The 72,089-nt window shown below is 38.0% G+C and overlaps 3 protein-coding genes across 4 annotated transcripts; all 3 read left to right on the forward strand.

Moving 5' to 3' along the window:
- The first annotated feature begins 30,183 nt into the window (after window positions 1-30,183).
- On the forward strand, window positions 30,184-36,162 carry LOC111021421 (beta-glucosidase 12-like). Its single transcript, XM_088125993.1, has 13 exons — window positions 30,184-30,325; window positions 30,470-30,540; window positions 30,666-30,724; window positions 31,678-31,753; window positions 32,298-32,375; window positions 32,499-32,586; window positions 33,136-33,391; window positions 33,781-33,896; window positions 34,014-34,234; window positions 34,581-34,612; window positions 35,182-35,287; window positions 35,371-35,473; window positions 35,794-36,162. The coding sequence occupies exons 4-13, from the start codon at window positions 31,693-31,695 to the stop codon at window positions 35,963-35,965; spliced, it is 1,233 nt and encodes a 410-aa protein (XP_087982119.1). The 5' UTR covers window positions 30,184-30,325; window positions 30,470-30,540; window positions 30,666-30,724; window positions 31,678-31,692; the 3' UTR covers window positions 35,966-36,162.
- Window positions 36,163-49,227: 13,065 nt separating this feature from the next.
- On the forward strand, window positions 49,228-55,652 carry LOC111021422 (cyanogenic beta-glucosidase-like). Of its 2 annotated transcripts, none has more exons than XM_022298385.2 (13): window positions 49,228-49,548; window positions 50,200-50,269; window positions 50,813-50,868; window positions 50,958-51,033; window positions 52,335-52,412; window positions 52,525-52,612; window positions 52,815-53,073; window positions 53,658-53,773; window positions 53,904-54,121; window positions 54,395-54,423; window positions 54,536-54,641; window positions 54,756-54,855; window positions 55,303-55,652. In XM_022298385.2, exons 1-13 carry the CDS (start codon window positions 49,387-49,389, stop codon window positions 55,469-55,471), a joined length of 1,527 nt encoding a protein of 508 aa, XP_022154077.1. In that variant the 5' UTR covers window positions 49,228-49,386; the 3' UTR covers window positions 55,472-55,652. The 2 variants fall into 2 exon arrangements, with proteins under 2 accessions (XP_022154077.1, XP_022154076.1); XM_022298384.2 differs by having other exon boundaries at window positions 49,232-49,548; window positions 54,395-54,426.
- Window positions 55,653-57,958: 2,306 nt separating this feature from the next.
- On the forward strand, window positions 57,959-60,522 carry LOC148210635 (uncharacterized). Its single transcript, XM_088124969.1, has 4 exons — window positions 57,959-58,068; window positions 58,849-59,037; window positions 59,104-59,648; window positions 59,728-60,522. The coding sequence occupies exons 3-4, from the start codon at window positions 59,106-59,108 to the stop codon at window positions 60,412-60,414; spliced, it is 1,230 nt and encodes a 409-aa protein (XP_087981095.1). The 5' UTR covers window positions 57,959-58,068; window positions 58,849-59,037; window positions 59,104-59,105; the 3' UTR covers window positions 60,415-60,522.
- Window positions 60,523-72,089: the final 11,567 nt, after the last annotated feature.

The following is a 72,089-nucleotide window of genomic DNA, read 5'->3' on the forward strand; positions in this document are numbered from 1 at the left end:
CATGTTTAACTCAATTGTTAAAGATATATTTTAACTCGACATCATTGTTTTTGGTTAATTTTAACGCTTCAGTGACATCAACGATTTGATTCAAAAAGATCAATACATAAAAAGACAAAATTAAAACTTTTAAAATATTTAGGGACCAAATTGAAAAGAAAAGAAACTAAAGGTTAAGAAATAAATTCTATATTTAGCTTTTGTTTTTCCTTCTAAATCTATGAGTTCGTAAATATTGTTTTTAATGTGCCTCAACAATTACGTGAACTTAGCTCAACAAATTGTCTTATTTATTCTATAGGGGTAAGTGGTTTAATCTCCCCCTCCTCTTTATTGTACTAAAGAAAAAAAATGAATCAATCAATAATATTATATTAAAATTACTTTTGATAACAAAATGGAAAAAAAAAAATTCACACGTTTTTTTCCCAAAATTTTAATATTTTTAATACATTTTTGCATAGTTTCAATGTTTGTTTGTGAATGTTGCCTGCCTATTATTGTTACATAACATTGCAAAGTTGCAAAAAAATCACCCAATATCATATAAATAAGACTTGGTCCCAAATGAAGTAATTTTCGTAACCCTCCCTTTTAATTTTTAGATATGGTTTTAACATTGTAAGAAACTAATTAAATATATATACAATTGTTTTCATTTAACCATTAGAAATTTAACGGTAATTAATATATATCTCCCAACTAAGAGGGTGTGACCACTCTGATCCCCTCCCCACATGTTTCCACATATTCTAAACAGAAACAAAATTAGTTATCTTAATCCATGTATAATTCTTTTCCTTTTTGTTTTAAATCTCAACCTATAAATATTCATGGAGTTCTCCCATGTATCTCAGCTTATAGACATTCCTTAACATGTCTGTGCGCTAATACCATATCAATATTAATAAGATTTTATCTTAAAATTAATTGAAAATGAATAGAGTAACCATATATGTTATAAACCTTGTTAGGTTAGCTTATCTTTTTTATGTGGAATCTTTAACGATTTTTACTAATAAGTTGTTGAAAATATATTTTTTTAGTTTTTAAAATTTGATGTAATTTTGAAAATATTTTTTAAAAAGTACATAATTAAATAAAGAAACACAAAGGTAAAAGTAGTATTTATAAATTTAATTAAAAAAAAGGAAAAAATTATAAACAAAATCGATGTTAAATGGGACCCAAATGTTTTGGAGAAATTGATTCTTAATATGGTTTTTGAAATCAAATTGTAGGAATGATTTTCAAGATTACGCAGAGTTTTGCTTCAAGGAATTTGGAGATCGAGTAAAGCATTGGATCACCTTGAACGAGCCACATAGCTTGAGCCTAGGAGGCTATACTGTGGGAGTAATTCCACCAGGCCGATGTTCATCTTGGCAAACTGTACCATTTAAATGTTTGGAAGGAAATTCTGACACTGAACCATGTATAGTTTCTCATAACGAAATTCTTGCTCATGCCGCTGCTCTCAAAATTTACAAAACTAAATATCAGGTTCTCTCTCACAACAATTACACCAATGCATATTTGCTTGGGGCAACCAACCTAAAATTATAGCTGCAAACCTTTGACTAAAAAATTATTTAAAAAATCACTCACGAGGAGGCAGAAAATGTTGATTTTAATTTGCCAAGGAAATTACATTGGATCCATGAAATGATATTCTTTCTCTCTTCTCAACTCAAAAAAGTTGGTAATTTAAGTCGAGTAAATTGAAACTTGATCATTATATATATGTATATTTTTCTCTAAACCATGTGGGATTTGCAGGAACAACAAAAGGGTGTGATTGGTATCTCATTGGATACGTTTTGGTATGTTCCATATTCAAATGATAGTGTGGCAGACAAGAAGGCTGTAGATCGAATTCTTGACTTTGGTTATGGCTGGTAAGTAAAATTTGTGTTGAACATTATGTTTGGGGAAGAGAATACCCTGGACACGTGGAAGGCCACTATTGGTGCTCCAAGATGACTCATGAGTCATGCCCAGCTCGGACCGCCGAGATCACCACCACTAGCGTTGACAGATGCTAAGTATAAGGGCCGAGGTGAACCTGGCCGAGGTCCGACCTACCGGGAAGCTCGGTAGGGGCCGATGTGAGCTACTGTCAGCGGCGTGATTATCGGGTGTAACCGTCGGTCCCGAGATTACCGGGTGTAACAAACGATCCCGAGATTACCGGGTGTAACAAACGATCCCGAGATTACCGGGTGTAACCGTCGCGAGATTAGCGAGACTACCACCCATAAGTAGAGGACCTCACTCCACGATCAGGTACGATGATTTCTGACCTCGAACTAAACTAGGAATCCGACCTGTACTGACTTGATCGTCGGAGTGCTCACCTTTTTGTGCAGGTCTGCCCAAGTATCCAGAACGGTCCGGAGGTCGAGTTCGAGCTGCAATCTGAAATACACTGTTGTGCATATCCTTGCATAAACATTTGGCGCCGTCTGTGGGGAGGACAATCTAAGTCATCTCAATCCTTTTAAACCAATACGCGAGCGAAAATGGTTCAACCAGCAAACTCGACCAATACGGCAGATCGAAGGACTCTAGCTGCCAGCGATGCCCACCAGAGGGAGGACGGAGCAGCAGTGGTAGAAGGGCAAGGTCACGACGGCCTAGCAACAGAACCCCACCGCAGGTCGGCACGAATCACCGCGCCTGTCCTACCACCTGCGCACCCAAGGACATCCAAGGCCACCCGTGGCCGAGGTGGGACCTCTAAGAGGGGCGCCCGGGGTCCAGCCCCGGCTCCACCAAATGAGAACTTTGACGCACTCCAGAGAGAAATGGAGGCAATGCGCACACAAATGCGGTCCATGGAGGAAATGTATAAGGAGATGATGCTAACTGCAGGCGCAGGGTCCCGGTCTGAAAATCGAATGACGCGCATTGACATGCGGGAGCAAAGGGGTTCCCACCTCGGCCCAGTAGAGGAGGAACATCCCGAAGACAACGAGAGCGAGGGGCACACTCGCCAGAGAGGAGACCTTCGTGAACACCTCAACAGAAAGAGAGGCTCATCTCTCCGAAAAGGACAGTCACCATCCCGCTCACACCGGAGCTCCAACCAGCAGACTGAATCCTCTCGCAACCCAGTAACTCCTGCAGGAATGATTACAAGGGAGGAGTTCGACCAGCTGAGGGGCCAGCTCGACGCTCAGGTGGAGGCCTTAAAGGCCAAATGTGAGCAGAAAGAAGGTCCACTGAACGATGGCGACTTGGGAGAATCGCCCTTCACCTCGGACGTTTTGGAAGCACCGATCCCTCCGAAGTTCAAAGCTCCTACTGTGAAACCTTATGATGGGTTGAAAGACCCCAAGGATTATGTTGAGGTCTTTGAAGGCCTCATGGATTTCCAAGCGGCATCAGACACAATCAAATGCCGCGCCTTTCAGATCGCGCTTACTGGCAGCGCGCGATTGTGGTATCGGAGACTGCCAGCCAGGTCGATCTCGACCTACTCTCAGCTGAGAAGGGAGTTCCTCGCCCAGTTCTCTTCTCGGCATTATGACAAAAAGACAGCGACCCATCTCGCTACCATCAGACAGAAGGAGGGTGAGACGCTGCGAGAATATGTCACCAGATTCCAGGAGGAGCAGTTGAAGGTCGCACACTGCTCCGACAACTCGGCCATGTGCTATTTTCTCACTGGTCTAGCCGACGAGGCCCTCACGGTGAAACTTGGAGAGGAGGCCCCGGCCACCTTTGCCGAGGTGCTTCAGAAAGCGAAGAAAGTCATCGATGGACAGGAGCTCCTTCGAACCAAAACCGGCCGACCAGAACGAAAGATCGGCCGGGGCAGAAGTGGAAAAGATATAGAAAAGACAGATCCCAAGTCCAAGGACAAGGGATCCTTTTCCAGCGGCCGAGCTGAGTATCGGAGGGCGGAGAACGGACCTACCAGGAGCCGACCTTACGAACGCTTCACCTCGACCACGATTCCAATTTCCGAGATCCTAACGAACATCGAGGAGTCTGGAATGGAAAAACTACTCAAACGTCCTGAGAAGCTTCGGGGAGCCCCGGAGAGGTGCAGCAAGGACAAGTATTGCCGCTTCCATCGAGAGCACGGCCATAACACGTCGGACTGCTGGGAGTTGAAGCGCCAAATTGAGGATCTAATTCAAGATGGCTACTTCAAGAAATTTGTGGGAAAGCCCAGGACCAGCTCGGCAGAGAAAAAGGAAGAGTGGAAGCGTTCGAGGATGCCGCCCCGGCGCACTGACCGACCTGCGGTCATCAATACCATTTTCGGAGGGCCAAGCGGGGGTCAGTCCGGACATAAAAGAAAGGAGTTAGCTCGTGCAGCCAGGCGCGAGGTGTGTATCATCAGGGAGCAGAGGCCGACCTGCTCAATCACCTTCGACGGTGCAGACTTGGAGGAGGTTCACCTGCCCCACAATGATGCACTTGTGATCGCTCCCTTGATTGATCATGTGGTGGTCAGGAGTGTGCTGGTAGACGGAGGCGCATCTGCTAACATCCTGTCCTTACCGACCTACCTCGCCCTGGGATGGACGAGGTCGCAATTGAAGAAAAGCCCGACACCGCTGGTTGGGTTCTCCGGAGAATCAGTCGTCCCAGAGGGTTGCATCGACTTGCCGGTCACGCTTGGGCAGGACCAAACTCGGGTCACCCAAATGGCCGAGTTCGTGGTGATTGACGGTAGATCGGCCTATAACGCCATCTTTGGGAGACCTATCATCCACTCATTTCGGGTCATTCCCTCGATACTTCATCAAGTTTTGAAGTATTCCACCCCCAATGGCGTGGGCACGGTTCGAGGAGAACAGACCGCTTCAAGGGAGTGCTATGCCTCCGCACTCAAAGGCTCATCGGTCTGCGCCCTTGAAACTCTCCCCAGTAGGGATGGGACGCTCGAGTTCGAGGCCGACCTGCCGAGGAGGGAGTTTGCCGCACCCACTGAGGAGCTCGAGCTTGTTCCTCTGCTTAGTCCCGAGAAGCAAGTAAACATAGGAACCAAGCTGGGGGCCACCGACAGAGAGGAGCTAATCCACTTCCTCAGATCCAACTCGGATGTCTTTGCGTGGTCCCATGAGGACATGCCTGGCATTGACCCGAAAATTATGACGCATCGCCTCAGCATAGATCCGTTATTCCGACCTGTAAAGCAAAAAAGAAGACCTATAAACAAGGAGCGGAGTGATGTAATTGTTGAGGAAGTTAGCAAACTTTTGAAAGCTGAATACATAAGAGAAATTTCGTATCCCGAGTGGCTCTCCAATGTTGTATTAGTTAAAAAATCTAACGGAAAGTGGAGAATGTGCGTAGATTTTACTAACTTAAATAAGGCATGCCCGAAGGATTGCTTCTCACTGCCGAGGATTGATCAGCTCGTGGACACCACAGCCGGGCACGAACTACTCACCTTCATGGACGCCTACTCTGGGTACAACCAAATCAAGATGCATGTCCCAGATCAAGGTCATACCGCATTCATAACAGACCAAGGTCTGTACTGTTACAAGGTCATGCCCTTCGGGTTAAAAAACGCAGGAGCGACCTACCAGAGAATGCTGAACAAAATGTTCGCCAAGCAGATCGGCCGGAATATGGAAGTGTATGTGGACGACATGCTTGTCAAGAGCAAGCAGTCTAAGTCGCATCTCTCCGATCTGACCGAAGCCTTCGAGGTTCTGAGGACATATCAAATGAAGCTCAACCCAGCTAAATGTGCCTTTGGAGTCTCTTCGGGAAAATTCCTTGGCTTCATGGTGAACAACCGGGGAATCGAGGCCAACCCCGAAAAGATTAAAGCCGTGCTCGAGATGGAGGCACCTAAGACGCTGAAACAGCTTCAGTGCCTCAATGGCAGGATTGCGGCCCTGAACCGGTTTGTTTCAAGATCGACAGATAAGTGCCTTCCTTTCTTCAAAGTCCTACGGAGGAAAGGGCCGTTTGAATGGACAGCGGAGTGCGAGCAAGCATTTCAGAAGTTGAAAAGCTACCTCTGTTCGGCACCTTTGCTCGCCAAGCCCATGCCGGGGGACAAGCTCCAATTGTACTTAGCAGTGTCTGACAGCGCCGTCAGCTCGGCCCTAATCAGGCAAGAGGAAGCGCGGCAAAACCCGGTCTACTACACAAGCAAGGCTATGACCGAAGCCGAGACCAGATACCCTCAAATGGAAAAGTTGGCTCTTGCTTTAGTCACCTCGGCCCGACGGCTTAGACCATACTTCCAAGCCCATACCGTGATGGTGCTCACTAACTTGCCCCTAAAAAACATCTTCCATAAGCCAGAAGCTTCTGGACGCCTGATGAAGTGGGCAATGGAGCTAAGTGAGTACGACATCCAGTTCGAACCCAGAACTGCGTTGAAAGGACAAGCAGCGGCAGATTTCATAGCCGAGCTCACACCACCTTCCGAGCTGAGCGAGTCCGACCTACCGTGGACAATCTATGTCGACGAATCCTCCAATGAGAAGGGGTGCGGGGCCGGGGTCCTCTTGCTCGGACCAGGAGGCGAGCGATTTGAGTATGCCTTGCGGTTCGGCTTCCGGACTTCTAACAACGAGGCTGAGTATGAAGCATTTATTGCCGGCCTGCGAATCGCTAGAGCATTGGGCCTCTTGTGTTAAGGTCTTCAGCGACTCCCAGCTGGTTGTGAGCAAGATCAAGGAAGAGTACCAAGCCAAAGACTCCTGAATGGAGAAGTATTTGGGCAAGGTCAGATCGTACCTCGCCCAGTTTCGAACTTACGAAGTACGCCGCGTTCCCCGAGCAGAAAATTCTAATGCTGACGCCTTAGCCAAGTTAGCATCGGCGTACGAGACCGACCTGGCCAGGTCAGTCCCCGTCGAGATCTTAGATAATCCCTCGATCTTAGAGCCAGATCTGATGGAGATCAGCGCTCCAGAGTCCTCATGGATGGACCCGATTGCGGACTTCATTAGGGGCAACTCACCACAAGACCCCAAGGAGCGCAGAAAGTTGGCAAGGCGAGCAGCTCGGTTCGTGGTCCGAGGTGGAGCGTTGTACCGACGCGGCTTTTCCCTGCCTTTATTGAGATGCCTACCCCTGAAGAGGGCCTGTACGTCCTCAGAGAAATCCACGAAGGAGTGTGCGGCAATCACTGAGGCGCCCGGTCGCTGTCAGCCAAAGTGATCCGACAAGGATACTATTGGCCGACCCTCAGCCAGGACGCCAAGAAGTTCGTTAGAACTTGCGACAATTGCCAACGCTACGGAACCATAATCCACCAACCTCCCGAGCTGCTCACCCCCATCTCGACCCCGTGGCCATTCGCGCAGTGGGGGGTAGATATCATTGGTCCTTTCCCTTTGGGCAAGGGCAAGACCAAGTTCGCTGTGGTTGCTGTGGATTACTTCACAAAGTGGGCCGAGGTCGAGGTGCTCTCCCACATAACGGAATCCAGAGTCACGTCCTTCGTATGGACAAATATCATATGTCGCTTTGGTATACCGCAGGCCATTGTGACGGACAATGGGAAGCAGTTTGACAACGCCAAGTTCAAAGACTTTTGCAGCAAGCTTGGCATAAGTCACCTTAGCTCGTCCCCCGCACATCCGCAAGCAAATGGGCAGGTGGAGGCAGTCAACAAGATCATCAAGCGAGACATCAAGCTTAGACTGGACTCCAAGAAAGGCAGGTGGGCCGAGGAGCTACCAGAGGTTCTATGGTCGTACCGGACCACCCAAAGGGAATCGACGGGTGAGACCCCGTTCTCCCTGGCCTTCGGCTCCGAAGCTGTAGTCCCGGTTGAGATCGGCATGCCATCTGACAGAGTAGAGCATTACGAGCCTACGGCAAATGCGGAAGAGTTGCTCCTCAACCTCGACTTGTTGGAAGAAAGAAGAGCAATGGCCCAGCTACGCCTGGCGGAATATCAGGGCAGAATGGCCAGACATTACAACGCCCACGTTCGACCTCGGACCTTTCAGGTCGAACATCTGGTCTTAAGGAGGGTCCAAACCCATGTGGGTGCCCTTGATCCGACCTGGGAGGGCCCGTTTGAGGTCAAGGACATAATCCGACCTGGGACGTACGTATTGGCCGATCTGAAAGGAGACGTCCTCGCACACCCGTGGAACGCGGAGCACCTAAAGCGTTATTATCCTTGAAATGCCAAAAGGGTATTCAATGGATCTGTAAAAACTGTTTCACAAGAATTATGATCGGAATAAATGTGATGATTTAATTTCATGATTCCGAGCTCGACCAGAAATTAAATGGGGGCCACGGACTCCCGCGCGATCACATTCCAGCAGTCGGTTAAAATTCAACCCTCGAAAACCTAAGGATACGAGGTACGATGCCAAAACCACTGATGAACTTAAAATTCAAACCTCCAAGAATTCAGGGAACGTAAGGTATGACCTGAGGGATTGGGAGTATTTATAGCTTGTCGGAAAAATTTCCCCACCGTACACGTGTCATCAACGAGCGGCTAGGATCCTCCCTAAGATCCGAAACATCGGAATATTTGAATATTCCGACGATAAATCTACCGCAACGACTATATTTTCCCACGAATAGGAAGTCGCCACGCGTCCAAAGCAAGTCGAATGAACTTCTCTGCCAGGTCGAGATCGGACCAGACAGAGAGAGGGCCAATGTTTGGGGAAGAGAATACCCTGGACACATGGAAGGCCCCTATTGGTGCTCCAAGATGACTCATGAGTCATGCCCAGCTCGGACCGCCGAGATCACCACCACTAGCGTTGACAGATGCTAAGTATGAGGGCCGAGGTGAACCTGGCCGAGGTCCGACCTACCGGGAAGCTCGGTAGGGGCCGATGTGAGCTACTGTCAGCGGCGTGATTATCGGGTGTAACCGTCGGTCCCGAGATTACCGGGTGTAACCGACGATCCCGAGATTACCGGGTGTAACTATCGCGAGATTAGCGAGACTACCACCCATAAGTAGAGGACCTCACTCCACGATCAGGTACGATGATTTCTGACCTCGAACTAAACTAGGAATCCGACCTGTACTGACTTGATCGTCGGAGTGCTCACCTTTTTGTGGAGGTCCGCCGAAGTATCCAGAACGGTCCGGAGGTCGAGTTCGAGCTGCAATCTGAAATACACTGTTGTGCATATCCTTGCATAAACATTCTCTTTTTGGTTTGAATTTATTTGCTGTGTAGGAGATTGGTTACTATCGCAACCAAAATTTGAATCAATTTTTTTTTAGCTTATGAAATTGGGTAGATTTGATTGGCTAATTTGGTAATGAGTGTGAGTTTGGTCTTGGTAGATTCTTCTTCCTAGGGTGCATAATTTCTTCCTCCTCGTCTGGACCTTCCTCTTTGCCCAAAAAGGGCTTGGTTGTGGTCATTGTTTTGCTGCTTCTCTTCCTCTGTCAGCAATGAGTTGTTGTTCGTGGTTCTAAAGAGCTGAAACAAAATGATTGTAAGAGGGATAAGGGCCTTGGAAAGCATTGTAATTCTAAAATCTTTGTAATTACCTCCTAATCCCCTTGTAAGATGGAAGACTTTGGTTGTGTCATCAAGACTTTTTTGGTTACTATGTGCTGTGAAAAATGCAGCCAACTAATAATTATCTCAATCACAGATGCAGACAATATTTGTTAACTAATCCCAAATCAGGTTTTGGTTCCAATTAATGCATAATTCAAATTTCAAATTGGAACTTTCTACTTTAAAAGATTAGATAAAATAATCTAAAACTTTTAAGTAACAACAACAATAAATAATGATTAAAGAGAAGAAAATTAAACGTTGAATTTATAGTGGTTCGCCCAATGTGGACTACGTCTAGTTCTCTGCTACCATTGCAAGTTCAACTAAAATGTCAGGAAGAATCTTCCAAGAGTTTACAAGCCCTTTACAATGATTTCTCTCAGTTTTGCCTCACACAAAAAAACACTCACGAAACACTCTACAAGCTTTCAAACTCTCGAATGGATATACAAGTATTTAACTCTCAAACTCTCTCATTTGAGAATTTCTCACAACTCTCTATTTGTGCACACAATCAAATAACCGATCTATCTCTATTTATAATAGATGGTATGACAAAAACTAAAAGGGAAAGGGAAAAAAAAAACTCAAAATAAATAGGACAAGGAAAAATTCAAAAAGACATTTTCCCTAAAAGGATATTCTCCTTGGTTTGACTCCATTATCCCAACGTCATTCTCCCTTTTCTTAGATTGACTAAAGGTTTTATATGGATCTCATTTTCTTTTATCATGGTTAAGAGGAGTTCTTCGAGAGATTTCCATACTAGAAAATCGGTTTCAGTTGCCTCCATCATAGATAACACTTCTTATGTTATTGTTCCCCAAAAGCCAAGAGGCCAATTGAATTGTGGATTGAGAGTTGATTTCGCTTTTGTATCACTATTTTTGGGTTTGGAGAACTATCTTGTAGTAAATGATACTCAATGCCCAAGCTTTCGAGAAGAGGCATTACCTGAGATTTCCTTAAAATAGAATTATGGGTATTGAGTTTTATAGATATATCAGACTTGAACGTCAGTGAAACAAGTGGACATTGAGCCTTGTTGTTTCGGTTTTGGCCATGAGAAATGTTGGGGGAATTACAAATAACAGAGATAAATGGAGTAAATATCAAGAAACAAACACGTAATCAATTAGGTTAAGGCGCGGGTATCTCGCTCTCTTTAAGGAGATTCAAGCCCTCTGCGGTGTGTATTTCTTTATCAATCTTCGATGCAGCATGTATTCTCTAGCCTGTCTCTCCACGATATAACAACCCAATTGAAATATTGTGTAGCTCAAACCATCCTGCAACTAGAGGTTAAGCTCAAAGCTCCACAACAAAGAACACCCCCTTTTTTAGCCAATCGATCTTAAAAGAGCAAAGTAAAGAAAGTAACAAATATAGAACATATGTTGAATGGGTTGTCTTTTGAGAGTTTAGGAAGAGAGGTATTTATAGGAAACTTGCATGTAGTAACTTAATAGAAAATTTAATAAGTTTCTTTAAACTTCTTTTAGAATACGTTTTACAAAAATTTGATAAAACATCTCAATCTGTAAACTCTCAAATTAAATAAAAAGAAACTCATATTTAAATAAATATTAAAATGTTACAACATTCCCCACTCATTTTAATATTTAAAATACTCAAAACCAATTAGCCAAAAGAAAGATAATTATGCATTATAAATGTGTGACTATGCATTGAACCTTTACTAGTGAAATAATAATGTCTACTCCAGCATTACTAGTTGTCTCCGACTTGAACTCTAATGCTAAAGGGAAATAAAGAATTATTATCCATACATAATTATCCAGGTGTTAGACATGAGCTTTAATGGTTAGCACTTTAAGGCCTTCTACTAATCCCAGTATTTCGTGAGTGTATTTTGAGGATAAGCCCTATATCCTCATGGAAAGCGGCCTCACTCTCACACTCATATAGGTAAAATCTGTCAAGGGTGCTTCTATAACAACAACCACCCACTCATAAGAGCTATAGACTTTATTAAGAGTTTATTGAAAAACTTAACCCTCCAAAACGTTATAGGATTAATGCACTCACATCATAGGGATGGATCAAAATATATAAATAATGCATTTTTACGGCCACCTTATAATTCGTTTTTCCTGTTGAACCTAATTCTTAGGATCTCTGATCACTAGGTGGGTATCATTATATATGGCTCATGACAATGATAAGGGCTTCAACCCCATCCCCCTCAATGTGTCCAGACCTTTTCTCTAGTCAAGGCTTTTGTTAATGGATCTACAAGATTATCACAAGATTTAATGTAATTCACATTAATAATTCCATTGCTCAAATAAGATCTCACAATACTGTGTTTTCCTCTTACAGGTCTGGATCTACCGTTATAAAAATGGTTTTTTACTCTACCAATTGTAGTAGTGCTATCACAATTAATTAAAATTGGAGGTAATGGTTTCTCCCACATTGGAATCTCATATAACAAATCTCTTAGCCAACTTGCTTCCTCACTAGCCGAAGCTAAAGCAATAAGTTCTGCTTCCATGGTAGAGTTGACAATAATTGTTTGTTTTTTAGATTTCCAACAAATAGCACTACCTCCCAAGGTAAATATATATATACCCAGTAGTAGATAGAGAATCACCTGACAAAGTATTCCAGTCAGCACAACAGCAGGATATTTTTTATAAAATAAGCCATAGTCTTTTGTGCCCAATAAATATTTCCTAACACGTTCGATGGCATGCCAATGCTTTTTACCTGGCTTACTTGTAAATCTGCTAAGAACTCCTATTGCATATGCAATGTCAGCTCTTGTACAATCAGTTGCATACCGTAGGCTACCAATCACACTTGCATACTCCTTTTGATTTATTACATCACTTTCACTTTCAATGGGAACCAAGTGAACACTTGAGTCAAAAGGAGTGGACACATGTTTACAATCAAAATAATTATACTTTCTAAGTATTTTCTCAATATAATGTGATTTGTCAAGAAAAAACTCATTAGAGGTTTTAGTTATTTTCATACCCAGAATGAAATTAGCCTCACCAATATCTTTCATGTCAAAATGGCTCCTCAATAAATTTTTCTTTTTTTTTTTTCATTTATGACAATAATATTTGAGCAAAAATTAGTAGATCATCAACATAGAAGCTAATAATAACATGTGAATCTTCCCATGATTTGAAATATATGCATTTATCACATTCATTTGGTTAATAACCATTATTTAACATGCATGAATCAAATTTCTCATGCCACTGTTTTGGGGCTTGTTTTAAGCCACATAAGGATTTATTAAGCTTACTTGTTCTCATTTCCAGGTTCTATAAAACCTTCAAGTTGGTCCATATAAATATCTTCTTCTGAATCATCATTTAGAAAAGCTATTTTCACATCCATTTGATGAATGCTCAAATTAAAAATTGGGGCAACTTGAGATATGGCAAAAAAAAGTTAGGAAAATAAGCAAAATAGCAACAAGGTTTTGGTTTTTCAAATATAGCATTTTTTTTTTGCAAAAAAACGGAGGCCTACGTTCTAAATTACAAATATATCCTGCAGGCCCAAACCAACAATAAATTACTTCTGATTGACTTCTGATATACTCATGATTGATAGATATACTCCTAATATATATGTGATATATGTTTGATATACATATGATATGAAATTGATTTACTTCTGATATAGCTATGATATCTACTACTATAGGTGACATAGAATTGATTGACTTCTGATATACTATTGATTTACTTATGATATAACTATGATTGACAGATATACTCCTGATATATATGTGATATATGTTTCATATATATTTGATATGAAATTGATTTACTTCTGATATAACTATGATATATACTACTATACGTGATATGAACTGATTGACTTTGATTTACTTATGATATAACTATGATTGACAGATATACTCCTCATATATATGCGATATATGTTTGATATACATATGATATGAAATTGATTTACTTTTGATATAACTATGATACCTACTACTATAGGTGATATAGAACTGATTGACTTCTTATATACTATTGATTTACTTCTGATATAACTATGATTAACATATATAATTTTGATATATATGTGATATATGTTTGGTATACATATGATATGAAATTGATTTACTTCTTATATAATTATGATATCTACCAATTATTTCGAATATATTACCTCTAATATATGTTTTATGATATACTACTAATATATTAAATAAATTTTTTTTTTCAAATAAAAGCAATGGTACAAACACGAAAAATGAAATAAAAAAACATCATCGAAAATGTTGATGTCGTTCGTCCCAAAAGACAACATAAACCAACGCCAAAAGTGTTGTCTATGGAAAAGCAGAAAGCTTCAAAGATAGTATCTCTGAAAACACGACAATCACCAAGAACGAAGATTGATGTCCCAAGCTTTTACCTAAAGATTATACAAGAATGAAACTTACGCTTTTCTAGACTGTTGGAACTTATGTTTCTGGAACTTATGCTTCTTCTTTTATATAATTTTAAGAATGACATTATTAGTCTACTTTTGGTTTATGCTACTGGTTCGTTTTGATGTTTAAACCTTTAAGTTTTTGGTTGATAGACTTTGCTGCTGATTTGATGTTGATGTTGATACCCAAGAATGCTATTTAAACCTTTTAAGAATGACATTGTTGTTGATTTCATTTTGATCTTTAAAACTTTAAATAAAACTTAATTGTACTATTGATATATGTACGATGTATACTTGATATATCACTGATATATTATTGATATACAGAAAAAACCTAAGTTTCTATTTACCTCTAATTTCTAATTGATTTCTCATTCGCAGTAATTTCGAAAATCACCATTGACGTTCACATTCACGTTCTTTTCAAGTTTTCTTTCTCATTTTCAGTAAGTATCAAATTTTTTTCTCATTTTCCATGCATGCCAATACCTAATAATTTCTAATTGATAAAAAAATACAAGACAAAGAGTTAAAGCAGGTAAAATAGCGATTTACTATTATACAACTGCTATAGAACTGATTGACTCTTGATATACTATTGATTTACTTCTGATATACTAATGTTGTCAGATATACTCTTGATATATATGTGATATATGTTTGATATATAATAACGAAGCGATAACTAAAAAGAGTAATTTGGGAATAACTAAAAATTTAAAATCAGGATTTTCAAAAAGATACTACATCTGAAAATATAAAAAAGGCATGCTATTTTGTTAAATATAGAAAACTTATATGCTACCCATTACAAATCCCCTTAAAAATGGTAGCAATTGCTATTAGCAATCTAATGGATGTGATTCTAGTAACCGGGGAAAAGGTATCAAAAAAGTCTATATCTTCTTTTTGTTTAAAACCTTTTGTGACAAGTTGATCTAAGAGGCAGCGATGTTAGTGCACTCGAAATCTGAAGAAAATTTGTGTTCTATGTTGTTAAGGTTTTAATTTTCAGTGCTATTTGAAGCAGCCAAGTTGTTTTTGGTAGAATTTTTGGGTTTTCAAGTATCGTTTGGAATTTTGAACATAAGGTTCTACTCCAGATGCAATCTCGGATTCCATCTAAGTGCATTTCGTTCCAAGATTGGTGAGTATGAGCAGTTGGGATGGTATATCATCCGAGATGAATGGCAGAAAGATGTGGCATTCTTCTAAATCATCTCGAATCAAGATGACTTCTTCTACCTTTCATCCTGGTCTATGTCTCGGTATGTCTCGAATCGGGATGAATGGTAGAAAGTGGCCTTGATCCGAGTTGAGGACATTTAATTTTTTTTTTTAATTGAAGTAGTCTTTATCTAATTTTCTATTTTTACTGTGTAGTAGGTATGATGGATTTAAAACATGGGGTAATTGAGTGTTTGAAATTTAAAATTTGGTGAATGAGTTAGTTGGCAATTTATTATACCATAAATGCTTACTCATTAACCATGAGGGTAAATTCGTCATTTCACAATGTTATGTTAAAAAATTGAAGGGGTAAAAAATTAAGTTATGATCGGGTCACAAACAAGGGTTTTTAAAAAGGGGTTATAAATCGAAATTTACTTATGGAATGGGCCATATATCCCAATTTCCCTAATTATTTGTTGTTTTCCTTAAAAATAAGATTTTTAACTCTACTATATACAAATAGAAGCTAAGTTGTTTTGGGAAGGATGTTTGATAGCGCACTATGTGAGCTACATTTCATGATATTTATATTGAAATTATTTATTAGTTTTCATTTCTTTATGATAGATTTACACACATAAGATATATTTTGCAGGAATTAATAATCGAGAGGAAACAAGACATATTTGGATCAAAATGAGAGAAAGAATGGAGTCAAAGTGACCTGGAATAACAAGTTAGAACTAGGATGCATAACTAAAGGAGTTCTAAGATCGGGAGATTTAGAAGTCCTTTAGAGGTTGTTAAAAGACATATTCAATAAAGCCTTTAATTTTTATAGAAACTATATAGGTATAATGGTTTCTTAATTGGTAAGGAAAATTAGCTTGCGTTCGAGAGATGCATTTGAGATTTGAGAGTTCTTGATCTATAGAATTAATAATTCGTTCAATCTTAGGTAATTAAGTAATTGATTCATAGGTTAAATAGGTGAAATCAATTCCCTAAGATGTTTCTCCCGGTCTGTTTTTATCTTTATTTTAATGCATGTTTATTTTCTTTGATTCTATTCTTTCATTCGGATTCGATTCTCTAAATAAGATTTAGTGATTGTATTGTGGTAATAGGGTAAGCTATAAACCCAATTTAGAGGACGTATGCACTTACCATCTATATTAAAACTGGACTCGTACATTTGCGGTAAGCAATTTCTGCTACAATGTTAAGTACCCCAAATTGGAAAGACAAGATACCTAACAAGAATTTATAATACAAATGAGCTGTGGTACTTCAGCCTATTTATCATCAAAATCAATTTTGTTCCCCTCCAAAACCATGTTGTCCAGCCACAACATTCACTCGGATTAGGCCAAAATTTGTTTAATTATGCCCAATTTTCCCCACCTATAGTTAGTACCCCTCCCTCTTCATCTCAATTTATGTTTTTAGGAGAGATGCCGATGAGTGGGTATCAACTGGGTCCTATGTTTCACAAGGTCGGAATTTTGGAATGTAATTGAGACTTCTTGAGCCTCCTTTAAGGCCCGCTACTGCATCTAACACCCAACCACCCTTGCCCATCAAAAAGTTCATTCCTATGGCTCCCCCTTATAGTGCCCCTAGTAACCCACATCTTCCTTTAGAACCTTTAGTTCAAAAGAAAGATCATGTGAATGGTGAAAATAAAGGAAAGGAGATCCCAAGAAAAGGAGGCAATGTAAATTTTGATGGATTAGGACATCGGCAGGAGAGGCAGTAGGGGAACATAAAGAGGGAAGTTCAGGGGTTCGCAGCATGGAAGTTGATGAGAGTTTGAATGCAGAAATTTAGGCAAGGTGCTTAGTGCCTCCCTCTGTGTCAGTGGTCGCGGGCAGGTTCAGTAGATTTATCTAGTGGAACAGCGAAGGGAAGTAAGGAGGATAATTTTTGGAGGTATATATTTAAGGAATGGGAAGTAATGTTTCAAGATACCAGGAGGTTGGCTAGTCAAAACGCTTGGAGAGCTTATTATATGTAACCTCCTGTGCAAGCGCCACTTTGAGGAAAGTTTCATTCTTTTTATGTTGGTTATATTATTTTTTGGAATTTAGTTGCATGTTAGATTTTGGTAGAATGGTATTGTGAATCTTTTCTAGTTGTTTCTGAGTTTAAATGTGAAAATATGACCATTTAATTTCTTCCTGTTTTGATCACGTTCTCATCCTGTTTTGATCTTTTTGTCCGAAAAAGCCATGAGCCATTTGTGACCAAGTTCTTTTCAATCAAATGTTTTCTTTTCTTTTCTTCTTTTGAAACTTAAACTTTTTCAATATTTCATGAAGTCCTTGTCCTCTTTTACCTTGATTTTTGTGTTAAACAGAATTGAGCTTGGATTAGAACAAAAAGTGATAAAATTGAAATGATATTCTCATGTATTCTTCTATATAATTGCAGAAAATCAAATTGAGAAATTACAAGCTACTGTTTCTGTTTTAAAGAAAAATGCAGAGCGGCTAAATATGTTCAATCCAGATCCAAGAATCTTGGTCTGATTGGAACATATAACATAATTAGTACAATCCATAATTATACAAGGAAAGATTATAAAGTGCAATCAAGGTTATTGCTACAATTAGGGATAAAACCAAATATTCATAGCCGATGGGAGTATTCATTCTACAACATCATTCAAGGTATTTATGGTATATGGAATCCTGAATGAATGTTGTGATTGCTGTTGTCCATGAGAATGTTGTTGTCTGTGAGCTGTAAATTGTGCTATCCTTGTTGAGCTGTTTGACTGATATGGCTTCCATTGTTGGATTGTGTGGCAGTATTTATTTTTTACCTCCTTTCTCAAACTTAAGGTAGTAGTAGAACGTACGCCAAGTTTGTCTCTTAGGCCTTTGAATACTGCCTTAGTGAGAGGTTTGGTGAAGATATCTGCAAGGAGGGAACAAATTTTGTAATTAGCGATCCAAGGGCTACTTTTTCCCGAACAAAATGATAGTCCATTTCAATGTGTTTTGTTCTAGCATGGAATATTGGGTTTATGGACATGTGTAGGGCACTCATGTTGTCGCAGTATAGTTGTGGTGTGTTGATAAGAGGTATGCCTATGTCGCGTAGTATGAAACTTATCCATGTTAGTTTAGCTGTTGTGTTGGTCATGGCGCGATATTCAGCATTCGAGCTTGATCTTGCCACAGTAGGTTGTTTTTTGGATGACCATGAGATGCAGTTAGATTCAAGGAAAATGCAAAAACCAGTGGTACTTCGTCTTGTTAGCTGGAAAGCTCCTCAATCTGCATCGTAAAAACCATATAAGTTATTGGAGCTATGTTTATAAAGAGACCGTGGTTCATTGTCCAATGTACATAGCGAAGGATTCGTTTCACAGCTTTGAGATCTTTAATTGTTGGATTCTGAAGTTGCTGGCACACTTTATTCACAGCATGCACAATGTCTGGTCGAGTGAGTGTAAGGTATCGTAGGGATCCTACAATACTCCTATATTGCTTCGCATCAGTAGGTTGATTATCTGTGGACAATTCTTGAGTTGAAGTGGCCATAAAGTGTGGTGATGGAAGTTGCTTCTAGCATTTTTGCTTTGTAAAGTATATCTCGTGCATATTTGCCTTGGCTTAATATAATTCCCTTCGAAGTTGGTTTGAAGTAGTGTAGGGATTCCAAATCTTTTAAGGCAAATTTTGTGCCAAGGTTTGTATGAGTTGTTGGATTTAGGTGGCATTGTTGTCTGTGAGAATGATATCGTCAACGTATATTAGCATGAGTATAAGACTAGACTTACTTTTAAAAATGAATAGAGAGGGATCAGATTGACAGCACATAAATCCAATATCGAGCAGATGGTTAGCAAGTCTATCAAACCAAGTCCTGGGAGCTTGTTTTAATCCATAAATAGATTTTTCAAGTTTGCAAACATAATCAGGTAAAGAAGAGTTGATAAAACTTGGAGGTTGCTTCATGCATACTTATTCTTTTAAGTGCCCATGCAAAAATGCATTTTTCACATCTAACTGACGTATAGGCCAGTTTGAACTAGTAGCTAAGGAAAGAATTAACCTAATTGTAGTGGGCTTATCACTGGGCTATATGTTTCTGAATAATCTAGCCCATCCACTTGGGTGTATCCTTGAGCTACTAGGCGAGCTTTATAGCAATCTACAGTCCCATCTTCCTTATAATTGATTTTGAAGACCCATTTTGATCCAACAATGTTGAGGTCTTGAGGGGTAGGAACTAGTTTCCAAGTTTGATTATCTTGGAGAGCTTTCGTTTCTTCTTCCATTGCTCGTTTCCATTGAGGTTGAGTTAGTGCCACCTTGAAGTTGTTAAGTTCTGTCTCTTTTGGCTCAGATGTGTAAGCAAGGTGTCTTTTTGAGCTTCTAAGTTGGTTGATCTCTTTAGTGAGAGCTGGATCTAGAGATGGGTTTTTCTCTAATTTCTTCCTTCTAATCATATTATGTTCTGCTTTGATGTGTGAGGATGAAAGTTGTTCTAAGGTAGTTACAGTTAAATTTTCTGCAATGGGCAGGTTCTGTTCAACATTTTGCTAGTCATTGGTTTGTGGCAAGTGTATTGTCCCTGTAGGTGATGAAAAGAGATCAATGTATAAATTATTACTTATGTCAGGAAGAGAGGTGAAATTCATTTGAGTAGAAGAGTAAGGAAGATGCAAATCTGTGTTGTTGCAATCTGGGCTCATTGTGATTGCTTGTTTGGATAGATTAGATGTTGTGCCAGTTTTGTTCTACAGAGCTGCTTAAGTCCAATAGATGTGAGGTCTCTTCTTATGCTAGTTCAATTCTTTTAGAGTCATTCAATTGTTGCCAAGAGGGACTGTTGCTATCAATGCTTCCCTTTGCTTGATTGGGTTATTGCCGTGCTTGAACAAATGCAGATTGAGGTAAGAGGTTGTGTCCAACAAAGGTGGTACAATCACCAAATTCTGTTGCAACTTGTGAGAGTGTAAGATTGTCACTACTCTCTTTTGTTAAGTATTGTGAAGTTTCAGTGTGTTCTCCCCATCAAAAACTATGTTCTTGCTTGGTATATCTTTATTCTTGCTTGGAGTACTTGTCAGAGAACCATTCATGTTCTTCTTTTGAATACCTGCAAAATCAGTAACCTCAAGGAAACTTGCACTTTTGGTGGTGCTGTTAGCAACTACTTTATCAAAGGGAAAATAATTTTCATAAAAAACCACGTGTCTTGAGATGTAAATTCTATTGTTCTCAAAGCCAAGACATCGATATCCTTTATGTTCCATGCTATACCCAACAAAAATGCAAGGATAAGTTCCTTTTGAGAACTTATTGGTCTTAGGAGTGTTTCTAAGATATGGAAAACACTTACAACCAAATAGCCTTATGTTATTGTAGTTGGGTGGTTTTCCATTTATTTCTTCAAAGGGAGACAACATGCCTATGACGTTTGAAGGCATTCGATTTATGAGAAATGAGGCGGTGAGGAAGGCATCTACCCAATATTTTAAAGGCATGTGAGATTTAAATAAGAGAGAAAGACCTGTTTCCACAATATGCCTATGTTTCCGCTCAACAACCCCATTTTGTTGAGGGGGTGTAAGGGCAAGAAAATTGGTGATGTATTCCTTTTTGGTCTAATAGAAGTTTGAAAGTTTTCGATGTAAACTCTCCACCATCACTTTGAAACACTTTTATTTTCCTTTCAAGTTGATTTTCGACTAATAATTGAAACTTGATGAAGGTGTTTAAGAAATCTGATTTTCTTCTTAAGGGATAGATCCAAACGTATCTAGAATAATCATCTATAAAACTAACATAATATTTAAAAAGTTGACAAGAAGCAATAGGAGCTGACCCCAAAGGTCACAATGCACTTTATCTAGAGGTTTGGAAGCATGATTCTCATTCAATTGGAAAGGAAGCTTACAATTTTTACCAAGTTGACAGCTAGTGCACACTTGTTGCTCTTTTTTCCAACTTATACATTAATAATCTGTTTATTTGCAAGAATTTTCAAAACACGGTCATTAAGGTGACCCATCCTTCTATGCCATACAAAACATGAGGCTTTATTGGTAACTAAAGCAGTAGATAAAGATAACTCAGCTACAACATTGTCTGTGAATGTTGCCAAAGCAGTTTGACTGTCTTTGGTAGTTTCAAGACTGTACAGCCCTTGTTTTCATATCCTTTAGCTAGAACTCGACCCTGTTGATCCTTAATAACAAATTTGTTAGCAAAGAAGGAGACACTACAATTATTATCTTTAGTTATTCTACTAATGGACAACAAATTTTTTTTTTTTTATTTCAGGAACAATTAACACATTCTTAAGAGAAAGTTAGGTATCCCCAGTGTGTGTGATGTGAAGACCTTGACCATTACCTACATATAGTTTATCATGACCCTTGTATATGTGTTTAGATAGAATTGTACTTGGGTTGTTTACAATGTGAGTCATTGCCCCTGAGTCTGCATACACGTTGGTATCATTAACTTCATTTAAGGTGAGTGCAGCTGGAGCTTCTAGTATTTCCTCCGTTTGATAGGCATGGTCAAAGCGATTACAACTTGAGCTTCTGGTATTTCCTCCGTTTGATAGGCATGGTCAAAGCGATTCCAACACTCCAAAGTTGTATGGTTGTTCTTCCCACAAATTTGGCATGTTGTCCTCCTTACAAAGCTAGGCTCCTGAGATTCACTGCTGCTACATTGAACATTAGAAATTTTCTTGTTTTTCAAAGAATTACCTTGCTGATAAATATTGTTTTGGTGCTGTTGTTTGCTGTGATAAAACCCTCTCCCTCTTGAAGAGAATTGTCTTCCCTTTCCTCTACTTCTTCCATGGTTTGAGTAAAAGGCTTGGTTGAGGTTGATTTGGTTGCTCTTTTCTTCTTCCTCATCATTGAGCACAAGCTGTTGATGTGTCTTTAAAGCAAGAATAAACTCATTGTAAGTAGGATATGGAGCTTTGGTTAGCATAGCAATCTTGAATTCTTTGTACTTGCATCCTAATCCTCTTGCTAAGTGAAACACCTTGGTTACATCATCTAGGGGCTTTCTCACAGCTGCTAGTTTGTCACATAAGCCTTTAAATTTCCTTATGTATTCATCTATAGACATGGTACCTCTTTTTAAAGTAAGCAAGGCTTCATTTAGATGTATTTCATTCTCCTTTGTCATGGTTAAGAGAATATTCTGAAGAGAATTCTATACTTGTTTTGCAGTTTCAGTACCTTCAATTAGAGCTAGCACATCTTCATCAATGATTCCAAGTAACCAAGAAGTCAAGAGGCCATCATTGTTGGTCCATGTACTGGTTTGAAGGTCAATTTTGTGCATTTTCTTCCTTGCTTGTTGAGTCCTCTGCCTTTGGAGCTTCCCCATTGAGATGATGTTGCAAGCCAAGTGTTTTGATTTAAGGGCAAAACCTGAGATTTCCACAGTAAATAATTGCTTGAATTGAGTTTGATGGATATCAAACTTGCACACTGATGGAATGATTGGATCGTGAGAGGTGTTTCTTGCTTAGACATGACAGATGCAAGGAAGAGAAGGATTAGAGAAGAGATAGATTCAAAAGAGAAATTTTCAGACTTCTTTCTGCACAAGCTCTGATAGCATAAACAGAATTGAGCTTGGATTAGAACAAAAAGTGATAAAATTGAAATGAGATTCTCATGTATTCTTCTGTATAATTGCAGAAAATCAAATTGAGAAATTACAAGCTACTGTTTCTGTTTTAAAGAAAAATGCAGAGCGACTGAATATGTTCAATCCAGATCCAAGAATCTTGGTCTGATTGGAACATATAACATAATTAGTACAATCCATAATTATACAAGGAAAGATTATAAAATGAAATCAAGGTAATTGCTACAATTAGGGATAAAACCAAATATTCATAGCCGATGGGAGTATTCATTCTACAACATAATTCAAGGCATTTATGGTATATGGAATCTTGAATGAATGTTGTGATTGCTGTTGTCCATGAGAATGTTGTTATCTGTGAGCTGTAAATTGTGTTATCCTTGTTGAGCTGTTTGACTGATATGGCTTCCATTGTTGGACTGTGTGGCAGTATTTTTTACTTGTGTTACCTCTTCAAAAAAATTTTTCCAGTGAGGACACTGTCTCTCTTAAGTTTGGGGATAGTCCTTCATTTTTTTAGAAAGAAAATGCTACTTTCCATTCTTGAAAGAACATGCTATTATTTTTGCAAAAAAGAGTCAAATAAAAAAAATGAATATAAAAAGAGTCTTTGCAAGAAAAAAAAAAAGTAGAAAAAGAGTCGGAAAAAAAAAGAAAAAAAAGTTTGCAAACAAAAAGAGTCTTCATTCCTTGTGAGGAAAAAAAAGAGAGTGGGGAAAAGATTTAAATTGTGAGAGAAAAAGAATAGAGGAAGGAAAAAAGAGTGGCAAGAAAATGTCTTTATTTTTATCATTGTAGACACACATTATAGCTTAGGTCGAGTGGCGTAAGCAGATTCGAGGGTAGCAATTGGGTCTAGTATAACATCGTGCAACCCACCGTAGATATGTTATGACTGGTTGTTACTTGAAAGGTCTCTACAAAGATGTGGAGGAAATCTCCACGGAGGCTAGTAGTCATTCCTTTTATTGTAAAAGTCTTAGGTGAAAAAAGGGAGCGTGCATATTCTTTAACATTGTTAAAAAGTTTTCATGTTTTGAAATAGGGAAAGATTTTTAAGAAACTTTTTATTGTTTTGAACTTTGTTGGCTTATGGTAAGTTGGCTGTTGAAGATAGGGAGACGACAAGGTTTTGATGATCTTTCCTGAGGCACCATATGAAAAACAAGTCTAGTGTCTATCCTTATGTTCAATGTTGCTTATGGTTGTTGCATATGATTTAAGAGATATATTTTTTTGTTGAATTTGCCTGGGGACAAGCAAAAAGCCAAGTTTGGGGGTGTGATTCCCCTTGTTTATAAGAGTAAAAAGGAACTAATTAGGTGCTGTTTTCTACTGTTTTACACTTAGAATCTGTGTTTTAAGCTTGGTTTAGTGTCCAAAACCTTTCATTTGGAGTTATCTTAGGTTATACATGCATATAGGACGTTTTTACATCATTTAGAGTTGATCTCTAACGAAAATTACAATTTTTTGTAGAAAAATACCGAGCTGGGCGCCCGACGACTTTCCCAATTCCGAGAATGTCCTTAATGTAAAACGCAAGTTTTTGTGTGTTTTGAAGCTTCCCCAAGCCCCTCCACCTGTCTTCCATGCATTGATGATTGCTAATTCAACAACAAACCAACTAAAAGGTGTTATAAAGGGATGGCTCTCCATGAATGTCTCAACCTCCTAACCGCCTTGAAGTTCCTATAAATACAGCAGCTCCTCTCACTTCAATCATCATCCTCAAGTGATCATTTTAACCTTTAGACATTTTACTCTCAGCTTATTTATGTTTTTCCTTTAAGTTTTGAGTTGTTATTGTTTTAACTTTTGCTTATTTCAAGTTCTTCCTTTACTTTCCAACTTGTTATTCTTCAATTGTAAGTTTGATTTTATTCAATTAAAATTCCAACAAGTTCTTTGATATTCATCTCTCTCTCTTTCATTACGAAGTTGTAATCACACAAACTTGTGGAATTCACAGAGTATTACTCCTCAATCTTGAAAGAGAACGGGTTAGGGTCATTCGGGTTGCAATTCACCCATTTTCAGCTTGTTTTAATTATATTAATCTTTTTATTATGTCATCTACTTCCATCACCGTTCAATTTTGTTTTTCCCTTTAAATTCATGAGCTAAATTTATTTCACCAAGCCTGGTTATGGATGATTAGCTAAAGTTCTTAAAATCCAACAAGGCAAGTGGCCTTTTTCTCTTCTTTTATCACTTTAGGTTGTTTTATAAAGTTAAAACTTGATTTGGCCAATAAATGTTTTAACCAAGCATCAATACTGAAAGGGTTGATACAATTTCGCAATTTTAATGATTTAACTTTGGAGGGAAACACTTTAGACATAAAGGTTTCGCTCAGGTAGCCTAGACATAGGACCTCGACCTAAGGTTACAGTTGTTTTTTATTTAATTAAGTTCTATTTTCTAATAGACATGTTAGAAATGAACTTATACCTTCAAAATCACTTAGACATAAGAAGATGGTAAAGCAAAACTGATGAAAAATAAGGCGCCTAATTGGAAAAAATTGTTGTATTTTTAGTTAATTCGAAGTAACTAGGCTAAGTTTATTGCATTGAGTCTTAACATATCAAAACCAACATTATCCTTGATATTTGTTACCCCGACTTCAATTGCAAAGTCACCGATCAACAACATTTTCATTAAAAAGACTACATTTGTCCTTGAGGATCGATACTCAGAGTACTCATTCCGTTTTACTACTTGTGACGGGTGTACACTTGTGCTCTATCATTTATTTTCATTCCAAAATCCCAAACAATGACCATGTGAATTCTTAGGTCAATTATGGTTGTTTTCAAGAAAGTCATGTGCCTGATTATTATCATTTTGATTATATGAGATATGGAAATTCTTTGTATGGTGACAATGAAGGTACTTGGAGCCAAAATTATCCCAACTAGATTAAGGAAAATTCATCCCTCGAAGATCTATTGCGATAATATACTTTGGAATGTAGAATTAAATATCTTTTTGTAGAAGAATTAGAGAGGATGAATAAGATAGAGGCCAAAGTGGATAGGATGGAGGCCACAATTGAAGAAAACAGAGCTGCTCTAAAGCGTTTGGAAATACAACTTAGCCAAATAATTGATTCAATTAAAGCCCTTCATGAGCAAAATTTTTTCCATACCACTGAGGCAGAAACTTGTAAAGCTATATGCATTGATAATGTGGATGAGTTGGAGAAATTTTAGCAAACAGAAACCTATGGAGCTATTTGCATTGACAATGGGGTTGAATCGGAAAATTTTGAACAACACCAGGAAGTATAGTTTTGTGAAATAAAGAAAGAAAATGAGCCTAATGTGGAGGAGGAAGTTAAAGTGATCAAGGATGAGGCTGAAAAACTTAATCCTATTTTATCTTTTGAAAATTCTCTTAATTCTCATCTTTTTTTCTTTATCCTAGGAGCCTTGTAAATATGATTTTGATTTAGTTTACTTTAATTCTGATAAAGTTTTCTCTCTTTCTGGTGCCCATGAAAAGCAAATGAGCCTACTAGAACTAGTATGATACATCGAGGAGTTTTATGTACCTTAACAAAAATAAAATAAAATAGAGTCACGTCTAGCTACAAAATAAAGCGCTTGTACCCCATAGTTTTTTTTTTCAGTTTATTTAGATTTATTTTTCTCATTACATTTTGTGCTTCATGCAGGTTTAATGTAGATTTTAGCGGTGTTTCTAGGCACTCTGCAATATTGGCATTAAATTCAAGGCAGTATTGTTCCTTCCCCTTTTCATTTTCTTTGTCCTCTTTGTCTGCTTCATACGTATATTTTTATTACATTGAGGACAATGTAATTTTTAAGTATGGGGTGATTTGTTGTATTTGACTTGATTAAGGACAATCTATTATTTTAATGGATGTTGTAATGTATGTTTGTTGTGCTATTTTTGCATTTTAATGTAATCGTTAGGTATGAGGGTGAAGATTTTTGTCAACTATTTCATGCTTTAGACTCACTATGTGTCATAATTCATATGTGTTGATTTTCCCTTTTAAAACCGTTAATTTTGATTAATAATACCCTTGAGTACTTTATAAGTTACGAATGCATCTTTGATTAGATTTCTTATGTACGAAGGAGATAAGCATGATTCATTTTCTTTCAAAACTACATGATGGTATCTTATTGATTTCTTAATTGAATGCACCTGACTTGATGCAATTTACACACCTAAGTGAGCTTTCTCAACCTATGAGCAACTCCTTATATTTTGCTCAATTTATTTTCATTCTTGTGTGTGATCCAACATAGCATGATTATTCAAGAACTTGCTTGTGAATGCATTTTGTGACTGTTTGGTTGAGTTTATGCTTTAATATAATAAGGGCAATTTAGGCTTACTTAAATTTTTTAGACTTCTAAAAAGCCCACCTTGTTGACATTTTCCTATAGAAAGCCACCTTGGAGCTTAATTTCCCATTTATTCTTTTTTACATGTCATGTTTAAACCTAAGGCTTTCTCATTCATTATCCTTAATATATCTACCACAATCGTTCTTTCAAGTTATTGTGCAAGTTGTATACTACTGAAAAAATTATGAAAAGAAAAAAAATAGAAGAAAAGTGGTGTTGCATCAGGAAAAGAAACACTTCGTTCAGTAATAAAAAGAAGATATTTGGAGAAATATTTTTCAAGAAGCAATTAATTGATACTACTTCTCCAATATCGTTAGTACGCGATGAAAATGGTTGATAATTCAAGAAAATTATAGTAGTACATTATGTTCATTTAGTTATGCAGTTATCATGCAACTAAACATCTTTATTGTCTTGATTTTGAACCTCTAAAATTTATTGCTATCTCACCTTTACCTAATCCTTATTACAACTATTGTCGAAGTCCCTTTGATTTTTCCTTGTCAAAAAAAAAAAAGTCCCTTTGATTTTTGCATCCAGTTCATCTTCAAGTGGTGAGATTTGATTCACTTGCAAGTCTATGGTAATAGCATGTTTTGTTTTGATTTTGAGAGTTAAAAACACCCTTAAAAATACATTGAGAGATTTGAGTGAAACTCCATGAGGGTGTCAAGTCTTTTGCATTCGATTTCAATGAGTTAATGAGATGCTTTAATTTTTATAAATTATATATTCTATCATTGCTTATTATCTTGATTGTCATTTTGGTTCATATCATATATGTGTGATTGACTTTATTGGTATTATTGGATATTGAAAAAGTTGAATAAAGATTAGAAAGGATAGTTGGTATGTTGAGTTACGATATATTCGGGGATAAAACATGATTTAGCTGTGGGAGAATTTGATAAAATGAGATTTACACCCATTTTAACCTTTATGTATTATTATGCATGAGATCATTGGATATAAAGTTGTTATGTTTGCTTGAAGACAAGCAAAAAGCAAAGTTTGCAAGTATTTGATAGCGCACTATATGAGTACCATTTCATGATATTTATATTGAAATTATTTGTTAGTTTTCATTTCTTTATGATAGATTTACGCACATAAGACATATTTTGCACGAATTAATAATCAAGAGGAAATGAGACATATTTGGATCAAAATAAGAGAAAAATTGGAGTCAAAGTGACAAAGATGGAATAACAATAAGATTTCAAGTCAAAAATCCGAGGAGAAGTTTAAATTTCGCGTTTTTGAATGGTGTAGCATCATGACCTTGTGTATAGCACCATGGCGTTAACAAGCTAATTTTTTATAAGAATAGGGTTTTGCAGCCGTCGAAATGGAGGAGTTTTGGAAAGGTTTTCTGGCAGTTTGCTTTTTTGGCAAATTTGGAAGGGAATGAGACCATAGCTTAGAAAAGAAATTTTCAACGCTCGGGATAGTGGAGGTCGCTTCAGGGATGAATGATTAACATGCCAAACAAAGTTTCTTCTCCTTTCTTTTGATTTTTCTAGAAGATTATTAATAAAACATAATTAAACAACATTGAACTTCAATTTACTAATTCAAATTATTCTTATTGATATTCATTATCTTGTTCCGACTTTTCTATCGACATCGACATTTTCATAAGTAAGTTAATCATATTTATACATATGGTGGATAGAAGTGATGAATTATAACTTAATTAAGCTACAATTAAAGTTTTATTTACTAATTAAAATAATTTTTATTAATTTTCACAATTTCTGTAATTTTTCTCTAAATATCCGTGGACATCGACATGTCCATAAAATTGGGACCTCGACATTTCCATCGACATCGACATTTTGAACCTTAGGTATATTATAGGCATATATCAGTAGTCAGATATATTGCAGATATATATCAAATATATTGCGGGATAAAGTTGTAATTTTAAAATTAGGCCTCCATTTTTTTTTTCTTGAAAGAAAATGCTATATTTGAAAAAACTAAATATGGTTGCTATTTTGCTTATTTTACTAAATATTTTTGTCATATTTGCAACTGTACCTTTAATTTATTAGTTCGAGAAATTCCTTTAAATTTCTATGATTTATAACTATTTTCTTTTTTAAATTTTCATTGATATTGGCCATCGACATTCCGATTATAGTAATCCAATTGACGAAGCCACGTGTATCGATTTCAGGTAAAAAAAAAATCCATTAACATTTATATTTCCATCAACATTCATATAATTAAAATTACTTATAACATAAATAGAAAATTTTAAATAACATTATTTATCTATTCAACTTTTGATACTATAAAATTGTATTGTTTTTTTGGTTACAATATTATATATATACATATATTGGTTCATTATTTTCCTCCTGGTCATACATATATTGGTTCATTATTTTCCTCCTCATCATACATATATTCGAATAATAGTAATACACGTACTCTAGTCTAGTTAAGCAATTATGATATCTCCACCATTTCCCTCAATTGGAGTGTTTTTATATAGTCTCCCTCTTGTATTTTGTATGTTTCTCACATACTCTTTTGAATAAAAGTGTTCCGGTATCTTTTTTTTTTTTAAAAAAAAAGTCTAGCTAAGTTACCATTAAAGTTTCATATATCAATTTAAGTACGTATCGTATGTCTAAGTGAGCATAGCTCAACGGTAATTGACACCTTATCTTATCAATATTGGATCCTTAAGAGGTTTCTTTCCGGGAAAAAAAATTATTGTCTCCATTCTCCTCACTCTATTTCTTTGTCGACAATTTCTCTCCCCCCTTCTCTCGTGTTTTCTCACTCAACACTCACATTTTTCTCTCTCACTCACGCTCTCCTCCCCTCTCTCTTTCTCTCACTCTCAAGTACCATTATGGCTGTTTGTGTTATTATGACATTTAATACATTGTTAATAATGAATAAGACCAGATGGGAGTAATTAAGAAATCATATAAAACAAACACTATCTGCCTCTCTCTCATAATATAAGAAGCCTTAGAAATCTCACAGCTAATCCAAACCGGTAGTTATGGCTATCAAACATGCCTATGTTGCTATCTTCTTGCTTAGTTTTGCCTTTCTGCCTCTTCTTCATCTAACTGCAGACGTCGCAAGTGGGCTTCCGATAAATACACTTCAACGAAGTAGCTTCCCCGAAGACTTCGTTTTTGGCTCAGCATCTTCTGCTTACCAGGTGAATAAAGTTTGCATATAATTTATTAAGATATCTATAAATGTTTAAATTTACTTTAATCCATCAGCTTAACATTTTGGATTGACTGGTGATGTAACATAGTTTTACGTTTGATTTCATTGAGTGATTTTGGTTTGTTCTTAGTACGAAGGTGCTGCTTTTAGGGTTCGGTAAAGGGCCAAGTATTTGGGATAACTACACTCACCAGCATCCAGGTCTCTTCTTTTTTTTTTCTTATAATAAATTTAGAAATGCCATCCAAATAAATAATCATTAATTACAAATGCTTAAAAGTTTGTTACAAGAAAAAGTAACATTATATGGATTTGTAAAATTGCAGAGAGAATTGCTGATCACAAAAATGGAGATATAGCTATTGATTCATATTATCGCTACCAGGTATGTGAATGTTGAAAAATAACAGGAAGGAGGTGTATTTTGTTCATACAAGATTGAGTTTTGTCCTAGTTTTAAATTTGAAAATCAATGTTTTTTTTTTTTTTTTTTTCATTTTTCTAATTTACAAGGTATGGAGGGGATTAGAACCTCCCACTCTATGGGAGGTAAGTAATAATTAAAGCGTGGATGTTAGTTGAGCCTAGGTAATTTCCTAATACTATAGCTAATTAAAATTGAGTGTGAAACTTAAAAGGAAATTAATATCTAGGAAGTACGAAGTAGCTAGAAAATATAATAATAATTCCTTTAATTAAACAAAAAGAGTTAAAAAAGAAATAAAAAAAATATTTCATACTTATTGTTATCTATATTCATGAAGTTTGATCTCAAAACTAATTAATAATTAATTTAGTAGCTTAGGTCTATTATAAATCTTTGTAATGTTCATTTTCTTTTCAATGTGGATTATTAACATGCTCCCTTAAAAGTGTGACTTGTTTAGCTTATCGATCTTGGTCGGATTTTTTTTTCCTTTTCACCGGATACTCGTTTGAGCTTTTGGATTTTTTCCATTTTTTAAGATTGAAAATTTGAATTCCACCAAATATTATAATTGGAAAAGAAACCAATCTTTTGTTTATTAGAACTTTAAAATATTTAAAGAAGTATATTAATAATTAATGACTTTAATGTATATTGATGTTTTTCCGTTTATTTTAAATCACTATTTTTGTCCTCGAATATAAATCTTAGTACTGTATAAAAGATCAATAATCTTGTAGAAATTATAATATATTTGACACATTAATTTAAGGTGAATATGATGAAAAAACATCATTAGGCTAGGACTAGGAGTAGTTATGTAAAGAATATCCTAAAATACAATCTGTAATTTATTGTTATAAAATATTAAGCATTAATTAATTTTTTTTATTATTTTATAATTATTGCAGGATGATATTTCACATATGAAAGACATAGGTCTCGATGCTTATAGATTCTCAATCGCATGGTCTAGAATTTTGCCAAGTAAGAAATTAACAACTTCCACACAAAGACCATGAATTATATTTTGTCTGAAAAATAGAAAATAGTTACGTTGGAAATAAATGAGAATAAGTAATATCTTTCTAATGTATAAAATGTCATCAAATTTTATGATTTTTTTTTTTAAATTTTAAATCTCTAAGTCAATCAATATGTGTTTGATCAGCTACAAGTTTCCAATTTTTGTTTGAATTGTTTGAAAGATCATCTTCTTCTTGTTTTTTTTTTTTTTTTTTGTTATTTTCTTAGTTTCCAAGATAAACAACAAGAATAATAAAATTCTTAGTTTTCAAAAGTTATTTTCTTCTAAACAAACATGAATATAGTTTAGTTGTAATTGACATCAACTCTTTTTGGTGAGGTCACAAATCCTATGCTCCCAATTTTTTATACTAAAAAAAATAATATATTAATCAAGAAACACACTCCAAATACAATTTGAGATTATTGATCATTAATTTATTAACCTACTCACTTCACATTGTTTAAAATACACTTTTCATTTCATTTTTAATTATTAAAATAGAGGGAAATCTCAGAGGGGGTGTGGATATGAGAGGAGTTCAGCACTACAACAGCACCATCAATGCTTTGCTTGCAAATGGTTGGTACTATTACAATTTTCAATTAATCTTTTTTTTTGTATAAAAACATTTCATTAATTTCAATAACTATATGAAATTAACTTTATTAATTGATGAAAAATATTGTGATCTCTTACTTGTAGGCATCCAACCATTTATCACACTTTTCCATTGGGATGTTCCCCAAGCTTTACAAGATGAATATCAAGGCTTCATGAGTCATAAAATTGTGTACGTAAATTTCTTTGGTTATCACATTTCCGAGATATTAAGTATGTGTTTGGGAGTAATTTTGACAGGGTCAAAATCACTTTTGCCACTCTTAAAATCACTTCCCTTCCCATTGATCATATTTGACAAATTAAGAAATTGATTTTAGAAAAGCTTAAAATCTTTTTAAGGTATCATTTAGACGGTGATTTGAAAAATCAATTATTTAAATCTCTTTTTTCAAAATCACTAATTCTACCATCACTCCCAAACACACCCTAAATGGGTTTGAAAATGACTTTTTCAACATAATTTTAACATTTAAAACTCAACCAATTTCAATTTGTTTCGTTAAATTTTAATAGAAATTTTAACGGTAGAGACTAAATCGGTACTATTACAAAGATTAAATGTTACATTTGAAAGTTCAAGAACAAAATTGTTACTTTAATGAAAAAGTACAGTACCAATGTATTTTTTAACCCAAAAAATGTAGTATCTAGAAAGAAGAAGTTAATTGGTAAAAAAAGTATAATTACAAATAGAAATAATCTTGGAAATTAATTTCAGGGATGATTTTCGAGACTATGTTGAGGTTTGCTTCAAGGAGTTTGGAGATAGAGTTAAACATTGGATTACCTTAAACGAGCAATACATCTTCACTACAAAAGGTTATGCAATAGGAGCATATGCACCCGGTAGATGTTCAAATTGGCAACCATACAATTGTCTTGGTGGAGATTCTGGTACGGAACCATATATTGTCGGTCACAACTTAATTCTTGCTCATGCTGCTGCTGTCAATGTTTACAAGACCAAATATAAGGTTTTGCTCTCTTCCTAGCTGCATATAACAATTTTTGTTGAGTTTTAGGCGAAAGAATTTTCAATAATACATTCAATATTTATTTTCAAACACTCTCCCTACAAGTGAGATAATATACTAAATTTAATTTAGAGAAGTAACTTAGGGACTAATATACATGTAGAAAGTACAAAAATAACATTTTAGAAATGTAAGTGGAGATCAAAATCTTCAACTTTTAGAACGATAAATAATACCTTCACCCATTAAACTATGTTCAAGGTGATAACTCAAACTATATAATATTTAAAAGTTATTATTCCATAGTACATATGATCACATATGTTAATTAATAGACTAAATTTTATTATTCCATATAATTTGCAACAATTGTTATGTGGGATTTGCAGGAACAACAAAATGGTGAGATTGGAATCACACTGGCAACAGATTGGTATGTCCCATATTCAAATAATGAGACAGACGAAGAGGCTACAAATCGAGCCATTGATTTTTCCTTTGGTTGGTTAGTAAACTAATTCTCATGCCAAACATTATGTATTCAATACCCTCAAAGTTCTTAAAATTTTCATTTGAATTCCAATTATTAATTTAGAACGTTCTCTAATTTCTCATTGTTTAGGTTCTTGCATCCAATGGTGTATGGAGATTATCCACCTACAATGAGAGATCTTGTGAAGAATAGATTGCCTAAATTCAGCGATGAAGAAAAATCTTTGATCCTAGGATCCTTTGATTTTCTCGGAATAAACTACTATACAGCCAGTTATGCAAAAGACGATCCCGATGCAGCTAATCCCGCACAACTGAGCTACTTGACTGATTTTCGTGCAAATCTTACGGGTATATGAACATAACTTAAATTAAAACTTGCTGTGATTCTTTTTTTAGTACAATATATTGAATTGGGGATTCGAACTCGTGAGCTCTTAGAGTCACCTAAGATTCAGATTATCCCAAGTAGGGTTAAATAATTAATATGTTTTTCAAATCTTTAATTATGTTTACAAGTGTAACTCAAAACTGAAAAGTGATTAGAACTTTAAGTTTTTATTTACTTTTTTTTTTTTGAAAAATGTTAACTATATTTTTTACATAAAAAAATGTAATTTCAAAGAGGGAGTACTACTCCAAATTCTTATATACAAAACACTCCATATTTCTAATTAGACTTATCTCTTGGTGTCAGATGATCGAGATGGAGTCCTAATTGGTCCAAAGGTAATCTATGTGGAAACTTCCATTTCTTCAGTGAGCAATGTTTATAGCATTAATAGTTGTATTAGATATTGATGATTGGATTGCAAACTGTGAAAACAAAATCTCGCATTGATTAGATAAGAGAGTGATGCATAGTATATAAGTAAACCCAATTATCTACATTGATATGAGGCCTTTGGAGTGAAATGAAAAGCAAAGTGGTGAGGCTTATGTCCAAAATGGATAATATATCATACTATTGTGGAGATATTTGGGATATCGTGATCCTTAATTAACAATATTCTTATAAATGAATTAAATTTACACTAATCTATTAAGCCCAAAAATAGACACCATCTTGATAGATGAATGTTAAAGATTCCACATTGAAAAGATAATGAACCTAAAGTTTATAATATACATCGGCTACTCCTGCTCTTGTCAATTAATTTTGAGATAGAACCTCATGAATATTGATATGCATTTCTTTGTTTTTTTTTAATTATGTTTTGTAAAACAGAAATCAAACCTTATTCCACTTTCACTATTGAATTGAAACTTTTACTAATTATATTTTAACAATAATACAGGTTAATGCATCGTCTTGGCTTGCTGTTTATCCACAAGGATTGAAAGATCTGATGCTGTACACCCAAAGACACTATAAAAACCCAATTATCTACATCACAGAAAATGGTACCAAATTTATAGAAGGTTGAGAAAAAAAAAATTATGACTATATAATTTAATTACCCTAATAACTAAAATTTCCATTGCAGGATACCTGGATTATGACAGCCATGATGTTGCGAAACTAATCAGAGATGAGGGTCGAGTGAAATACCATCACGACCATCTTTATTATCTTCTCCAATCAATGAAGTAAGTAGCTGAACAAAACAATAAAATCTCTCTTCTATATGCATTGTTTGACATAAATCTCTCACAAAAATGATAATTCTACTCGAAACAATTATGCATTATTTTGGCTATATTAAACGTGTCGACTTGAGCATATCTCTGATCACAAGGTCGGGAGTTCAAATCTCTATCCACATATGCGGTTGTACTATCTCGTCGATTTTGTATAGCTAAGGATTAAACTAAATTTTCCTTGATATAATCATAACATGATTGATTTTATACCTTTTACCATATTTACATAACCTTTATTCTTCACGATATTTTGAAAAATATTATAGGGAAGGTGGTGTAAGGGTTAAAGGATACTTTGTATGGTCATTGATGGACAACTTTGAATGGGCGAGTGGATATACAGTTCGCTTCGGTCTCACTTACGTCGATTACAACAACAATTTGACGAGAATCCCAAAGGACTCATCAAGGTGGTTTCAAAATTTTCTCAAAACTTGAAGATGTGTCATATGTTGTTGGTGTGTTCTCTTATGTACCCTAGTAGTTCTCTATGAACAGAATAATAGAAATGCAAAAGAGGTAAAGAAAAATGGAATAAGAAAACACTTTTGTTGCATTGAATAATTATGTAGCTTTCCTCACTGAGGATATTTGGGAGAATAAATAAAGAATGTTTATAAGGAGTTTGTGTGGCATTGTGTGATCAAGAATATAAATTAATAATTAAATTACCATGACGTTCAATCCTTGGAGGTCCGATTTTCGAAGTCCTTTTATAACTTTTTGGGGCTAGATTATCGGATGTTTGTTTGAGTGTTTGAGCTCTGATATCGTATCAATATTTAGGGTTCTGGTTAGATCTCTTATATTTTCGATGTGGGATTTTTGACACTAAATTAAAACATTACCCCCACATTTAACATACATTTTATCTCGCTTAAAAAGTAACCCTTACCATGTTCGGAAAACATATGTACAAAACTCAACATTGCTTTAAAAGTTTGGATACAACATTTCTATCCTAGCAAAAATATGCAAAATAAGAACTCTTGCAATTAAAGCTTTCAAATAACTCCAAAAAATTAATAAATTTCAGCTCTTAAAAAAAAAAGAAAAAGAAACTCTTCAACTTGTTTATTAATCGAGCCCCCAATTTCTTCATGTTAGAACAAAAAACCTTTCTTCTTTTAATTTTTATTTTTTATAACTTGAAATCAATAGCTTTTAGTTTTTTTACTCCTACAATCGAGAACACCTATGCCAACTCCAAAGCCTAAATCTAGGAGATATCAAACATTTTTTGCATTAAGCTCAAGTAAAAGTTTGAACACAAGGTCGCTTCATGATAATGTAGGTGATACCGGTAGGTTCCATATCGAAAAAAAAAATTTCGATAATAACTGATGTTGTAAGAAGTTGGACTGACCCGAACCGAATTAGTTCATGTTAGTTCGGTTTAGATGTTTACATATATTGAACCGAAACCGAACCGAACTGAACATTTCCTATTCGACTCGGTTTGTCTTTAACCGACCAGGGTTCCTCCTTACCCTTCCCCCCAATGCGCCGCTCACAGCCTCCCCATGCCCTCACAACCCACGACCCCCCTCTATTTCCAGTCTCCAGTGGCCATCTCAAGCTGCGGCAACAACTAGTAGCTGTGGCGGCCAACTCCAGCGGCGACATTTAGTGGCAGTCGTGGCCATCTCCATAACCCACCCCCGCTCTCTCCGTGAAGTTTGAACAACCCACCTCCATATTTGCAATGATGACCATATGCCAAATCAAATGAAAAGTAAGAAGCCAACAAAAAGGATAAGATGATTTTGGATCCAAAGAGAAGAGGAAGAAAATGGAAGATTTTGAAAAATGGGGCAAAAATTTCCACACATTTGGGTTTCAAGTTTTCGTTTGAAACTTGAAAACGATATGCCTAAATATGAGATCTAAAAATTGGGGAAAAACTTTCCTCATATTGTCCATATGAAGGTGTTATGAGATAGAAAACGATAGACAAAGGACCGTACTAAGCCGATGGAGACAACCCACTAAGGCCGAGCGGGGACGAGCAGGGCTCGGTTCTGACCCCTGCTCGGTGTCGAGTCCCGTCCATCCTTCTCTCTTGCTGTAGGAGATGTACCAGTCCATAAGTTCACACATATCATGACTCGATGAGCCCGACGATCGTAAGATGACCTAGGGTTAGGATTCGTGAAACCCTAGGGGGAAGATCAACTATAAATAGGAAGGGAGCCACCCATTGAAGGTAAGCCAAAACACATGCTAAGTACTCTTGCTTGCTTAGTTATTCTCCCTTGGCTAACTTAGGCATCGGAGCCCGTATGACGGTAGTCACACTGGTTTAGGGTTATTTGGTTTTGTAGGTATTTGGTCCCTTATTTCATCGAGTTTCATGTGCATTTTGGACAGAACCGGGAGAACCAAAATTCAAGCATCAATAATTGGCGCCGTCTGTAGGGACAGTACAAGCTATACATCCGAGCAACTTGATTGAAAGCTAGAAAATTTTGAAGGAACAACGGTAAGGGTAAACAGACACAAAATGTAAACGTGGCCGCATAAAATACGACCTCCACGGGGTAGGATCCGTCAATACTTTCTCCGAGATTCGGCAGGTGAAGACTAACGAAATCCGAAATGCGATATTTCAAGCGAAGGCGACGTAAGTGTCCCTCGCTAGAAGCATGGAATTATCTACCCAAGAAGGATGATAGAACCTGGATTCGGAAGACGGGTTCAATGACGACTCGTCATCTAAGGTAGTCCACTCGAAATTCAGGTCAGTACCGGACAACATGAAAATAGATGGGCAACAAATAATAAGAGAAGAGGAGAGGTTACCTCGAAGTGAAGGGAATGAGTAGAATGTGGAGGACGTTAGGGGGTTTATATAGCCCCCAAAAAGTGAAGGAGCACGGCTCGGACCAATGGTCTTTGTCCATTAAGCCGAGGCCTGCTCGGCCACCACGAAACCCGTGACCACCATGGTCACGGGTCTGACCATGATGTGAGGGGTCATAGCTTGATGTGATTTTACCTCCACGGGAACCAATAAAGCTGGGCTTGGCAGCCGAGGTGGGATATAATCTTGCTCACGAATCCCAACATTGCTCAACTTGGCAGTCGAGGTGGGAGACCATCTCGATCACGGGTCTGACCAAGATGCGACAACACAATAACGGATGAGACCCATGACTCACAGGTTTATTTAACATGGCATGAACCAGAGGTCAACAATGACAACTTTTTTCATGACACACCTACAAATGTACTCACGAAGTGATGAGTCCGGAAAACTAGAAGTACATCACCTCGAGAGTAGGGGGCAACTGTTATGAGATAGGAAACGACGGATAAAGGACCGTACTAAGCCAAGGGAGACAACCCACTAAGGCCAAGCCGGGACGAGCAGGGATCGGTTCCAACCCCTGCTTGGTGCCGAGCGTACATCCTTCTCTCTTGCTGCTGGAGATGTCCCAATCCATAGGCCCACACGTATCATGACCCGATGAGCCGACGATCGTAAGATGACCTAGGGTTGGGATTCGTGAAACCCTAGAGTGAAGATCAACTATAAATAGAAAGGGAGCGACCCATTGAAGATAAGTCAAAACACATGCTAAGTACTCTTGCTTGCTTAGTTACTCTTCCTTGGTTAACTTAGGCATCGGAGCCCGTGTGACGGTAGCCACACCTGTTTAGGGTTATTCGGTTTTGTAGGTATTCAGTCTCTTGTTTCATCGAGTTTGATGTGCATTTTGGAGAGAACCGAGAGGACCAAAATCCAAGCATCAACAGAAGAAAATAGTGGTCTGTGTGTAAGCTGTAGAGGAAGAATTGCATAAAGAATGAAGGAGAGAGAGAAGGTAAAGAAAAAGAGGTAAAGAAAAATGAAATAAGACAACACTTTTGTTGCATTGAATAATTATGTAGCTTTCCTTAACCAGGCTGCTTGAGAGAATAAATAAAGAATGTTTATACAGGAGTTGTTGTGGCATTGTGTCAAAAATAGGATTTGAAATTCCATGTTTCACTCAAGTTCACAAATTGGGGTGGTTCTTTCTTAAGCTTTAATTGTTTATTATGGCGGCTAAAACTTTCGCGCTTATATTTTTTCTACACCCCATCAATTTTTCCAGTAGCTTAATTCCCTTTTCTGACCATCATTATATATTATATACATTTTAATCTAATCTACAGTCTAATAGACATAACATTCAACGGGTTGTATAATATATATATTGATATATACTAAACTATTAGGTTACATAATATATACCTTTATTAGAATGTATATGCAGTATATATCTAAAATATACTCCATATAAATAATTTCGTATCATTCGTAACATTATACGTTGTCCATAAAAACAATATCATTGAGGATCGTTTCCGAACACGGCCTGTGAGAATCGTTTCAATAATAGCTTCATTGACAGATGGTCGGAGTCAGGACCGACTTAAGGTATTAGACAAGTGAGGCGATCGCCTAAGGACTCCAATCCTAGAAGACCTCATATTTTTCATATATTAGTATATATAATATAATATTGTTATCTATTTATTTTAGTTTTTACTTATAAATGTATTTGGATTATAAAATAATATATTTTTTCATGGATTTTGCTCTTATAATATTGAAAATACAAATTAATAATAAGTATAATTCCCTTGGAAAAAAATCTTTAATTAAATATAAAACTCATAATCAATCTGTCATATAAATTTCTTTAGATTTTAATATTTTTAATTTTTTGGGAAGAAAATGGGACTAAAGGCCATCAAACTAATAAAAAAAAAGAAGAAGATAAGACGAAAAAAATTACAAGACGGGGCATGGAGACCTCAAAAGAACTCTCACTTAAACCTTTCAAACTTCTTTAAAAAAAAAAACATTACCATAACCCTTCAAAAACTCTCTCAAATTTTAGATGCTCCGTATTCTTTCTCCTTTTATTTATTTTTTTCACGGTCAAAATTTTTCAAATTCTCTAAACAAAAAATACTTTACCATAAATATATTCTGTAGGTTATACTAATTTTAACTTAATTTTGTCAATCCAAAGGGTTAGAATAGAAACCAAAACTTCAAAGTTTATTACTTTTTTTTAAATGTATTTCATATTGTTCAATACGTTAATATTTGATATTTGTTTAGGTTTACTTACTTGTTTCAATATAGAATATTAACATGTCTATAAAAAATTATGAATATGGCCTATGAAAAGCTTAAAAAAATATAAAATATAAAAACTTATTGAATCTAAAAAAAATCATGCTAAAAAACAGATTGAATATGAAAAAATGTTATCAATAAATTAAATTTTTTTAGTAGAAGTAAAAGTAATAGAAATGATAAAATAGTAGAAGAAATAATAGGTATAGATAAATCAAAACATAAACAAAAACGATAGATAATGAAGCATTTAATCAAATAAAGTTCAACTGAAAAAAATAATCATATTAAGGCCTTGGTTTCAAAATTTTGCCTAAGGCCACATATCATCGAGACACCCCTGGTCGGAGTGGATGTTAACGTCGCCCTGGCAAGTATTATTTGTTGGGCAATCTGGAACAACTTAAATAGGATTCATAAGAAAGGAGCCTTCGATATTAAAACGAGGGTTTCATGGATTCTGAATTATGTGGAAGAAATGAGGGCTAAAGATCGCGAGAATTTGGGTGATCGGAGCAACAGGTTACCTCGAAGAAACTCTTAGAGACCCCTCCTCGAGGGGTGATGAAGATTAACATTGATGGCGCTTGTGCGATGAACAAATCCGGAATAGGGGTGCTTGTTCAAGATGATAGGGCTGAGATAGTTGCTGTCATGGTTGATGTTCTTCCAAAAATGAGCCTCTAACTGGTTGAAATTGCTGCGATTAGAGAGGGTCTGAAGATTGTAGTGCGATTAGGGCTTTCACGGGTGATTATTGAGTCGGATTTTCTGAGCGCCATTTCTCTAATTCGTGAGGATTCTCCTGTGCAAAATGAAGTTGCGAACTGGTTGGCAGATGTTCGAATGCTGTCAGAAAATTTCTCAGCGATTTCTTTTCACCATGTCTTTTGGGAGTCGAATTCAACAGCCCATTGTCTGGCTAAAGAGAGTTTCAAGTTGGGGAGAGCTCTTGTGTGGCTCTCAGTGTTTCCCCCTTTTCTGTGTCGATGTGCTAAAACCGATTTTCACGACTATGTAGCCTTAATGGCAGGGTGATTTCATTTGTACAAATTTCCTTACTCAAAAAAGAAAAAAAGGGAAAACAATATCATTGAAACATGATTAGCATTACAAAATTTATGCAACATATTCCAAAATATCATAAGAACTATAAAACAAAGAGAGTATAAAACTGTCCGATTTGGATTTTGGGCATTTTCGTGGCTATTGATTATTGCAGCAGCTATCGGAGAAGACGGGGTCTGATGGTTGAAGAAACAGACAGGCAAATGAGAACCTTAATTATGAAATGAAACCAAAACGAACTTTTGCAAGAGAGTTGAAGACTCTTCCTAATAGGGAAATAAATAAGTTCTTTGGCAAAATCACCCGCTTTAGGAAGCAATATGGGAATGGGAAAATTAAATGAAAGTCTAGGTATCCATAACTTTTTAAAGACCAGCAACTTGTCGGACGAAAGTTCTGAAGGTCAGGAGAATGTTACCATGCATATTCTTATAAGATATTTTGGTAGTTTAAATAGTATCACTCTAATTTTATTTTTGAATTTTCTTAGATGGATAGTCTTCCTTGATTTAGTCCTTTTTTTTTTCTTTAGTCCTTTTATCTCTCACCTATCATAAAGAGTTAGTGTTAGGGATAGATTAGATAAAAGTAAACCGGATTCTAAATAAATTTTAAAAATAAAAAGAAATAAAGGATATTACCTCACAGTTGATCTTGGGCCTCTCTCTCCATTGTCTGAAACTGCTTTATCCACCCCCAATACCCAACAATCTAGCCCATCAACCACGCATCAAAACAAACACCGAAATTCTCCTCTTTCACAACCTGAGCATGTCCTTGAAGGCAATTTAGCAGCTCTGTTCGAAGAGCAAGCAGAGGGAAATATTTGCCAATCTGAAGGGGGACGGGAAACTTTTAATAAATAGTTAAGTGAATGGTTGATCGAAAATGGCTTCTGCATAATGTCTATCAACTCCAGCCAGCAAATCCAAAGGAGATTTACACAAGAAAATGACACCAACAAGAGGCCAATCTCTATGCCATCTTCCTCAAGGGGCACAACTGGTTGCCCATGAAGATTCTTGTCTGGAATGTAAGAGGGCTAGGCTCAGCCTCAAAGAGAGCCACCATAAAAGACACGATCACGTCTTTATGTCCTGATATTGTTATTCTTTCTGAAACAAAATCATCTTCTATCAACAACAAATTTATTAAATCTCTGTAGAGCTCCATTAGCATAGCTTGGGCTTCTCTCAATGCCTCAGGTGCTTCAGGCGGTATTATTCTCCTTTGGGATCAGCTCTCTACTTCGGCTGTTGAGGTTATCTGTGGGCACTTCTCTATATCTGTTCATTTTAAGTTGGCTGATAACTTCACATGGTGGCTTACAGGTGTCTACGACCTTGTAAAATGAAAGAAGAGGAAACTTTTTTGGCAGGAGCTCTTTTACCTTAATGGGCTCTGTGGACCTATATGGCTTTTAGGAGGAGACTTCAATATATATAGATGGAGCCACGAAACTTTTTCAGCAAGTCCTCCACAAACTGGTATGAACAAATTTAACTATTTTATTGATTTTACAGGGCTTATAGACCCCTTTATGAACAGTGGCCAATAGACATGGTCGAACTTGAGACCTCACATAGTGCTCTCCAGAATCCATCGCTTCCTATACTCCAAAGGTTGGAGTGATAAGTTTTCTCATCATCACATTAAGAGGCTGCCTAGAGCTTGTTCTGATCACTACCCCATCCTGTTGGAGTCGCCCAATCAACAATGGGGTCCTTGCCCATTCCGCTTGGAAAATCTATGGCTTCAAGACAAACATTTTCAACAGCAAATTGAAGCAATCTGGTCCTCTGGTTTGTCCGATGGTTATCCGGAGTATGCTTTAATTAAAAAGCTCAACACTTTAGCCCAAGATATTAAGCGATGGAGAAATAATTTTTGACCAAATATCCCAAGAGAGAAAGCCAAAATTATGGAGAAAATTCTTTCAATTGATAAACAGGAAGAGACTGGCTTCATTAATCAAGCAGATTGCCACCTTCAAGTAGCTCTAAAAAATGAGCTTAATTCTTTAAACCTGGCAGAAGCAAGACTTCGGAGCCAAAATTGCAAGAAAATTTGGCTTTTGGAAGGCGATGAAAATTCAGATTTTTTCCATAAAGTTTGCACTGCTCGAAAAAGACGTAGTTTTATATCCGAGATTGTTGAACCAGGGGGAAGAAGTTTAGTAACTGATTCTTTGATAGAATAAGAGGCATTGAGGCATTTTAGAACTATATACCAAGGTTCAACAGAGTCAGGGTTTTTGGCATTTAATCTCGATTGGGCTCCCATAAATGCTGACCAATCTTCCTGGCTTGTTCGCCCGTTTACAGAGGAGGAAATCTACAGTAGTATAAAGAACTTGGGGAACAATAAAGTTGCGGGACCTGACGGATTCACAATTGAATTTTTCAAAAAACTTTGAAACATTTTCAAACCATCCTTAAAGGAAGTGTTCCTTGATTTTTTTCAGAACTGGCATAGTGAATCATGTCCTTAACGAAACCTTCATCGCATTAATTCCAAAAGTCCCTAGTCCCAAAAACATGATAGAGTTTCGACCTATCAGTTTAACTACAAGAATATACAAGATACTTGCAAAAGTTCTCACCGACCATCTCAAGACAGTCCTCCCATCCACCATAGCTAGACAGCAGAATGCTTTTGTTCAAGGTCGCCAAATTACTAACGCCATTCTAATGGCAAATGAAATGGTGGATTTATGGCGCTGCTCTCGCAAAAAAGGTGTTATAATCAAGCTGGACATCGAGAAAGCCTTTGACAAGATCAATTGACAGTTCATATTAACAGTATTAAATCAGAAAAGATTTGGCGATCGCTGGATTTCTTGGATTCGTGGGTGCATATCGTCTGTTTCTTATTCAGTATTGTTGAATGGGAAGCCGCGCGGTAAAATCCTTACTTCCCGTGGCATACGCCAAGGTGATCCTCTTTCACACTTCCTCTTTGTTTTGGCTATGGATTATCTGAGCCGTCTTCTAACAGAAGCTACTAAAAAGAGTCTTATCGAAGGATTTCAAATCGGACAGCAGGATTTCAATCTCTCACACTTGTTGTTTGCTGATGACATTGGTTGTCGATGATTGTGGTTTGCAGGATTTGGGTTTTTGTGGTGATCGGTTTACATGGGTTAATCGGTGTGACGACCGGGAGCTCATTTTTGAACGGTTGGACCGTTGTTTTTGTACTTCAGCATAGCACCTCATTTTTCCACATTTTCGGTTCAGCTCCTGATTATATTTTTTCCAATCACCGACCACTAGCGTGTCATTTTGGGGCACATCCAGTTGGGGGTCCGCTCGGGGGGTCCTCTATCCTTCGTTTTGAAGAAGCTTGGTTATCTCATGAGGAGTGTAAATCGGTGGTGGCCCACAATTGGAACTCCATCTCAGCAGTTGGTCTACCAGAGGGTCTGGCTCGAAATACCAGGGTGTGTATGAAGGCTCTTTCTCAATGGGGCCACTCGAAGGTTGGCAACTATGCCCGACATATCTGGGAGGCTTCGGCACGAGTTCAGGCAACCATCCAGAATACCTCTTTGGGTGGTTCGCGAGCCGTGATCTTAGATGCTGAATCTGCTTTGGAGTCGTTGTTATTGGAGGAGGAAGTTTACTGGAAACAAAGGTCTCGTGAATGCTCGCTAAAATGGGGTGATAAAAATATGAAGTGGTTTCACAATCGCGCCTCGCTTCACCAGCGAGTGAATTCTATTGTTGGCTTGGAAGATTCCTCTGGTTGTTGGGAGCAGGACCCTGACGAAATTCGAGCAGATGAAGTTGTGCAGGCTCTCAAACAAATCCAACCATCTAAGGCCCTGGGGTTGGACGGTCTTACGGGGTCCTTCTGCATGAATTTTTGTGAGGTAATAGGGGCGGATTTCGTCCGTAGTTATCTTCATGTACTCAATGATAATGCTTCCCCAAGGGCTTTAACTCCGACCCTTATTACTTTGATTTCGATGACTAAGCAGCCTTGCTGGATTTCTGACTATCGCCCATTCGTCTGTGTAATGTCAGTTATAAATTGATTTCTAAGGTTTTGGTGAATAGAATGAAATTTTTGTTGCATGATGTTATTTGGCCAAACTTAAGTGCTTTTGTTCCCGACCGATGTGTGGTGGATAATGCTATTTTGGATTTCGAGTGTATTCGTTCGCTTTGTAAGAAAGCTTCTCATCGATCGGGGTGGGCGGCCCTGAAACTTGATATGAGTAAAGCGTATGACGGGGTCGAGTGAGTTTTTCTTTGACGAATGGGTTTCTCTGATAATGTGTTGTGTATCTTGGGTCTCTTTCTCTTTTAAGTTAAATGGGGGTCGTGTTAGTTGTCTTCAGCCTAGCCGGAGTCTTCGCGACCCTTTGTCTCCATATTTGTTTCTGTTGTGTGCACAAAGGTTGTTGAGTCTTTTATCTGGGGCGGAGGTGTGGAAACAAATTTCGAGGTTTAAATTATATCGCTTTTGCCCGTCTATTTCTCACCTGTTTTTTCCTCATAATAGTTTATTGTTCTTTAAAGCTTCCTTTAGTGAAGGCCAGGTGGTACTGCAGCTTTTCGATTTGTATGAGCAGGTGTCGGGTCAAACCATTAATTTCGATAAGTCGGTGATTTCGTTTAGTCAACCTACACCTAGCTGTTTACAGCTTAGAATTAGTTCTTTGCTGCGGGTAAAGAGGGAAGATTATCATGCCTTATATTTGGGGTTGCCAACCTTTATTCCTCGAAACAGACGGGGTCATTTTCGTTTTGTTAATGATTGAATTCGGAAGAATCTGCAGGGTTGGAAAGGTAAACTTTTGTCTGTAGGTGGCAAGGAGGTTCTCCTTAAATCCATCATTCAAGTCATTCCCTGTTACGCGATGAACTGCTTTCGCCTCCCGAAGAGTGTTTTTCATGATATTCATATACTTATGGCTTGGTTTTGGTGCGGTGAGGGACTAGAAGCGTCTGATTCATTCGGTTAGTTGGAAACAAGTGTGTTTGCCCAGATGTTTTGGGGGATTTGGCTTTTCGAGACTTGGAGCATTTTAATGGTGCCTTGTTGGCGAAACAATGCTGTCAGATTTTCAAGGCTCCAGATACCCTTATTTCTCGTGTGCTTAAGTCTAAGTATTTTGTAGGTTGTGGTTTTCTTGATGCGAAGCTGGATTCTAATGCTTCCTTTATTTGTGGAGTCTTCTTTGGGGACGTGATCTATTATAGTCTAGCCTTCGTTCCAGTAGCTCTTGGGTTTAAGTTAAATGTTGATGCTGCTTTTAGAAATGATGTGTTCGCGGCGAGTCTGGGTGTTATTGTTCGGGACTCATGTTGGCGAGTCTCTCTGTCTGATACAGGCTGTCTCGAATGTGGTGGACGTCGATATGGTCAAGAGTTTGGCCGTTCAAGCAGGCATTCAACTGGCCATGGAGGCGGGGCTATTCCATTTCAAGATTGAGATTAATTCTAGCTATATGTTTCATCTATTGAGTTCCGAGATTGAGAACGTTTCAAGGGTGGGGATTTTTCTTTCAAGTCTCCAATCTTCAGTTCGACACTTGAATGGGCAGATTCACTTTGGTATTGGCAAATTGTTTTAAATCACGGGCCAACCGCTAGACAAGATAGCTCGTAAGATATTAAATCCTAGATAGGTGGTCACCATGGTTTGAATTCATTTCCTCTATTGACCACTAGGTCATTCCATGATGGTTACGCTGGGGTCATTGCTTGGTGGAGTTACGACTTCAAGGATATTCCTTGAAGCCCCAAGCCACGTCCCAAACTATCTCTTGGGGACGCCTTTTAAAAAAAAAAAAGTTGAAAAGACCAAAAACACGTTTTTTTTTTTGGTCTTATTTTATATGTTTGTAGTTTTTATAATAAATAATAATTATGAAATAAAATACAAAATGACTCGGACTAAATAGTTAGGTGTACCTATGTACATAGAATAGTGTTTCTTTTAGTATGACGATATTATATACAAATACTTTTCAATGCAACGTCTCAAAGTTTTCTTTTTCTATCTCTGTTGCCTTTTAGCAAAATAACGTGAAATACAATGGGCACAGAACAAACCAAAGACAATAAGTAGATTGATTATATGAAATTTAAAATAAATTTTTAAAAAAGTATTATTAGAAAAAGAAAAAGAACTCAATCGGGGCACGGATGAGGATAATGGCTCCTGCCTTCCCTAATAAATGCTAGTATATATCTATAATAAATGTTAGTATATATCTCTAAAGATGACAACATGGAAGACACGTCAACAAAAGTTAATCTCCACCCCACAGTTTTTTATTTTTTATTTTTTACTTTATTATTTATTTTTAAAAGGTATTATTAAAAAAGAAAAAAAGAATTTTAAGGTGACAATATGAAAAGGCTTTCAAACATGGCCTTGGCTTCCTTATCCATAACTTCATGAAGTCGTACATTATTATTGAAAAATAGTCATACAAAATGTAGATTAGTTAATTAAGATATATATATATATATATATATATATCCATCAATATGTCGATTCTGTGAGTACAAACAACAGAAAATAAATTACTAAGGACACCCTACAAGTTGTTAACTAAAAAGAAAAAAATATTAAAAAGTTCAGTAGTAACAAAAAACTAATTAAATAATTAACTGGGTAAACATAACTTTTTTTGGTACCTTCATCAAATATTTTGAGCTTTATCAACAATTATCAACTACATCACCAAATTCCTTCAAAATTATATGGAATATAAGACTAAAAATACGAATATCACCAACTATACAAGTTTTCCACGATGTAGCTCAAAATTGAACCTACCTTTTGGAAGAAATTATTTTATTGCACCATCTTTGCCAACTATACAAATTTTTCACGATGTAGCTCAAAATGCAACCCACTTTAGGGTTTTATTTATTTATTACAAATAATATGAATATGTGTAGCTTGGTAATTTTGGCCCCATCATAAACAGGTTTATATTTTGACAAATCTGTAGATATTAGAGTTTTTAGACATATATTTATGTAATTAGGCACCTGAAAATGTCTAATTGTGTTGTCATCCCTCTCTATAATTGAAAATGCCAAAGTGCATTTTTAATAAATAATAATTATGGAGGATTAGGTAAGGACTTCGCAGTCTTTTAGTTCAACGACATTACGTACAATAGTTTCCAACGCAATGTCTCAAAATTTTCTCTCTCTGTCTGTAATGTCTTTTAGCAAAATAATGTGAAAAAAAACAAAACAAAGACAATAACTAGGTTATATAAAATTTTATAATATAAATTGTTAATTTACCAATTTAGTCCATAGATTAAAAATTTAATTAGATAATTTTTAAAGTTAAGGAAAGTTATTAATTTAACTATTATATAAAAAGAAAGAAAAAGGCAGCCATAAACTTTTGTAACTTATTTATTGCAGGCTTCATATTTATGGAATTACCTCAATATAATATAGTATCCATAGAAACGAAAAAGAATCCAAAAGAAGTCGACAAAATGTAATCTCCAGCCTCCACTCCACGATTCAAAAACAGTATATTGAAAAAGAAAAAAAATAATTGAAAAGATGTTGAGTTTGTGAGATTTTTGTCTATCTTGACAGTATAAAAAGGGGTATAACGTAACTGAAGCATTACAAACAGTTCTATTCATCCGTCGCCATTCAAAATGGCATTCAAACATGGCTTCCTTTGCTTTGTTCTTCTTCTTGTTGTTCCTCTACTTGCAGTTGCAGACCCCGACGTGGCCCCTTCACATGTCGTTGACATTCTCCACCGGAGCAGTTTTCCCAAAGGCTTTGTTTTTGCCTCAGCATCTTCTGCGTATCAGGTAAAAGAGACCGTTCTTCGTTTATTGTTTCTTGATTTTAATTTTTTTAAAACATAAGCCTTTGGTTACTGTTGCTATTTTCGGTTGATAAACATAAGTCGTCATCGGTTGTTCCGCCGCTATCGACCTTCAGAACTCCAGTCTTCCACCATCCGCATGAATCACATGGAGAGGAGATGGAGAAAACGGGACAGCAGAAAATAACAAGGGCAAAAAATGGGACAAGAGAAAGAAACGAATGGGTAGGAGAGAGGAGAGGAAGAGGGAAGAGAAAGTAGAGAAATTCAACAAAAAAATAATGGGAGCAAATACATAATTTACCTGAAAATGATGTCACTGATCAGAAAACATAAGTTTTGGGTGGAGACATATCAAAGTGGGCCTATGAGACGAGTTATTTAGAACAAAAACCCGTTTTCATTATTGAAAGTATAAAGTTTTAGATTATTTATTTTATTTTCTGAGCCTGCAAACCTCAAAATCTTTAAAAAATATTAAAGTACATAAACCCACGTTATACGCCTCTTCTTCATTTTCATGTTTCTCACGTACCTTTAATAAAATGGTACCTATTTTTCAAAACGATTTTATTTTTTTCAATTAACATCGTAAAGAAAGTTTTGTAACATTGGTGTGTTTTCTTTTATTTAGTACGAAGGTGATGCATTCAGGGATGGTAAAGGTCTAAGTATCTTTGACAATGCCACTCACCATTTCCCAGGTCTTGCTCTTTATGATTTTTTTCCTCATAATTCTCTCTATTTTGTTTAATTATCACTGTGATGATGTTTTTCAGTATATAATAGGTTTATTTGTTAAAAAGAAAGAAGATTAAAATATGAAGAAACGTCAACCAATTATTTAAGGTCTAAAATATGCAAACTTGACAATTTGAACATAAGTTAACTAGTTAAGACATATATTTTCGACTTAAAAATCGTGAGATTGAATTCACACCCCACATATTGATGTACTATAAAAACATGTCAATCTGAACATAGCTCAATTAATTAAGTAGGTTCGAATTTCTACTATCATTGTTCAACTGAAAAAAAAAGTTATGACATCAAAGAAAAGTTAACAACAAAGATGTAAAAATTCGGAAAAAAGAAATACAAATACAAGGAAAAAAGTAGAAAAAAAAAATCATGCACGTGAATTATTATTATTATTATTTGAGATAGTGGATTATTAATTATTATGAAGTGTATAAATGGAGAATTTTTAAATAAATTAATTTTATCGTGATTTGTAAAATTTGTAGAGAAATTCAACAATGATAACGGAGATGTTGCCATTGATCAATACCATCGCTACAAGGTGTGTGAAAAAAGATTGTATTATTTATTAGTGAAGAAATTTCTCTTATAATATTATGCAAATTTTAGTAATGGTTGTTTCTAACGTAGGAAGATGTTGCAATTATGAAGAAAATGGGCTTAGATGCTTACAGATTCTCAATTGCTTGGTCGAGAGTTTTGCCGAGTAAGAAATTAAAGCTCGTTTAGTAATTATTTCGTATTTTATTGTTTTATTCTTTAGAATTATACTTGTTTGCTGACAATTTTTTTAGCATATTTTATATTGCATAAAAAACTTTGATTCTTAATTTTTCAAATTTAACTTAAATTTTGGAAACGTTTCAAAAAAGTAGACATAAAATAAAGAAATACAGGAATGAAAATAATACTTGCAAATTTATTTATTAAAAAAAAAGAAACTAGAGACAAAGAGTAGGTCGAATCTCCCACCCGTCATGTACTAAAAAAGAATTTTTAAAAATTTTAATAGAAAAATAATTGGAGCTAGTTTTAGTGAAATGGATAATTAATTTTAAGAGTGGTGTTTTTCGCTGTTTTCTTCTAGTGTGTTCTAAGGAATAACTTCTTTCCATAACAAATTAAGTTTTATTTGATCCGTTTGAGGTTTATTTTATTTTGATGTCAAATTTTTTTGAATTCAATTTTTTAATTAACTATTTATAATCACTGTTAATAGAATTATTTTCTCATATGAATTTAAAAGCACAATTTTCAATTCTTATTATACCATCATTTTAATGAGTCAATTTTCAATACAAGTAATCAAGTAGTAAGTTACTATATGCTAAGTCATATTAAATGGTGTGTTTTTAATTAAATGAATGAGCGGTAGATTTATTTCATAAATAAAAACATAAAGTATTTTCAACTACATATTTTAACTTTGCATTATTATGTTTTTGTTATTTTATTTTAATTTTTGTGACCACACATTGACGTGATGAAAAAAAAATAGATGCATAAAAATGAAATTATTAGGAGCCAAATTTAAAAAACACACAAAACATTATAAAACTTCAGTATATATTTAGCCTTTACTAATTAAAAACTATTATGCATAAAGAACATTAAAAAATTTACTATTTTCGAATGAGAAACCATCTCATCAAAGAGATAGTAGGTGAAAAACATACAAAAATACAAAAGAAAAAGAGGTTTAGATAATTCTAGGAGAGAGAGGTTCATGATTAGTCTAATAATTTACTTCTCGCTAATATTTGGTTGGAGAGAAACAATCATATCTTTTCGGAGGTCTCTAAATAAACGGAGAATATATGAAAATAGATGCTTTATCATAGTCGTCTAAACATCCATATTTTTTATGATTATGATATCTCTACTATTTCTCTTAATTGGATGCTATCACGTCTCTTCTTTGTAACATAATTTTTGAATGAAATGATGTCTTTTTTCATAAAAAAGAAAAAAAATTAAAGTAAACATTATTCTCCAATATTATTGTAGATGGAAAACTTAGTGGAGGAGTGAACAAGAAAGGAATTGAGTACTACAACAACCTGATAAATGAACTACTTGCAAACGGTGAGTATTAATTAATGCAATAATTTATTAATCTCTCATTTATTATTTTGCAACCATTTTGTGTTAATTATTCGACAAATATTCACACATTGCTATGAGATTATTTTTGTAGGCATCCAACCCTATGTCACACTTTTTCATTGGGATGTTCCCCAAGCTCTACAAGAGGAATATACAGGCTTCGAGAGTAACAAAATTGTGTAAGCTATTGTTATTTTTTATGACATTTTTTTTATTTTTCACACAATAATAGAAAACAAAATATAATCACGACAAGATATTAAAATTAACTAATTATGACATATTTCACAGAGAAAAAATGGTTTTTAGAATTGTGTTTAAGAATTCTAGGAACGTTTCTCTCAACCAAATTTTAATAATGTTACTCTCAATCAATTGCAGGAATGATTTTCAAGATTATGTCGATCTTTGCTTCAAGGAATTTGGAGATAGAGTAAAGCATTGGATTACCTTAAACGAGCCACATTCCTTCACCCTGATTGTTGATGCTTTTGGTATAATCCCTAGAGACTGTTCTAAGAAACACGATGTACGATTAGATTGTTTGGGTGATGATTCTGGCACCAGAATGTACATTGTTGGTCATAATGAACTTCTTGCTCACGCAGCCGCTGTGAAAGTTTACAAAACTAAATATCAGGTTTTGTCTCACAACTATTCCACCAATTCATATTTACCTTTGCTTTACTATTCAACCCAACATTAGAATTGATCCGAACTTTGACTAGGAAGTAAAATTAAGAAAAATAAATATGTCGTTAAATTAAAGTAAAACTTAATCTTTAGATGTATCATCAATGGTTCTACATGAGTGAGTTTAGAGGTTTGATTTTGATTTGTAAAGTCAAGATCATTTAAACTATGATAATAAGAAATAATAAATGAAATCACACCACATTTTTATCAAATGCTCATGTTAAAAAGTTGTTAAAGTTAGAGTTAATAGGAAAATTTAACACACATATTAAAAATGTCACCATTTTTAAAAATTATAGCATAATTTTGACTTTTTTAATTATATTTTCTTACATTTAAGTTAGACACTAATCTCATTTCATTGTACAATTTGAAAATACATATTTATTTTATGTTTTTCTTGTTACAACAACATATAGGAATTGAAATTCGAACTCACGATCTTTATATATGTCTTAATACATATTTATTTGATGTTATTTACGTAACTATCTCGTATATAAATTTGAACAACGTGAGATTTTGCAGGCACGCCAAAAGGGTGTGATTGGTATTACATTGGATTCGTTTTGGTATGTCCCATATTCAGACAGTGTGGCAGACAAAAAGGCCGCAGAACGAATGCTTGATTTTGGTATTGGTTGGTAAGTAAAGTTCATTGATTACAAATGCATTATACCACCTTATAAAAAAATTTAAAAAGTTTAATATTTGATATATATTTTTGACAACATTAATATTTGATAATCTAAATTAAAATACATGACATGACAGGTTCCTGCACCCACTTACTTATGGAGATTATCCAGCTTCCATGAGAGCGCTTGTAAAGGAGAGATTACCAAAATTTACAAAGGCAGAAAGTAGTTTGATCAAAGGGTCTTTTGATTTTGTTGGAGTAAATTACTACACCGCTAGATTTGCAAAAGACAATCCCAATGCGCCTGGTCCAACGCCACATTACTCAACTGATAGTCGAGCAGACACTTCAAGTAATGTACTTAAACTACGATGATCAAAATTCAAAATTCATCTTTACGTATTCACAAAACACTCAAACAAGTCTCCAGTTCAAAAATGAGATCTGGATAAGATTGATGAGCTGCTAAAAGAGCCAAGGGAACATGTTAAAGATCCCACATTATAATAGACATGAGCTATTTTGCACATTGTCAATTGGTTTTGAAACGGAACCTGTTGAATATTGACACATGACATGATACTTGATACTGATATCTCTTGTAATGTTTTATTTTGGGTTGCAGTGGATCGTGATGGAGTCCTAATTGGTCCGGTGGTAATCATCTTTGTGCAAATTTATTCAATGATGATTATTTATTTATTTTTTATTGCAATGTTTGAAGTCTCAACTAATGATTTATTTTGGTTAACATTGTTACACATAGGCGAATAAGGAATCCTGGCAAGCTCAATATCCACAAGGCCTCCACGAACTATTGGTGTACACGAAGAACAAATACAAAGATCCAAATATATATATCACAGAAAATGGTAACGAAAGAAATCCTTAATTAGGGTATAGTTAATAGTAAAAAATATATTCGTTATTTTAGATAAATGCACATAATTAATTACCTTTTTTATTAATTTCATTGTATGTTGTAGGATTTGTTGATATTGGTGGGACTAAGGCTACGTTACTCAACGACACAGATAGAATTAGATACCATCAACAGCATCTCAGCTCTGTCCTCAAAGCAACCAAGTAAAATCTAAATTACAAAAATTCTCGTGAACTTGGTCTTTTTTGTTTCAAAATATCCACTCCCTTTTAAAAATTTCAATATTATTTTTGTCCTTCGTTTGGAAGTTTGTTTGAGGCTGGAACAATATTAACGACGCTACAACAAATTTGACTTTTAACGTGGTCAATGGTGGATCCATGAATCCATCATTGTTTCTACTCATGCATTTATTTTTACCATCGTTAAAGGTCAAATTTGTTCATGTGTCAGCTAGCTAATTGTTCCCAACAAACTTCCATTAACTACCACATGGTTCCAGATTTACGTTCAAAATATCTAAGTGGAGGTTGCTCAAAGGGTATTTTTTTGAATATTTATAAAAGGTTAAGGATGTAGTTTATATTGTAAGTATATGGTGATCAGTTTGAAGTTTGTCTCAATGATGTTTGCGAAACTTATTATTGCAGGGCTGGTGTAAGGATGAAAGGATACTTTGCATGGTCATTGTTCGATAACTTTGAATGGATATTTGGATATAATTATCGTTTTGGCCTCAACTTTATTGATTACGACAACAACTTGACAAGAATTACCAAGTTGTCAGCCAAATGGTACCAAAATTTCCTCAAGAATTGAAGATGATCCATCAGATCAGATTGTCCCATCTGGCTATTGAAGCTGCTAAGTAAAAGTTAAATAAATTAGGGCCGTTATATTCCAATAACTATATATATTTCTTTTTGTTTCTAAGGAACAAAAGATCAATTTCGTTTGGCGCGCATTCTATTAGAAATCAATGCTTTTTTATTTTATTTTATTTTATTGATGCATACCATTGTGACTGAGGAAGGCCTAGAATATTTGAATGTAAAAAAGTTATAACTGATAGCATTTTAAAAAAAGTTTAAAATATAATTACTATAGCATTTTAAAAATCTTCAATTTTAGTGTTTGGTTCTTCCCTTGGAAAATATAGATTTATGTGACCTAGAATTGAGAAATATGAACTTTTTTAGCTTACGATTGAATTTTGTAAAGAAATGATATTCAAAAGCTTCAATTCATGACACTAGTTAAGGTATTATAGTGTCTCTAAAAATTAGAAATTTAGATTCCATCCTCTAATTCTTTGTTTAAACTGAAAACAAAAGTTAAATTCAGAAGTTATTGTAACCAATGTTAGCAAGGATGGTAGGAGTGATCAAAATAAATAAATTGAACGTATGATTTTTTTTAATCGTGAATAATATTTTAGACAATTATACCATTGTAACAAATTAAGTATATGTGCTTAATTTTAGGAATTTGTTTGATTGAACAACGGACAAAACAACAAGGCTAATTATAAGAAATCAATGGTAAATAATCAATCAAATTTAAACAAGTAAAATGTAATTCCAAAATTGATACTGATAAATAACAAAATTTTAAAATTTGTTAACGTAAATTTTGAAATTTAATAGTTGTTCTAACCTTTAAAATGTCAAATTTAAAATTTAAAATTCAAGGTAAATATGATTATTGAGTCCTAACCTATTTGAAAGATTTCTTCCTAGGAAAATAATAGGTTTCTTCTTATTCTCAATTTTCAAAGACCACTTTTTTTTTTTTTTGTCACAAAGAGCCACCCATCCTCTCCTTCTTCCTGCGGCCGCCCAACCATTGCCAACCACCGGCCGTCACCTGCTGCAATTGTTTCGTCCACCGCCTACTCCTCGCCGCTCAGTTGCCGCCAGCACCGATCCATATCAAATTTTTAAATCAAATTCTGCTCGCCGTGAGTGCTACCCTACGACCGCTCGTCGTCCATCGGCTTTTCTGTCGTCCACTAGAGTTATCGCTCGATCCTTCATCCACCATCCGTTCTTGCATCGCCACATCTCCGACCGTCGTCCGGTAGTCGATGGAACCAAAGGTTATCTCCCTCAATTTTTTTTAGAAGGTATGTGTGTTTTCTGTCCAAGTTGGGTTTATAAAAGGTTTTCAATTAAAAAAAATTATTAAATCCACGTGGGGCCCATCGAGTGAATATGTTGATTAGAATCTTAGCATTATATTTAGTTAAATCCAAAACTTTGTATATTTAAATAGATTTAAGAAAATATGAGTGGAATAAATTCGTAGGAATGGTCAAGGGTAGAGGAAGCTCGGTCAAGTGAAAGACTCATTAACCCCAAAAAGAAATTAGGTTCAGGTAAGGAAAAGAGTCTTATGATACCTTTTAATGAGGTAATTATGTTAATGATGTAATTAGTATGGTATAATGTTATTGGTATATACATGTATTGACATTCTAATTATGAAGAGATATATACATTGACCTTCAAATTTTGATAATTATTCAATTGTTATATACATGTATTGATCTTTAGTTATGATAATTGGATTGCATAGTCATATATATATATATATATATATATATATGTATTTATATGTGTTTATGCAAAGATGTACACAACAGTGTGTTCCTGATTGTAGCTCGAACTCGGCCTCCGTACCGACCTGAATATTTGGGCGGACCTGCACAAAAAGGTGAGCACTCCGACGATCAAGTCAGTATAGGTCGGATTCCAAGTTTAGTTCGAAGCCAGAAATCATCGTACCTGATCGGGGAGTGAGGTCCTCTACTTATGGGTGGTGGTCCCGCTAATCTCGCAACGGTTACACTCGGTAATCTCGGGACCGTCGGTTACACCCGGTGATCTCGGGACTGACGGTTACGCCCGATAATCACGCCGCAGACAGTTGCTCACATCGGCCCCTACCGAGCTCCCCGGTAGGTCAGACCTGGGCCAAGTTCACCTCGGCCCTCATACTTAGCTTTCGTCGGTGTTGGTGGTAGCCATCTCGGCTATCCGAGCTGGGCATGACTCATGGGCCATCTTGGAGTACCAATAGGGGTCCTCCACATGTCCAGGGTATTTTCATCCCCAAACATTGGCCCCCTCTCTATCTGGTCCGATCTCGACCTGGCAGAGAAGTTCATTCGACTTGCTTTGGACACGTGGCGACTTCCTATTCGTGGGAAAATACAACTGTCGCTGAAGATTTATCGTCGGAATATTCAAATATTCCGATGCTTCGGATCTCAGAGAGGATCCTAGCCGCTCGCTGATTACACGTGTACGCTGGGGAAATTCTTCCGACGGGCTATAAACGCCCCCAATCCTTCAGTTCATACCTTACGTTCCTTGAATTCTTGGAGTTCGATCTGAAGGCAGCTCGAACCCTTGGTAGGTCGGTCTCTTCCCTCTCTCTTTCGAACGTAATTGCCATGTCGTCCTCTATTAGTAGCAACCTAGGATCCGATTTAGCTCGTAGGTTAGAGTCCGAGCTCGAGGAGATAGAAAACTTTAGAATCTCCGATGACGGGGAGGATAGTGACGCCTCCACTTCAAGTCAGGGCTTGGGATACCCTTCTAGGATACCTGAGCACTACCTCGGATCCCTTCGTAGGGGGTTCGCTATCCCTGAGAACATCCTCCTCAGGCTTCCGGAGGAGGGGGAGAGGGCTGACAATCCTCCAGAGGGATGGGTCACTCTCTACTTCAAAATGTTTGAGTACGGCCTCAGACTACCCCTTCACCCTTTCGTCCAAGAATTTCTCTTCCGGACTGGGTTGGCTCCGGCTCAAGTGGCCCCTAATGGGTGGGGTGTCATTTTTGCTTTGGCCATCCTCTTTTGGCTACGAGCTCGGGATAGTGAGGAGGCCGAGCTGTTGGACGTAGACCAGCTCCTCGCGTGCTTCGAGGCGAAAAGGATAGCTAAGAAGCCTGGTCGGTTCTATATGTGCGCAAGGAAAGGCGCAGGCGGTATAGTTAAGGGGCCGACCTCCATCAAGGGATGGGTGAGGAAGTGGTTCTACGCTTCCGGGGAATGGCTCGCAAAGGACGAGTCAGGTCGTTCCTTCTTTGACGTCCCCACTAGGTTTGGGAACCTAGGTCGGAATAGTTCTTACTTTTCGTAATTTTCTTCTATCATTCAGGTCTAACTCGGATTTTGTCTTCGTGCAGTTTCAATCCGACCAGTCCCCGAGCTTACGCAAGCCTCCTTCGATACGCTGAAATACTACAAGGAGCGCTTTCCGAGGGGTAGGAAGGTCGGAACCCTGGTGACTGACGAACTGCTGCTTGAGTCCGGGCTGCTAGATTACAACCCTGCAGTTCGTCCAATTGAATCCTCAAGGCCGAACTCTGAACTTGGTATGCCGAGCTTGCCTCCCCCCTTTTTCCTCTAACCTTGTGTCGACCCCTGTTTTTATTTCGCAGCCATGGTTTGCGGATTTGCAAGCGGCGTGAAGCGCAAGTCTAAGGGCCGAGCCCGTGCTCTTGAGGCTGCCCAGAGTTCGAAACCTGCCACCCCTGCCGTGGTAGGGCCTGCCTCGGAAGATCCAGCCCTGGTGATCGAGCTGGAGTCTTCTGGGGGTCCCTCGAGGGAGAAGCGCCCCAGGGATCAGACCGAGGTGGTGGACGCCCAGACCGAGGCGGCGGGCGCCCCGCCTTTGGGCGAGGAGGCGAGGGAGGAAGCCCCTCCGAAGCGCAGGAAGAAAAAGAAGGCGATCTCCCCCTCGGAGGTCAGAGCTTGCAGGGTCTTGCCTGCAAGTTTTGCAGATTGGGTGGACGACCCTGCGGCCAGGATGGGCGGGACGTCCGACGTGACGGCACGGTTCAGAATTGAGCCGTCAAGTTCCGGGGTGAGGGACCAGGTGTCCCGCATCTCAGTTGCAAGTTTGGACCGCTGCCTAAGGAGGGCGTCCAAATTTGTGAGCGACCCTGGGTCCGTTCTGCAGAGGACCATCGACTACGTCGCCGAGGTAAGACTAGTGCCCCATTTTTGCTTGATTTCGCCCAACAGGTAGTTCGATCTGACTTTTTCCTTGTACCATTTCGCAGGCGTTCGTTGCTTCCATTCAATCGGCTCTGGCTGTCAAGGCCGAGCTGGATGGGAGGGAAGTTCTGGCAGCGAGGGAGAAAGAGGAGTTCTCCACTGCCTTGGAGGCTGCTTCTTCCACCATGAAGAATGAAGTGCTGAAGGCTCACTCTAAGGTGGAGACTTTGAAGGCCGAGGTGGAGTCTCAGGCCGAGCTGCTGAAGAAGGAAGAGGACAGGCGCAAGGCCCAACTCCGAGCTGCCCACGCTATTACCAGGGGCCTGGAGAGGGAGAAGTTCCAGCTCCTGAAGGAAAAGGACGACATGCTCCAGGCGCTTGAAGCGAAGGATAAGGAGCTGGAGCATGCGACTGCCGAGCTGGAGACGGCGAAGGAGCGCCTCAGCAATGGAGTCCTACTGGAGGAATCGTTTATGCAACATCTTGACTTCGATGGATTTGCCAAAGATTTTTCCGACGCGGGCTTCAAGTTCCTCATGAAGGGCATTGCTTCCGACATGCCCGACCTTCAGATCGATCTCAGCGGTCTGAAAAGGAGGTATGCCGAGAAGTGGGCATCTGGTCCTGGCGGCACCCCTGGCCCCCAAGCATTGGTGGATCAGTATGTCAGGGATCTGGACTCTGACTACTCCGATTCCGAAGAGGACCAGGTCGGCTCTCCTCAGGAGGGCGCTCCCCCAGCAGGCTCTTAGGCGACCACCCTTTTCTCTTTTTTGTTTGTAAGTGTTAGGGCAGAGCTGCAAGGTCTATAAGCCTTGGCTCTGCTCTTCATTCAATAAAGAGACTCCCATTTGCTTCTACTTTGTTGTTGGCAACCGCTTTTCTTTGCTTCTCCTTTGAACTGCAGCTAACGTCACCTCGCACCTCCTACTTTTGAGGTCGCGCCTTTAATTAACATAATTTGAAAGTTTGAGTTTGAATCTCTTAATGTTCAATACATTGTACCAACTCTGGATTTTTAACATTTCACCCTTAACTTAAAAAGGTAAAAAGGCTAAAATCCTAAGTCCGTAGCTATTCTTCATATCGTTCCTCGTACCCCCAAGTTCGGAGGCTTGATCATTTTGAACTTTCCACATCGCCCCCTTTGCCTTGAAGGTTTGAATTTTAAGTTCGTCAGTGGTTTTGACATCGCACCTCGTACCCTTAGGCTTCGAAGGATTGAATTTGAACCAACTGCTGGAATGCGATCGCGTGGGAGTCCGTGTCCCCCATTTAATTTCTTGTTGAACTCGGAAGCATGAAATTAAATCATCACACTTATTCCGATCATAATTCTTTTGGAACAGTCTTTACAGATGCATTGAAAATCCTTTTGTCGTTTCAAGGATAATAACGCTTCAGGTGCTCCGCGTTCCACGGGTGCGCGAGGACGTCTCCTTTCAGATTGGCCAATATGTACGTCCCATGTCGGACTATGCCCTTGATCTCAAACGGGCCCTCCCAGGCCGGGTCAAGGGCACCCACATGCGTTTGGACCCTCCTTAAGACCAGATGTCCGACCTGAAAGGCCCGAGGTCGGACGCGGGCATTGTAATGTCTGGCCATTCTGCCCTGATATTCCGCCAGGCGTAGCTGGGCCGTTGCTCTTCTTTCTTCCAACAAGTCGAGGTTGAGGAGCAGCCCATCCTCATTCGTCGTAGGCTCATAATGCTCTACTCTGTCAGATGGCATGCCGATCTCGACCGGGACTACAGCTTTGGAGCCGAAGGCCAGGGAGAACGGGGTCTCACCCGTCGACTCTCGTTGGGTGGTCCGGTACGACCATAGAACCTCTGGTAGCTCCTCGGCCCACCTGCCTTTCTTGGAGTCCAGTCTAAGCTTGATGCCTCGCTTGATGATCTTGTTGACCGCCTCCACCTGCCCATTTGCTTGCGGATGTGCGGGGGACGAGCTGAGATGACTTATGCCAAGTTTGCTGCAAAAGTCTTTGAACTTGGCGTTGTCAAACTGCTTCCCATTGTCTGTCACTATGGCCTGCGGTATACCAAAGCGACATACGATATTCGTCCATACGAAGGACGTGACCCTGGATTCCGTTATGTGGGAGAGCGCCTTGGCCTCGGCCCACTTGGTGAAGTAATCCACAGCAACCACAGCGAACTTGGTCTGGCCTTTGCCCAAAGGGAAAGGACCAATGATATCTACCCCCCACTGCGCGAATAGCCATGGGGCCGAGATGGGGGTGAGCAGCTCGGGAGGTTGTGGATTATGGCTCCGTAGCGTTGGCAATTGTCGCAAGTTCTAACGAACTTCTTGGCGTCCTAGTTGAGGGTCGGCCAATAGTATCCTTGCCGGATCACTTTGGCTAACAGCGACCGGGCGCCTGAGTGATTGCCGCACACTTCTTCGTGGATCTCTCTGAGGACGTACAGGCCCTCTTCAGGGGTTAGGCATTTCAATAGAGGCAGGGAAAAGCCACGTCGGTACAATGCACCATCTCGGACCACGAACCGAGCTGCCCGCCTTGCCAACTTTATGCGCTCCTTGGGATCTTGGGGTGAGTTACCCCTAATGAAGTCCGTGATCGGGTCCATCCATGAGGATTCTGGAGCGCCGATCTCCATCAGACCTGGCTCTAAGATCGAGGGATTATCTAGGATCTCGACGGGGACCGACCTGGCGAGGTCAGTCTCGTACGCCGATGCTAACTTGGCCAAGGCATCAGCATTAGAATTTTCTGCTCGCGGAATCTGGCTTACCTCGTAAGTTCGAAACTGGGCGAGGTATGACCTGACCTTGCCCAAATACTTCTCCATTCGGGTGTCTTTGGCTTGGTATTCGTTCTTGATCTGGCTCACAACCAGCTGGGAGTCACTGAAGACCTTAACACATGAGGCCCCCAATGCTCGAGCGATTCGCAGGCCGGCAATAAATGCTTCATACTCTGCCTCGTTGTTAGAAGTCCGGAAGCTGAACCGCAAGGCATACTCAAATCGCTCACCCCCTGGTCCGAGCAAGAGGACCCCGGCTCCGCACCCCTTCTCATTGGAGGATCCGTCGACATAGACTGTCCACGGTAGGTCGGACTCGCTCAGCTCGGAAGGTGGTGTGAGCTCGGCTATGAAATCTGCCGCTGCTTGTCCTTTCAACGCAGTTCTGGGTTCGAACAGAATGTCGTACTCACTTAGCTCCATTGCCCACTTCATTAGGCGACCAGAAGCTTCTGGCTTATGGAAGATGCTTTTTAGGGGCAAGTTAGTGAGCACCACCACCGTATGGGCTTGGAACTATGGTCTAAGTCGTCGGGCCGAGGTGACCAAAGCGAGAGTCAACTTCTCCATCTGAGGGTATCTAGTCTCGGCTTCGGTCATAGCCTTGCTTGTGTAGTAGACCGGGTTTTGTCGCGCTTCCTCTTGCCTGATTAGGGCCGAGCTGACGGCACTGTCAAACACTGCTAGGTACAATTGGAGCTTGTCCCCCGGCATGGGCTTGGCAAGCAAGGGTGCCGAACAGAGGTAGCTCTTCAATTGCTGAAACGTTTGCTCGCACTCCGCTGTCCATTCAAACGGCCCTTTCTTTCGTAAGACCTTGAAGAAAGGGAGGCACTTATCTGTCGACCTTGAAACAAACCGGTTCAGGGCCGCAATCCTGCCACTGAGGCACTGAAGCTGCTTCAGCGTTTTAGGTGCCTCCATCTCGATCACGGCTTTAATGTTTTCGGGGTTGGCCTCGATTCCCCGGTTGTTTACCATGAAGCCAAGGAATTTTCCCGAGGTGACTCCAAAGGCACATTTAGCAGGGTTGAGCTTCATTTGATATGCCCTCAGAACTTCGAAGGCTTCGACCAGGTCGGAGAGATGCGACTTAGACTGCTTGCTCTTGACAAGCATGTCGTCCACATACACTTCCATATTCCGGCCGATCTGCTTGGCGAACATTTTGTTCACCATTCTCTGGTAGGTCGCTCCTGCGTTCTTTAACCCGAAGGGCATGACCTTGTAGCAGTACAGACCTTGGTCTGTTATGAAAGCGGTATGACCTTCATCCGGGACATGCATCTTGATTTGGCTGTACCTAGAGTAGGCGTCCATGAAGGTGAGCAGTTCGTGCCCGGCTGTGGCGTCCACGAGCTGATCAATCCTCGGCAGTGGGAAGCAATCTTTCGGACATGCCTTATTTAAGTTCGTAAAATCTACGCACATTCTCCACTTGCCGTTAGATTTTTTAACTAATACAACATTGGAGAGCCACTCGGGATACGAAATTTCTCTTATGTATTCATCTTTCAAAAGTTTGTTAACTTCCTCAACAATTACATCACTCCTCTCCTTGTTTATAGGTCTTCTCTTTTGTTTCACAGGTCGGAATGATGGATCTATGCTGAGGCGATGCGTCATAATTCGCGGGTCAATGCCAGGCATGTCCTCATGGGACCACGCAAAGACGTCCGAGTTGGACCTGAGGAAGTGGATTAGCTCCTCTCTGTCGGTGGCCCCCAGCTTGGTTCCTATGCTTACTTGCTTCTCGGGACTAAGCAGAGGAACAAGCGCGAGCTCCTCAGTGGGTGCGGCAAACTCCTTCCTCGGCAGGTCGGCCTCGAACTCGAGCGTCCGATCCCTGAGAGTTTCGAGGGCGCAGACCGATGAGCCTTTGAGTGCGGCGACATAGCACTCCCTCGAAGCGGTCTGTTCTCCTCGGACCGTACCCACGCCATTGGGGGTGGAATACTTCAAAACTTGATGGAGTGTTGAGGGAATGGCCCGAAATGAGTGGATGATGGGTCTCCCAAAGATGGCGTTATAGGCCGATCTACCGTCAACTACCACGAACTCGGCCATTTGAGTGACCCGAGTTTGGTCCTGCCCCAGTGTGACCGGCAAGTCGATGCAACCCTCTGGGATGACCGATTCTCCAGAGAACCCAACCAGCGGCGTCGGGCTTCTCTTCAATTGCGACCTCGTCCAGCCCAAGGCGAGGTAGGTCGGTAAGGACAGGATGTTAGCGGATGCGCTCCCGTCTACCAGCACTCTCCTGACCACCACATGATCAATCAAGGGAGCAATCACAAGGGCATCATTGTGGGGCAGGTGGACCTCCTCCAAGTTTGCACCGTCGAAGGTGATTGGGCAGGTCGGCCCCTGCTCCCTGATGATGCACACCTCGCGTCTGGCTGCACGGGCTAACTCCTTTCTTTTATGTCCGGATTGACCCCCGTTTGGCCCTCCAAAAATGGTATTGATGACCGCAGGTCGGTCGGTGCGCCGGGGTGGCGTCCTCGAACGCTTTCCATCTTCCTTTTTCTCTGCTGAGCTGGTCCTGGGCTTTCCCACGAACTTCTTGAAGTAGCCGTCTTGAATTAGATCCTCAATTTGGCGCTTCAATTCACAGCAGTCCGACGTGTTGTGACCGTGCTCCCGATGGAAGCGGCAATACTTGTCCTTGCTGCGCCTCTCCGGGGCTCCCCGAAGTTTCTCCGGACGCTTGAGTAGTTTTTCCATTCCAGAATCCTCGATGTTCGTTAGAATCTCGGAAATTGGAATCGTGGTTGGGGTGAAGCGCTCGTAAGATCGGCTCCTGGTAGGTCCGTTCTCCACCCTTCGATACTCAGGTCGGCCACTGAAGAAGAATCCCTTGTCCTTGGACTTGAGATCTGCCCTTTCATCTTTTCCACTTCTGCCCCGGCCGATTTTTCGTTCAGGTCAGCCGGTTTTGGTTCGGAGGAGCTCCTGTCCGTCGATGACTTTCTTCGCCTTCTGGAGTACCTCGGCGAAGGTGGCCGGGGCCTCCTCTCCAAGCTTCACCGTGAGGGCTTCGTCGGCTAGACTGGTGAGGAAATAGCACATGGCCGAGTCATCGGAGCAGTGTGCAACCTTCAACTGTTCCTCCTGGAATCTGGTGACATACTCCCGCAGTGTCTCACCCTCCTTCTGCCTGATGGTGGCGAGATGGGTCGCTGTCTTTTTGTCATAGTGCCGAGAAGAGAACTGGGCGAGGAATTCCCTTCTCAGCTGAGAGTAGGTCGAGATCGACCTGGCTGGCAGTCTCCGGTACCACAATCGCGCGCTGCCAGTAAGCGCAATCTGAAAGGCGCGACATTTGATTGCGTCTAATGCCGCTTGGAAGTCCATGAGGCCTTCAAAGACCTCAACATAGTCCTTGGGGTCCTTCGTCCCGTCATAAGGCTTCACGGTAGGAGCTTTGAACTTCGGAGGGATTGGTGCTTCCAAAACGTCCGAGGTGAAAGGAGATTCTCCCAAGTCGCCGTCGTTCAGTGAATCGTCTTTCTGCTCACATTTGGCCTTTAAGGCCTCCACCTGAGCATCGAGCTCCCCCTCAGCTGGTCGAACTCCTCCCTTGTGATTATCCCTGCGGGATTGTGAGAGGATTCAGCCTGCTGGTTGGAGCTCCTGTGGGAGCAGGATGGTGACTGCCCTTTTTCTGAGAGACGAGCCTCTCTTTCTGTTGAGATGCTCACGGAGGTCTCCTCTCTGGAGAGTGTACCCCTCACTCTCGTTGTCTTCGGGACGTTCTTCCTCGGCGGGGCCGAGGTGGGAACCCCTTTGCTAGCGTACGTCCATGCGCGTCACTCGATTTTCAGATCGGGACCCTGCGCCTGCAGCCAGCACCATTTCGTTATACATTGCCTCCATGGAGCGCATTTGTGTGCGCATTGCCTCCATCTCTCTCTGGAGCGCATCAAAGTTCTCGCTTGTTGGAGCCGGGGCTGGACCCCGGGCGCCCTTCTTAGAGGTCCCACCTTGGCCACGGGTGGCCCTGGACGTCCTCGGGTGCGCAGGCGGTAGGGCAGGCGCGGTGATCCGTGCCGACCTGCGGATAGGTTCCGTTGCTAGGCCGTCGTGACCTTGCCCCTCTACCGCTGCTGCTCCGACCTCCCTCTGGTAGGCATCGCTGGCAGCTAGAGTCCTTCGATCCGTCGTATTGGTCGAATTTGCTGGTTGAACCATGTTCGCTCGCGTGTTGGTTTAAAGAAATTGGGATGACGTAGATTGACAATCGTTCCCATAGACGGCGCCAAATGTTTATGCAAAGATGTGCACAACAGTGTGTTCCTGATTGTAGCTCGAACTCGGCCTCCGTACCGACCTGAATATTTGGGCGGACCTGCACAAAAAGGTGAGCACTCCGACGATCAAGTCAGTATAGGTCGGATTCCAAGTTTAGTTCGAAGCCAGAAATCATCGTACCTGATCGGGGAGTGAGGTCCTCTACTTATGGGTGGTGGTCCCGCTAATCTCGCAACGGTTACACTCGGTAATCTCGGGACCGTCGGTTACACCCGGTGATCTCGGGACCGACGGTTACGCCCGATAATCACGCCGCAGACAGTTGCTCACATCGGCCCCTACCGAGCTCCCCGGTAGGTCAGACCTGGGCCAAGTTCACCTCGGCCCTCATACTTAGCTTTCGTCGGCGTTGGTGGCAGCCATCTCGGCTATCCGAGCGGGCATGACTCATGGGCCATCTTGGAGTACCAATAGGGGTCCTCCACGTGTCCAGGGTATTTTCATCCCCAAACAATATGTATTAATCGACCTTCTAATTTTGATAATTCTTCAATTGGTATATACATTATTAACATTATAATTTTGATAAGTTTTCCATTTTTATATACATGTATTGACTTTCTAAATATGATGATTGAGTTGCATAGTGGTGTATACATGGATTGACCTTCTAATTTTGATAATTATTCAATGACTATATACATATATACTTATATTCTAATTTTGATATTATTTTTCAAATGTTTTAAAGTATGATTCAAAAAATGATGAAGAGAACGAAAGAGAGAATGATGAGTCTACAAATGAAGATAAATTGAATTTGATGAGGTGTGGTCGTAAAATGATGGTTGTCGAGGGCAGATATTAAAACATTCCATTTGCTAGGTAGAGAAAATCTTAAAAAGTGAGGAATGATTGATTTTGATAATTGGTCATTTTAAATAGTAAAATTTCCATAACCCTTCTGCAATTTTAATTGATAATTCTTTTATCTTAGATATCAGAGCAAATCTTAGTAACGTGTTCGAGGAAAAAAATGACTAAATATTTTTCAAATGGTTGAAAGGAGTGATTAAAAGTGATAGTAAAAAATATTTTTCAAATTGGTGAGGCAGCTCGGCTTTGGGCAGTTGGTGCCTCAGTCTCAGCCTCCAAACAAAAGGAGTACTTCTTCCCTTATTATTTGCTACCGCTTATGAATCAATGATTTGATCCCAATTTAATTACAATACGTAATTCTCTATGTAATTTCAGATTAAAAAAAAAAGATTGATCATGGTAAAACTTTTGTATAATCTCAACTATAACACATTCCAGAATCATGAACTTCAATGTATCCATTATACAAAAATTTGTACAATTTAACTAGCACTTGTCGCAACGTCATCGCGACGCGGAGCGGCCGATGTCATCCCCTGAAGGGTCTCTTTCGACATAAGGGTTTGGAGTCGTCACCAACCATCTACGAGGTGTGATTGGTCACCTAAAAATAAAAACAAGGTCTGCGAAAATAGATTGTTGGTTCGGGAGTCGACTGAACGTAGTTGTTAGCACCCTACGACACCTGAAAACGGTACCACATTTTGTCAAAAATTATCCTAGAAATATTTTTATTTGATTTTAAATGTCTCATATTATATTAATTCACATTTTGTTATAAGATATGAATTAATAGGTATGAGTGGCACGAAAGCCATTAGAAAAATTTTGACACCTCGAGAATATTGGAAGGTTCCAATTCCCGTCATTGGAGACTTGAACGTGCAACATGAGTGATGACACTCCAACGCCTCACCAACATACCACCACCTTGGGATATAAGTTATGTTCCTTTTCAAAATACATATTTTGTATTTTTTAATTTTGTTTTTTAAAAAAAAAACTCTAAATGAAATCTTTATTTAAAATAATTATTTAGTAAAAATGAGGCATGCAAAGACTCAAACTTGAGTCATGTACATTGAAAAACGAACACTTTACCACTGTGCCAACATTTTAAGATGTAAACATTATATTCTTTTACACAAACAAAAGTTTTAATTTATTTTTTTAAACTAAAAAAAAAACTACGAATTTTGTTAAATTTAAACAAAAAAAATATCTTTTTTATTTATTTCGAAATTTAAAAAATTATTTAAAAGAAAAAAAATTTATTTAAAAACAAAGTCAAATTTACTTTAACAAAACTTATTTGCTAAAAAACTGATTTTTTGTTAAGATTTTTTCAAAACCATAACCACCAAACCATTAAAATAATTTTAAATGAGATTTTATTCTAAAATACTCTTTTTTATCTCCTCCTTTGAAATCCTGGAGCAGATAATTAAAAAGAACTCGATGTCAGGAGAAAAAGAAAAAGTCAGACTTGGAGAAGAAAGAGAAAAAAAAAATTTACTTTTACACTTTTTAAAAAAATTATTTAAAAAAGAAAACTTGTCTTTTCAAGCTTTCTTTATTTACCTAAAAAATCATTAATTTTAAAATAAATTCTATTTATTTAAAACTTTGATTTTGAAAGGCTTATTCTCTTTAAAACTTTAACTGCTATTAAACATAGCCTTTTTATTTTAATTATAAAATAAAAAAAAAACATAAACGGTAAATTAAATTCAAAACCTACCAATTAAAAAAAAACGAAAGAAAAATCTACCAATTTTAAATAAAAACTGCCAAAAAAATCTATACTCAAAATATGAAATTTTTAATAAAATACAACCTCTAAATTAGCTCCAAAAATTGTCATTTATAACAAAACACAAATCATAAACCTTCAAAAATCAACAATGAAAAACAACCTTTAAATAATGGGGAAAAAAGGTTCCAAAAGCAATTGAAATCACAATGAAAGCAGTGATTATAAAAACGCAAACACAATTTACTCACCTTACTTACCAACATAGGAGAAAATGGTGATTTCTAGAGAGAGAATAAGTAAAAAAGAAAGGGAGAAGCATAGAGATGACCGAGAAAAAAAAAAAAACTCTTTTGTTCTGCTCTTTCTGCACTCCTCTATGCTTACTCTCTATATCCATACGTGTCCTCTTGTGTTTCCCCCAGACTTTCTTAAATACATGCAGATGGCAACGATAATATGAAGAGGGTAAAAGAGAGTTAGAGAAAAAGAAGGGAGAGTTAGAGAAAAAGAAGGGAATGAAAGGTTGAGGAGGCCACATACGTGGCTTTGATTCGAAAAAATCAAAGAGGAAAAAAAAACTGTTATTAAAAACAATCATTTAAATTAAAAACAATTTATAAGATAAAACTAAAAAAAATCAAATCAAATCAAATTCTTTTTTAAAACAAAATTTATTTTTTTGGTTAAATTTAATTTAATTAAAACTTTACATTAAAACTTATAATAAAGTAAACTTATGTTATTTTTTTAATAACAATTAAAAATAAACCGGACCAAATACGGTGTCTACAGCACTAAGGGAAAGTAAAAAAGGAATGAAAGCAGACCAAATAATTAATCATAATTGGGCAGTTCTTTATAAAGAAAAGATCTGCTATATTTCCTAAAGATAGCAACGGTAATATTTGCCAAAGAAGGGAATTGAAGGTAATTGACTTAGGTGCAATCAATCACTAATGATTTGGTGATTGATTGTAGGCTTTATTCCTATTTATTTCTTGACCAATATCAACGATGGGTATTGCTATTGTTTTAAGGAAAATGTGGGAGACTAGTTTGGAAAGTCTACTGTCATATTTATCAAAATATCCTTCTGCTGTCATTGAGTTGAGTGATCTTGATTTTCTGCTATCATTAAGTTGAATGAGCTTTGTTCTTTTACATCATTTCTCCATCTGGAGGTAGGAATTTCGCGAACTCCAAGTTTGTTTGATAAGTTTTGAAAAGTTGCCTTGGCAAGGGGCTTGGTCAAGATATCTGCAAGTTGTTGATGAGATGGCACAAATCGAGTGACTAATGATCCCAATGCTACCTTCTCTCGTACAAAGTGATAGTCGAGTTCAATGTGTTTGGTACGAGCATGGAAAACTGGGTTGTTGGACATTTGAATGACACTAGTGTTATCACAGAATAGTTGTGGAAGTTTATCAAGAGGTATTCCCATGTCACGAAAGAGAAATGTGATCCATGTGACTTCAGCTGCTGCATTTGCCATTGCTCTATATTCTGCTTCAGAGCTTGATCGAGAGACAGTTGGTTGCTTCTTTGAAGACCAAGATATTAAGTTGGAGCCCAAAAAGATACAATAGCCAGATGTACTTCTTCTAGTTATTGGACATCCTCCCCAATTTACATCACAAAAACCATATAAGTTTAGGGAACTATTTTTCAAAAAAGTAATGCCATGATACATGATCTTTTTAAGATATCTAAGAATTCGTTTCACTTCTCTGAGATGTTTCACTTGAGGTTTGCATATTTTGACATACTTTATTCACAGCATGGAAAATATCAGGTCTACTTAGTGTGAGATATTGGAGCGATCCCACTAAGCTCCTATATGTTGTAGGATTCACTGGTTCTTCATCCTTTGGAGAGCAATTTGGACTTAAGGCCATAGGTGTAGAAATAGGTGAAGCCCCCATCATTTCTGACTTTAGCAATATATCTTTAGTATATTTGCTTTGGGTGATATGATATCCATTTTAGGAGTTTTGCACTTCGATACCAAGAAAATAGTGGAGCTGGCCTAAGTCTTTTATTGCAAATTCCGTACCTAATTTTTGAATGAGCGATTGAACAAAGGTTGGTTCATTCCCTGTGATGATGATATCATCTACATAAACTAGCATTAGAATAAAAGTCTTGTTATGTTTATAAAGAAAAAATGAAGGATCTGAAGGGCTACCATTAAAACCTATGTGTAGCAAAAACTGAGAAAGGCGATCAAACCAAGCTCTAGGAGCTTGTTTGAGTCCATAGATTGCCTTGTTTAACCTGCATACATAGTTAGGTAAGTCAAGATTAGAAAAACCTGGAGGTTGAGTCATGGATACTTTTTCTTTGAGGTATCAATGAAGAAATGCATTCTTCACATCCAGTTGTCTTAGCTTCCAATCATATGACGCTGCAAAAGCTAGGACAAGTCGTATAGTTGTGCTCTTGACTGTTGGACTAAAGGTCTCTTTGTAATATAGACCTTCCACCTGTGAATATCCTTGAGCTACCAACCTTGCTTTATGTCTTTCAATTGAACCATCTTCTTTAAGCTTTGTTTGGAATATCCATTTGCAACCCACGATATTAGTATTTAGAGGTTTCCTCAATAGTTCCCAAGTCTTGTTATCATAAAGAGCTTTGAGTTCTTCCTTCATAGCATCTTTCCAGATTGGAATGTTTAGAGCCTCCCTGTAATTCTTGGGTTCACCAGCTTCTGTGGTGCTAAGAAAAATGTTGTGTTGTTGTTTTGATTTCCATCTAGTGA

The sequence above is a fragment of the Momordica charantia genome (genome assembly GCF_013281855.1).
Source record: "Momordica charantia cultivar OHB3-1 chromosome 6 unlocalized genomic scaffold, Mcharantia_2.0 BLBB01000006.1, whole genome shotgun sequence".
Classification (NCBI taxonomy): domain Eukaryota; kingdom Viridiplantae; phylum Streptophyta; class Magnoliopsida; order Cucurbitales; family Cucurbitaceae; genus Momordica; species Momordica charantia.

What these genes read in the sequence shown, in the direction of transcription:
- LOC111021421 (XM_088125993.1), top strand. Translation starts at nt 31,693, where the DNA reads ATGAAAGACATAGGTCTCGATGCTTATAGATTCTCAATCGCATGGTCT. An exon ending in TTCATGAGTCATAAAATTGT is followed by an intron (nt 32,587 to 33,135) that starts GTACGTAAATTT and finishes AATTAATTTCAG; the next exon opens with GGATGATTTTCGAGACTATG. An exon ending in TATCTACATCACAGAAAATG is followed by an intron (nt 35,288 to 35,370) that starts GTACCAAATTTA and finishes TTTCCATTGCAG; the next exon opens with GATACCTGGATTATGACAGC.
- LOC111021422 (XM_022298384.2), top strand. Translation starts at nt 49,387, where the DNA reads ATGGCATTCAAACATGGCTTCCTTTGCTTTGTTCTTCTTCTTGTTGTT. An exon ending in TAGTCGAGCAGACACTTCAA is followed by an intron (nt 54,122 to 54,394) that starts GTAATGTACTTA and finishes TTTGGGTTGCAG; the next exon opens with TGGATCGTGATGGAGTCCTA. An exon ending in TATATATATCACAGAAAATG is followed by an intron (nt 54,642 to 54,755) that starts GTAACGAAAGAA and finishes TGTATGTTGTAG; the next exon opens with GATTTGTTGATATTGGTGGG.
- LOC148210635 (XM_088124969.1), top strand. Translation starts at nt 59,106, where the DNA reads ATGGTTTGCGGATTTGCAAGCGGCGTGAAGCGCAAGTCTAAGGGCCGA. An exon ending in CCATCGACTACGTCGCCGAG is followed by an intron (nt 59,649 to 59,727) that starts GTAAGACTAGTG and finishes ACCATTTCGCAG; the next exon opens with GCGTTCGTTGCTTCCATTCA.